Genomic DNA, 72,089 nt, shown 5'->3' with positions numbered 1-72,089 from the left:
TTATTATCCTTTCCACCAGAATGATTAATTTTAGTTTTATTTTTCTCCACTCGACATTTAGTGAAATGCCCTACAATTCTACAAGTGTTACAGAATTATGGACAATCTGGCTAGTACATCCTGAAAAAAAAAAATCTACCCAGTTTGGTACCGATCCGAATCTTACTTGGAATGGATTGAGTAAAATCAATCTCTACTAGGACATTTGCAGATCCCAACTTTATATTTTGAAGTAGCTTCATCAATTTTTATTGGAGTTCCAATTTCAATTTCCTTATAGATTGTGAACAAAATATTGTTTCTCCAGAATTCGAAACCTAATCCAGGAAAACGAACTCATATCAATGCTTTCAATTTCCTCAATTTCTGATGTTAATTCCCGTACACTCAATTTAATATATTGTCTATTTATTTCATTATCCAACTTAATGGTGAATAAACCTCTTCTTAACGAAATAAATTTACAATCACAACCAATTTCCATTGATTTCTCAATATTACCGCAGCATCACGAACTTGATTTTCTGTAGATCTAGTCTACCAATTAAAGAAAACTTCCATGGATTTAGAAAGATCACCAGGAAGGACGATGGATGGAATTTTCGAAGTTCATTTTTCATGAAAATTAAAATCTAAATCACCCAAATTATTACTTGCATTAAAAATTCATGGTTTCCGAACCAGAATCCATACTAACTACTTTGAATTTATCGAAGAACAATCACTAATAACACAAACCAAAGACTAAATTCAAAGAAACATCACCTGAATTAATAACCAGAAACTCGAAATTCAAAATTTAAGAAGAAATTCTTTTTCCGAGTCAATTGTCCGATTTACAGATTTACAATTTTTTTTTTTTTTTGCCATATAGCTGATTTAACTTCCATTCTTTAAACAACCTCATTACAACTCAATTCCATAGCCAAATCATTATTACTGGATCCGCACGACTGCACCTATACTAGTCATATGTCTTCATTAAGTTTTGTTCCAGTTAACATTTCAAAAGTTTTAAGATAAGCAACAACCTCCTTATCTCATTCACACTTTCAAAGAGATTTTGTTTGACCCCCCCCCCCCCCCAAAAAAAAAAAAAAAAAATGCCTCCGTGACTGTATTAGACAATTTGTCACGACCACAACAGCGCCATTGTAGCTTCAACAACAGAAAAACAGAAACAGCTAACACCGATATTATTTATTGTAACAGAAACAGAAACAGAAACGATTAATCAAATAAACATATATTTCCTCTTCTCCCTCCCATCTTAATTTAAGAAAAATTAATGCACTCATAGAATGAGAAAACACTAGCTAGGTTACCGAGAAAACTCATGAAAGAGATCTTTGTGATATGGTCGGCATCTTTACTCTTTCCTTGTAATTCAATTCCAAGTCAAGTACAAGTCAAACAAGATCGTACATACTCCCACCACCCTCCCCTCCTATAGATAATTATATAGAACCGTCCTATTTTCTGATATCAAATTCCAAGCGTGAACTGTAAACACTGGGTTTCCAGCTCCATCGATATAATTGCTTCTTTTATTGAGACTACAAAATCAAGGACCACATTACAAGGAAATGTCGTACTAATCAAGTCTGATCCTTGGAGGTGCAGCCGTAACAGGCACAGCTGGGTTCATCAAGTTCTTATCGGTTTCTTAAATTTCTTTCACCCAAAAGAAATGTTCTTATCCATTTTTTTTCTTGATTATACACAAAAAAACACTCCCGCCATTTTGGAAATGAAAGCTCCATTTCAACAGATAGATAAATAGATCTATAGCCGTTGGGATACTTCTGATGTTAGAAAGCTCCATTTCAACAGATAGATAAATGAGTGAGTACATTTTTAATGAAGGTTGCTAGGATAGCCATTTGACTGGATCATCATCTATTTGACTCACCAACAAAAGCCTATTTGATAAGCAATTCTAAATCAATCTTCGAGCAACAAACAACAAAACATCACATATTAATCACGAACATTTTTACGTTATCGTTGTCATTCTTGTATTCATAACTGTCGTAACTTTGAACATGCTTAAGTTCTAGGTGTTTACTACTTAACTGTTTGCACCAGACCATTGACTGTCTGATTTATACTTTCACATGAGATATGGATACACATAAAGTCAACTGCAAAAGATTGCATGTGAAACTTGGTAAACTACAAGAGCAGAGCCTACCCTTTTGATGAAATGTGCCGACTTTGGAACAATTTAAATGCAGTGGCGCCGACTTTCCCCAACACTGAGGAAGGCTTAAGCCAACCCAAAATACATCCTTGTGTTTATTAAATTCCACTTGGCAACCCTTTCTAGGAACTGGGAATAAATAATTTATAAACACAATAAAATAATATCTAAATTCCAAACAAGCAAGGCAACATTCGAATCTATAATTGCTATATAAGTATGCCTCTGCAGTATTCTTCGTCTCTCATCTCAAACACACACAGAAAGAAGAAGAAAAAAACACAGCATCATCACGAAACAGAAAGGAAATATGTTTTGCCCATTTGCTCAGTCTCATCCTTTTCTTGTCATTACCATCATTTTCTATACATGTATCTACATCCCATTTCTTCTAATAAGAAATGCTTTCAAAAGCTTACTGGGTTTTGTTTCTGGAACTTGTCATGATCATCATCAACCAATTCATAGCTACGATGTGTCGTGGTGTCATGAAGAAAAGTTTTGCAATGACATTGACGAACTTCTACAGGTATCGAGGTTTGATGAACTGGATTTAACAAACGAAAGGATCGAAGAATGCTGTTCTGTTTGCTTAGTTGAGTTTGGAAATGATGATGAAGTTAGTCAATTATCTGGTTGCGGTCATGTTTATCACCTACATTGTATCAAAACTTGGCTAGAATTGGACCGGTTTACTTGCCCACTTTGCCGGTCTATAGTTTTTAGTTCTTCCAATGCTAGTCATGGAAAATGTACAGGTTCAAATACATTGTAATACAAATTTTGGTTCATCTTTTGTAATTAGTTCTTAAGAATCCTAATGAGAAAATTTTCTGTTAATGGTAAAATGTTCGCACGAAACAGTCCCCAGCAAAAGCACAACAAATAACGTTTAGCTTATTTCTTAAACGCTCTGCCGAAAATACTAACGCTTACTTAGCGTGACAAATTTATGCATTCGATCTCTGAAATTTGTTAACTGAAAGTGAACAAGCTCTTCTATACAAAATGGTCATTCTAGACGCCATTTTTGTAATCCCTCATAAGTGGTTTCCCCCAAACAGATCCTAACTCCAAAACACAGATTTTGACTTTGACGGTAATAAATTTTCATGACTTCCGGGAAACCGTACGTACCTAGCTATGAAGTACACATTGCCTGAGTGTTTGATCTATCGAATCTTTCTTGGGCAAATAGTTATCCACCTATAACCAATATAAAACCAGCATGATCAAAACTGTCCGTGGTACTTGTTTTCGGTCATGAATGCAAGACATAGAATCAGATCAATAGAATCAAATTTGATTTGATATGTGATTCGATTTGCATTATTATAGTCAGCTTTGATACAGGAGGTGCAGGGGCAAAATATGGTTGGTAGCTGTCGTGGTTTTACTCGGCTAGTTTGCCTTAAAACATGTGATCAGCAAAAATATTGCGATCACCTTTTCAGATTTCTCTTGTTGTCTCTTCCACAGTAACATCAATGATTTTCAGCTCAGCTAATCCTTAGCTACAATTTTGTATCAGCCCGGTTAAGTATGGCTAACATCAATACTTAATAGGGGTACCAAATTGTTTGGGGTATACCAAAATGCAAATAGGACAAAATACATATTTGGTAAGGGGTTGATACATCCCAAGCAATTTGATAATCAGCCTTAGTTTTTTCTAGCTGCAGAATGACCCCTATCATGCCAAGTAATTTTTTTTTCTCATGTAAATAGTGTCATAGCCTTCATAGTGCCACTAAATTGATTTTTTTTTAGGCACTAAATTGATTTTTTTTTACATTATTTAATGAATATAAATTGTGTTTCCTGGTTCCTTCTCCAACATCAATCATGATGAGCTTTGTCATGGACCGTTTAAAAAAGGTTTAGGACTTCATGACTGGTTGGATATGCACGTGCAAATGTCTCTTCTTCTTTCTCTTAAAGAAACTTATCTACGATTAAAATAATTTAATTATTTTTCTTTTCTTTTCTATATTTCTTCTTCTTTTCTTTTGTTTAATTATTTAAAAAAAAAATAGTTGTTACAGAGTTCATTCCGACTTAATTACTCAAAAAAAAAAAAAACATTCCTAAAGAAGAAGAGGAAGACCATATTCTTAACAAAATAACTTCATTCTAATAGATGAACACCTAAATTCTTAGCCTAATTTCATGGTTCGTTGTTAATGAACTAATAGACTGAGGAATAAGAAATGTCAGACTAAACTTCTTTACAACGTGGATTTTGAAAAGACATTTGGTTATGCGAACTGGAATTTTCTGTACAAAATTATTGTTTTAATGGGTTTCGGTGAAAATAGGATGAGTTGGACAAGATGTTGTGTTGAATATATCATGCTCTCTACTCTGGTGAATGATTTTACTGCTGGTTATTTCAAGATTATAAAGGGTATACGGAAAGGAGACCCATTATCACCTTTTACTCATTATTACCTTTTCTAATTTTCATGTTGGTGGGTGAAGCTTTATTTTTTATGATAGAACAAGCTTAAAATCAAGGTTTCATTTAAAAAGTTTTCATGCAGTTGAGGGTGATAGAATTATTAATCATTTACAGTTTGCAGATGACACTTTGATTTTCATTGATGCAAATGTTGAATAAGTCAAGCAAATAAGGTTATATCTTCTTTCTTTTGAGATTTTAACTGGCTTGAAGATATACTTTTATAACGAGTCATATTTATAGTATTGGCTATGAGGGTGATTTCCGTCAGGTTTATCATACTGATATTCTTTCTACAACTTATTCGGGTTTACCTTTAGAAGATAATTGGAGAATTCACTAAGTCGGATAAAGTTATTGACAAATTTAGTTCTAAGCTAACATGTTAGAAAAATCCATTTTATGAACAAGGCATGAATCACTTTAGTCAATTTGGTATTAACTAGCTAATCTGCAAGCTTACTTCATGTCTTTTGATGAAATGCATGTATCAGTTGCTAAGAAATTGGAGAAGTCGTAGAAAGATTTTTTATGGAACGAGGAAGATTCATTTGGTGAAGTGGGAAGTGTTATGCAAGAGATTTTCTTTTTGTTTTTTTGGGGTGGGAATTGGGCATAAAGAACTTGAGTAACATGAATAAATCCTTTTTCATATTAATAGGGATCAAGGCCATTTAATGGAAAATCTCCAAATTGCACCGGAGATTTCTCACTGAACCTGATGTACTTTGGAGAGAACTGATGAAGGATAGGTATGGAGCCGATGAACTATTTGGTTTTCAAAATTCCCAAAACTTCATACGGAAAATTAATTTGGAAAAGTATAAAAAAATGCAATGTTATCGTTAAGAAGAATATTAGATTCAAAGCAAATAAATGTACTTTATCCTTTTCCTACATGAATCAATTGATTTTATTTGCTAGAGCTAAATGCAAAAGAATAGGTGATGTTTACACTGAAAAAGAAGGTATAGTCGTTAGTAATTGGCTCTTTCAAGAAAAATGAATATTGAAGCTAGAAGAGAACTAAAGGAGCTTAAAACATGATCTCAATATTATTCTTTTGCAGTGATGAAGATTATGTTGAATGAAGATTATCTTTAGTAATAATTTTCTTTTAGTTAAATCCATATGTGATGGTTTAACAAAAAATTTGTCACAAATAGTATATCTTGTTTTCAAGGTAACCTGGAGACGGAAATTCCCAGTAATTTTTTTTTTTCTTTTTTTTTATGGACCTTACCCAGAGACATGTTACAAAGGGAAGGAATTGATATGCTATATTTGGTGTCTTTTGTAAATGAAAATGAAATCGCATTCACATTCTGCTCCATTGTTAGTTTGCTTCTGGTGTATGCTCACATTTTCAAGATAAGTTACAATGGCATTTCAATATGCCAAATGAGAAGAATGATTTACTCTATATTTGTAGCCAGCGTAATCTTTCAAAAATAATTAAATTTGTTGCCTAACTTGAAGAAAAATATACAAAAAGGTTTAGAGGGAACAAGAATAATATTATTATGGTTTAGAAGAAGGTTAAAAGCGTACATTTGGAGCCTAGTTTTAAAGGATTTCGAGTCTATTAACTTTGACACTGTTATGGTTAATTGGTCTAAAATTTATTTCAACACCCATTCAGCATGAACGCACGATTGGGGAATACTTATATTAATTGGGGATAGAGGACAAAGACAAAAATGGGATATAAATAGTAAATCAGAGTCACCCCTAATCCATGTAATTTAACTAGTTTCTAATTTACCCCTCACTAATCATGTTTAGTGGTTAAATATAATTAGGTAAGTTAATAGATTAGTTTGATAATCATTAGAATAAATCATTATCATTGAATTTGTTGATGCAACAACATTAAATCAAGATATTTATGATCATGAAGGTTTAGGTGAAGAACCAACCCAGGAAAGTAAACAAGTTGAATATACAAGTGCTCCAACTAGTCATATATATATATATGTATTAATGTATTGAAATTTGATTTTTTTTCATTGAATCCGCCATTGTTACGCCTGAAAAATTCAGTGCCGGCATGGTAAAAGTATGAATACCATGCCGGCAGGGACCAAATCGGCATGGTATTCATACTTTCACCATGCCGATACACAATATCCTCCAATTTTGAAATTGTAAATACACTACCGGCACAAAGAGTTCATTATCGAGCATGTCGGTAGTGGTGCCGGCATGGTCGATTCCCAAGTGAACCGTGCCGGTTTGAGAACAAAAACATACAGAAAAAATTTGTCTGAAATAGCAAGTTTCGGCATGGTATTCATCCTGAAATACTACGCCGGCACTTAGTACCGGCATGGTATTCATCCTAAAATTTATGCCGGCACTCAGTATCGGCATGGTATTCATCCTAAAAACTATGCCGGCACAAAAAAAAGTAGGGTATTCATCATGAACACAAAAAACAATAGGATATTCAGTTTATGATTCTAACGCAAACGAAGTTTTAAAACAACAACAACACTTTAAATATGATTGGGTATCATGCACCCTCTCAATGAAGCAATTTCTTCTTCTTCTTGCTCAACAACAATTCAATTCAACTTATCTTTAAGAACTTGTTAGGATTTGATTTTGATTTTGTTTTTTAGTTTTAAATTTTAATTTAGATAGAAATGTATTTTAGTATTTCCGCCCAAAAACATCCCTTAGCAGACACTATTGGATGAGATTAGTAATTCATATCCCTCAATTAATATAAATATCCCCAATCACGCGTTGTTCAGCATTGAGGCAGCTAATTACTTCTTTGTTAACTTTTGTTTTGTTAGAATGATAATTATATTCTCTTTCTTTTATCAGTAAATCATTCTTTACTGATTGAAAAAAAAAATTATATATAAAAGAAGAGAATTATACTCCCTTCGTCCATAACCTAAATAAATATAATTGTAAAAAGAGAGAATAAATGATTAAAAGAGTCTTAAATCTAAATTGTAACTTTACAATTTCCCCAGAATCGCTAATAATCTGAGACATTAAATAGCTGTTAAATGATCTTAGAGCAGCAAAGGATGTTTATTTGCTTCATCAACCAGTTCAACTCATTTCTACTCATATTTCTTCCCCCATTCAGTGCTACAACGCACTTCCCACATCCCCAAAAGTATTTCATACAACATCTTTGGACAGAAGAATTTTCATTTGCATGCAAGGAAATATTTTCAAATAGCCGACCATCTTTTATTTTGATGTCAAACTAGTATGACTAAGGTGAGGTACCATTCATAGCATAACATCCTAGGAAAATCGAGGATTACATGTAGATTTGTATCTCTACATTGGTTAAAAATGAAATCTTCTTGTGTTGTTTGAATCAAACCATATCTTCTTAGTCATTTAATTGAGCCATATCTTTGTAGTTATTGCCTACTGGTGTCTCCAAATCCGTATCTTTGCAGTACTGGTGTCTGCAAATAAGTATAAGCGATAGACAAGTGAAGGATAAAGAGTTTCATAGGACAAATAAACAAAGAAACACCGAATTTTCCGGGAAAGGGTGCTTCAGATTGAGATATGATTGTGTATCTTTTTTCTTGTATATTATTGTGCTTGCTTCGACTAAGACAACCATAGTGTAACAGCAAATAGTTGTCTAGTATACGAATATATTAGATTTTGATTGTGCAATAATAATAATCTATAGGTCACGCATAAATGACTATGACAATGAGATCGTGCACTTTGGGTCAATGCCCACGTCACCTTTTAAGTATTAAATGATTTCCAACTTAGATATAAGAACTAATCCCGTAACGCTGCTAATAGGGTACCAAGTTGCTTGGGTATGTAACAAAGAGCATATAGGACAAAATATAAATTGGTAAGGGGTTGGTATACTCCCTAATAATTTGGTACCCCTATTAGTAATCTTGATCTATTTCAATCTTGGTCTATTTGTATCTGATGATTTGGGGTCTGATTGGGGCTCGGTATCGAGTCAAATGTAATATTCCTTCCGTTTTCAAAAAGAAATACTTTAATTTTTTCATTTTTACATAAAAATAAGTTAAAATGAAAAAGTGAAAATATCTCTCTTTTAAAAAAGGAGGTAGTATCCTTTGTTTTCTCATATGGATGTCTGGTCTGAGGTCAGGTTCTCTCGTATATTTGACGCGACACTATTTGAATTAGGTACTCTTTTTGTAACATTTAACTTTTTAGAAAAGAAGTTGCTTAAACTCCCAACTGGAGTTCGGAATGCAGTCTTGTTAGTATCATGCTCGCACATCTTGATTTGGTTGTAACCAATGTAACCGTCCATATACGAAAACATGCCATAACCATGAACTTTTAGAACATCATCATTATCGTGTGAATTCCTTGAAGTGCGCCTTTGGTATTTCTTTTGGAAAATTTCCAGGGTTTCAAGAAACTGCAAAAAGAACAAAGTTGATCCAGTCAAAACACAAGCCATTACCACCATGCCTACTCTGCGCGGATTGTGAAAGAGCTCCAAAGCTTTATGGGAAATGTGAACTACATCCGATGTTTCATTCATGGGTTCACCAACTTATTTCTTCATTTACTCCTTTACTGAAGAAAGGAGCAAATTTTGTCTAGACGGGTATCCAACAAGAAGCCTTTCAGAAAATCCAAAAAATATTATTATCACCTGCCGTCATGAAATCTCCAGTGCAAGGACGACGGTTGATACTCTACACTGCTTCCAATGATGTCATTGTCGGAGCTCTCCTTTCTCAAGAGGATGGTGAAGGTATCGAATGCCTGATCTACTATTTCAGTAGTACGTTGAGGGATGCTGAACTCCAATACCCTAAAGCTGAAAACGCGTGCTTAGTATTAGTTCATGCAATCCAGAAGTTTATACATTACTTGTTATCGAATAGAGTCACACTGGTTGCTAAAGTTGATCCTATAAAATTTCTACTACCAAAACCAGCTTTGATAGGAAGATCCGTGAAGTGGTTACTCCAAGTATCAGAGTTTGACATAACATGTGTCTCATCTAAGGCGATCAAGGGTCAAGAAGTTTCAGACTTACTCGCCGCCTTTCCAGGGGAAGATGTTATACTGCTACATGATGACATACTGGGTGAGTTTCCAGAAATCTCGACTATTAAAGAAAAAATGTGGTTTTGTACTTTAATGGGTTTGATACTCCTAGCAACGATACTGGAGGAGCGGACATAGCATTAGTATCGCCAGCCGGCGAAGTCTTCTCACATTCATTCAAACTGGACTTCCAATGCACCAACAACTCGGCGAAATACGACGCCTTCTTATTAGGGTTATCATTGGTTAAGAAGGCAGGAGAGATGCATTTGTAAATAAGGGGAGACTCAAAGTTGTTATTCAACCAAATGATTGCTCCATCCAGGGATGAAGCACAACGGTTATTAGGACATCTTGATGATGCCACAATCATTCATACCGGTCGTACCAATAACAGACATGCTGACTACCTAGTAACTCTTGCTTCAAAATTATAATTTGAAGAATCAGAGAAAGTTATTACTGTACAAAGAAGTTATGTGTCATCTACCTGGATTACTCAAGCAAGTGACTGGAGAACACCTTTATTCGGGAGTTGAACAGTTCCCTCCCAGAAGGAAAAATCATTCTCAAAAAATTGAAGAACTTTTTCCTGCTCCATGGAGCATTATATTTCCGAAACCCTGATGGGTCTTTGTAATGAAGAGGTGCGGGAAAAACTCAATCGCGTCCATGATGAAAAATGTGGACAAACGTTGGTAGTGGTACTTTACAGGCGGCTCCAAAGGCTTGGATATTATTGGCCCTCCATGAAAACTCAAGTAAGATTGTTGTAAGGATCCTGTTCCAACTGCCAGACACCTCCACATCAACTGGAAGCTCTGACGATCCACCATACTGGGGACTAGAGAGAGCTTTACATCAAATACCTTCGTGACAATGATCTACCATCAGATAAAAAATGAATCTTTCAATCTAACTCAAAAGGCTAAGCGGTTTGTCTTTCAGGATGAAATCTTATATCCTAAAGGCTTCGGAGGAAACCTACTAAGATGCTTGGACGAATATGAAATCTCGACACTCGCGAGAGAGATGCATGAAGAAGAGCACCAAGGGAAAATGAAGTTATTTCTTCATATTCACGAGAAATATTATTGGCCAACTATGGAAGACGATGCATCTGCCTATGTCCAAAAGTGTCATCAACGCCAAGTTCATGGTAATCTCCTTCATACTCCCCGTCTCCCAATACGTTCTGTGAGTATTCCATAGATTTTCTACAGCTGGGGACTAGACATAATCGGAAAATCAACCCATCTTCGTCGAAGCAGCATGAGTACATTGTCATGACACTGAATACTTCACCAAATGGGTTGAAGCCATACCTCTTCGAAGCACCACCAGAACCACGATTATATCGATCCTTCATAAAGGAATATATCATATGCATATTTGGTGTTCCTAAACACATCATTACAAATAGTGGAACTCCTTTTGACAACTGACATGTGAAAGAATTGCTTCAAGGATATGGTATTAAACAAATTTTCTCTACACCATATTATCCCTAAGGGAATGGACAATCATAGAGTACCAGCAAGATTTTGATCTGGATTCTCAGTCGGACGGTTCATGACAACCCATGGACGTGGCAAGAACAATTACCCATGGCTTTGTGGTCCTATGAAACTGTACCAATAAGATCGATTGGAACTTCACCATATTTCCTCGTCTATGGTGTTGATGCCATTCATCCAACCGAGATCAAGAATCCTTCATCCAGTATAATGGGACGAAGCCAAAGTGTCTAACTCAAGAATTGCTGAATTGTACATGCTCGAGTCACGGAGAGCCAAAGTGGAGAAATATGTGGAATCTTATAAACAAAGGATTTACAGAGCATACAACAAAACGGTAAGACCTCGAACATTTCAAGTAGGAGATTTGGTACTAAAAACATCAAAACACATTCAACAAGACATTTCTGTTCCAAAGTTTTCTCCGAAAAGCGAAGGAACATATGTGTTCATTAAGGCAATACCTAGTTGATATTACGAGATCTTAGATTTTGATGGAGGAGTGCAAGGGACGATAATCAACGACGACAATTACTTCAATTTCAAAATATAATTTTTATTCCTTCAAAGAGCAATTTCATACGAAAATGCTCAAGCGTCCATCCAAACCTCGAAACATATTTGATGAATCTAAGAGAAAAGTTTCCTCCATCAATACCATGATCAATCATTCTACTTTATTCAAAACAAAGCCTAAACCTACACAAGAAACAACCTTGAACTCTCATCTAGAGCAGGCCATCTAGCAACAAATAATTTCTATTGAATACCATTTTGAGCCTCTTCTGGGAGTTTTCGGTTTCCGCCCTCAAGTCTTGAATGGCCTTGTCAATCCTCGTCGACTTTAGGGATAACGCTTTCTCCTCCTCCATGGTGGCATTTGAAGAGGAAATCATGTTAGCGACGATGGACGCCCAATCAATCTTGATGTTCTCAAGGCGACGAGGGATCCATCCCACATTGAATCTCAAGATATCACAATTCGATATCATATCGTTCCACCTGTAGAGCTCTTTGTTCTTCACGTCTATCAGATTCTTCTTATGCATTTCAACGATAATTAGCAATATCTCGGAAATTGTGGTCACGAGGGTTAGTGAAAAATTTATCCACACTTCAGTAGTAGCAATGTGGTCGTATTTATTCCAAATTTTGGTGTAGAGAGAGGCATAACACTTAGGCACGACGAAACCACCAATGACTTGACTATCCCGACAAGAGTACTTCATAGGAATATCAAAGGGAAGTCCAGCAGTCCGATATTCATGAACAGAAATGCCAAGATCCACATCTGTGAAGTTGAACGAGAGATTGGTAGTCCCACGGTCGGCGTTTTCATCATCGTCAACCACCATCGCAGATTTTCCATTATGTTTCTTCCCAGCATTAATATGAACATCAACCTGCAATGACAAGATGTTCAAGTTTAACAAAGATTCGGAGAAGCATTCAAGTAACTCTATGTTCAAAAAAAAAACAAAAAAACTCACTATTGTTCCAGCTACAGCCGTGTGAGCATAGTTGAAGCTAGGGGTGCACATACCCTACCCATATCCGCCAACCCTACCCTACCCGCCCGTGTTTTAACCGTATCCTATCCTACCCACTATTTGGCGGATAGGGTAACGGGTAAAGATTTTCTTAACCGCCGTTAGATGGGTAGGGTGACGGATAAATCTCGAAATTATCCTACCCTACCCGCCTACCCGTCTGATACTGAAAAGACAAAGTAACCCTTGTATTGTTTTCTCCTCCTGCCTATTTTTTTGTTATTTTAAAACATAATAGGGGTAAATTACAAAGTAAATGGATTTTCCTCAACAAACAAAATGTCTTACTGCGTTTCTTTTGTGAAATAAACTTTTCGTTATCAAAAAATTTGGTTGCAGTATTCTCCTTCAACCATTTTTCCTCTACCTTACTCGATCTCATGTTCATCTTTCAGGGTCTCGTTTAAAACCCTTTAATCGGTTGGTTCAAGGTAAGATCCAACTGCAAAGTTGATTCTGTTTCATTTTATTTTTTTTCGTTAAATTGATTGAAAAAATATTAGGGTTTTTACTGTTTCATGCATGTGGCAGGATACGACCTCGAGTTGAAGTACAATTCCAAATTCATCAAAGGTTGGTTTCTTTCTGATTCGAAGTTAATTGCGAAGTTATTTGAAGTAATTTCTAGGTTTTTCTAAATTGATGTTGGGATTTACTAAAAGTTGATTTTAATTTAGTTAGTGATCTTCTAATGTTATCAAAAACGGCTATCACGTAATCCCCAATTATGAGTAAGCTTATGATTCTGGGATTGAGGGGTTACTTTTTAACTAATTAGACTACTACTGATCATATAAGATGTCTACTGATCATATTGTATCTTACTCTTTCTAGTAATTACTTATGGATCCTTTGAAATAGTGGTTGATGAGTAAAACTGTTAAAGGTCATTCATGGTATGATGTGAAGGTAATATGTCATAAGGTTCTTATGATATTAGTTTTCACATGCTGGTTGCTTCGTTTTCTTTTGGAATGTAAATCATCTTTCTTCTTTCTGTTAATAGATTCATTGTATGCTATGATTCAGTAACTAGGATCTTGTAGTGTTCGTTTCTATTCCACATATTATGTCAGTTCGGTGTTGTGTATAAAATGTGGTGATTTCGTCTTTTTTTAGAAGAATAAAACCCTTTCAAGTTTCTGTGCTTGTTGTGGCAACTGGTCTAGTAGTACTTGGAGTGGGTTTGTCTTCTTTCACTCAATTGGTGATTCTTATCATACTAGTTTTACCATGGTTAACCTTGTAGAGTTTCTAGGTTATAATGGGACTCACTGTGCTTTCATTGTCTTTTGCTCATTGTACCTTTGGGTTGCAAGAGAATAAGGTCCTGAAATTATTGGGGTTTATTATCCGTCCACTTTTAAGTTGCTGCTATCATTACTACAACTCTTGATTGGATTAGTACACACTGATATTCTCTATTACTACTTTCGTTGATTAGTACAAACCTAGATTTTCTATTTTATATCAGTAACTGATTTTGAAATTTTTATGAAAAACCCTATACTACTGAAATAGAACGTGGGAATTAGGATTTCTCTGTATTCTTTTGCTTGGGTTTGTTTGCTTTGTTATATAAAACCCTCTTTGCTTCATCTATTTGATTATACTTTGTTTTCCATAATGTAAGTGTTTTGAATTAGATTGCTATATGGCTGCCCTGATTTATTGTGTATTAACTCTTTGCTTCATCTATTTGATTATGCATACAGATATTTCTTAAGAGAAACGATGCTGGTGACCATTTTCCCTCACTTGCAATCTGCTTAGGCTTTGAACTATTAAGTACCGTTATCAGGTTTGGTTCCCTCCCTTATAGACACATTTCTTGATCTGTATCTTTGATAATTTTAGATGAATTTTCCTGTCTTTGCTTCTAGTTGTCCGTTGTTTAACATGTATGATATATGGTCAACTGTTGTTCAAGTAAATCAACTGACTTAAGTGTAGCTTATGGAACCTTTTGTCTTATAAAACAATTCTTAACATAGCTCAATAAATGAATTTAGAGAACAAAAAGTAGGTTTGTTCTATTACAGATTGTTTCAGGGAGCAGAGCTTATACCTTTTCTCTAGCTGCAGTATTCTTTACTGGTTGCAGAAGTGACTAGTGAGGAAGCATGGTTGAGATTACATAATTGATGTCAACGAGACCTCCTATTCCCTCTCAAGATTCATATCAATCTGTGCAACAAAGGGTCAGTGTTGTTATATCTCCGCCACCTCCACCTCCACCATCTTCTCAACCTGAGGTCAAGGAAAGTATGAAGCGGAACAGAACATCTTCGGTGTGGGAGCATTTCCAAAAGAGTGTTGATGAAGCTGGTATTAAATGGGGGAAATGTAACTACTGTGAAGGTGGTAAATATAGGGTTGGTGGTAAGAAGTATGGCACATCAAATTTGAACTGGCATTTGACCAAGTGTCGGAAGTATATGGAGTCACTAGAAGCTGCGCAGTTGGACTCTCTCGGTCAGCCTAGCAATATGGGAGATCAGCAGCAAACAGTTGGGGTTACGTTCTGTCAAGATGGATGTAGGAGAGCCTTGATAAAGTTCATCATCACAGATGAACAGTCTTTCCGAATGGTTGAAGGAGAAGGATTTATAGCATTTTGTAGATATCTTGAGCCGAGGTTCAAACTTCCATCGCAGATGACCGTCTATCGTGATATCTGTGGACTGTTTTTGAGTGAAAAAGCCAATTTGGTGAACTATTTCAAGTCGAACAAGGTTAGAGTTTGTCTCACAACCGATACATGGACATCCATTCAGAACTACAACTACATGGTGGTTACTGCCCACTTCATCGATGACCACTGGAAGTTACACAAAAGAATAATATGTTTCTGTCAAATTACTAGTCATGGAGGTGAGCATATTTGAAGAGCATTGGAGAAATGTTTGATAGAGTGAGGTCTTGAGAGAGTGTTCACCATCACGCTCGATAATGCATCTGCAAATAAAAAAGCAATTGAATATGTCCAAGAGAAAGTTGTAAGTTGGGGATCGTCAATTGTAGGAGGTAAACATTTACATGTAAGGTGTCCTGCCCACGTATTAGCTTTAGTTATTAAGGATGGGTTGAAGAAATATCATACTTCAGTGAGCAGAATCAGGTCGTTGGTTAAATACGTCATGGCCTCTCCTGCTAGAATGAAGAAATTCTTAGATGCCTTATTTCTTGAAAGAATGGAATACAAAAAGGGATTAGTGTTAGACGTGAAAACAAGACGGAACTCCATTTACTTGATGTTGGATGCAGCAGAAAAATACAAAAAAGTCTTTATAAGGCTAGGACGATCTGATAAATCATTTCGTGAGAGGTTTATCTTCGATATTCCCGATGAATCAGTAATGGGTGTTAATGTTGATGATATTGACAGAACTGATTTTCTTGATGAATCCAGTTCTTCTGATTCTGATGCTGATGAAGTTCCCTTATATGGTCGAAGAAAAGCCAAGAAGAAAAAGCCTCGCGTGCATGCTCCTGAAAAGTATGACTGGGCTAATGCTCGAGTCCTAGTTCAGTTTCTACAGGTATTTTAAAGATTTTATCAGTAGTTTATATTTCGTTCTTTGGTTAGTTTATCAGTAGTTTATATTTTGAAGCTTCTTGCATCTTGCAAAGCATGATAAGAGAGTCTTGAAGATCTAAAGCACCTCTCAAAAGATCTCTTGCAATATCATCTGAATGCTGCCCATTCATAATGCTCCCATTTGACCATGAATCAATCATATGGTTTAGATTTTGAGCTCCTCTCAAAACCAAATTACGTCTTTTTTTGGATTTTTTGATTCGCACAATTCGACCCGACACCCCAATTTTATTCATTCTAAGAATTCCTTAAAATTTCTTTGCTGGAATTCAATTATTTCGTTTCATATCTGTGATGTCTATTTGCCATTAATTCTACGGATTTGTTGCAATGAGGAGTAAGTATTTGCCAGATGTCAGGTCTCAATGATCCATAAGAATATCTGAGCAAAAATTTATTTACAATTTTACCCTGCTGATATAGACTGTAAGAACAAACATTGGACGCTGTTATGTTTGTTAGGTTTATGTTTTAGTTCTTGGATATCAAATGACACAAACCTTTACAAAAAATGGATGCATGGAGTTTGGCATGATAAAATTAGTTTGGCTTCAGAAACATTTAAAAAACAGAAACAAGGTTATAGTTCACAATATTGGTTGGACTATTTTCTCTATTTTGGTTAGTTACAAATGGAAGGGGTTTATAATAACTAGATGTCATTACAGGCAGAGTGATCTCAAATTCGTTTTTGTTTCGTGCTCATGTATTCTACAGCTAAGTAACACGCATAGGTTTCTTCTTCATGAGTTTTGTTGGGAGATGCTTTTGTTCTATAGTGTAAAGAAGGCTGTTATATGTACTCATTGTTGTTGATGTTCTTGGTAATTCTTTCACTCAGATGAACTGCTTTTCTTGGTCTTGCAATAATATGTGGTTGTCTAGATGTTTTGGTCTTTGCTTACGAGTTAATATGATCTGTACATGAAGTTTCAATAACAATTAAAACTGTTTCTACAGGTATTTTTTGAAGCCATTGTTGAGTTTTCTGGTTCTACGTATGTCACTTCACATACATTTTTGGGGGAAATTTGTGATGTACGTGGAGAGTTAAAAGAATGGCAAAATGCTCATCATGATCCTCACTTAAGCCATATGGGTGAGAAGATGTTACTTAAATACAACAAGTATTGGGGTGAGCATAAGAACATGAATCCTTTATTGTTTATTGTTGTGCTTCTTGACCCAAGAGAAAAAGAACGTGGACTGCAAGTAATACTAGAAGACCTGATTGTGCATGATATTCCTTGGACGAAACAAAGATTGGTAAACAATTGGTTAGATGAAGTGAAAAAGGATTTTAATGAATTATTCACAGCTTATAAGGCAGAATATATAGGTGTAGGAAGTGTGTTAGCCTCGTCGGAGTCTGTAGGTGATACTGGTGGTAGTCCTAGTCAAGAGAGTTGTAGTTCTACGTCACATAGAAAGAGAAGACATAAGGCCCATAGAGAAGAACGTAAAACACAGTTATCTATAACGGAGGATGTTGACAAATCAGAGGTGGACAGATACTTATCGGAACAGATTTACTCACCAACAAAAGACAACAAAAAATGGTTCGAAGTTTGATATACTCACTTGGTGGAAAATCAATGCTGCAAGATTTGATATTCTATCACTTATAGCAAGAGATATACTTGCTATTCCCGTCTCTTTAGTTGCAAGTGAATCTGCTTTCAGTACTGGAAAGCGAATACATGGTCATTTCCGAAGTTCTTTAAAACCCCGAACTGTGGAAGCATTGATTCTCCTACAAAACTGGTTAAGGACACCGATTGATATGGATCCATCTACATTTGGAGCTGAAGAGAAGGAGGATGACGTCTTAGAATCAGGTATACAACTTTCCTACATTTGGGTTTCCTTACTCTTTTGTTTGCTTTTCTTAATCTGTCTTCACTATGTTTACGAAACGACTTAGTTGGCATTTTTTTTATCTGTCTGTATCCATTTGTGCTTCTTTATGGGAAGTACTGGTGGAAGTTTGAATGTTGTTTAGAACTTTCTATTTCTAGTCAAGGAACTTGCATGTTAAACGGAAACACGCTACCGTGCTCAGTTGATAATTTGTCACAACTTTAGTTTCTTACTTTTGTACGTTGAGCCACTCGAGCTGATGCTGTTCTTGGCATGTGTTGAAGTCTAATTTTGCCAGCTCCAGATTAGTATTGTTACTCACATCTGGCAACCTGATTAGTGATTATATATGACGAATGAGTACTTAGTTCACTAAGCGAACAAACAAACAAAAATGTTAGTAGTAAATATATTTATATAAAAACCTGTATAGTGTTTTGGCAATCCAGACGTCATTCTCCCCTCCATATTGGTCTATGTAAAATCGAGCTTCAATACGGGGTAAACTAGCCTACCATGGAACCTCTAGGGTGTATCCAACCTAAATTTTAGATTTTATGATATCAGAAATTGTCGAGAGAAGCAATGTGATATTTCACTAAAATTTGGAAAACTTATGCATGTGTATACTTTTATAAATATCTTTAAAACAACACTTGATACTGTGATATTACTTGATATTGTGACTGAACCAAAAGTCTGAACTTGTTGTGATATTGTATTCCATAGTAGGATGTTGTGATATCTCTTACTTGATGTTGGTATTATGACTGAACTTTGAATCAAATCGTTCACTATTATGACTGAATCTAACAAGAGATAACTTGTATGCAGATTTATTTGGTGATCTTAGTACTTATTCCATCATCGTAGATGATGATTGAAGAATAAGGTCAATATGAAGAGCTTTTGGTGATGATACTGTTATATGAAGAATACAACTCTTTTCTTGAGAATACTTTTGTTTGTACATTTTTTATGGTTATGCTTTTGTTTCTAAATTCATCGTTGGTTTTCTTTACATGTTTATACTTGTGGTTGAGGCTCTGTTGAGATGGCAGGAGCAGGCTTGAAATTTTGTATTGCAGGTGATATAGACGGTTATACCCACCACCCTACCCTACCCGACCCGCTAGAGAATGGGTTGGGTAGGATCTTACCCGTTTAATGGCGGGTAGGGTGGCGGGTAAAATTTTTCTTACCCGCCAGTAAACGGGTAGGGTGGCGGGTATAGGCCATATCCTACCCACCCTACCCGTTGTGCATCCCTAGTTGAAGCGATCATGGGCCTTAATAGTTCGCTTGGGTCTTAGGTTGTAATGAGAAAAATAAGAAAGTTGATCACCCTGATTCGTCTGCAACAAATACTCTAATCAATCATCAATTACAAAAAAAAAAAAAAAAAAAAAAAAAAAAAATTCATGCCAAGTTGGGTGTTTCAGTTCCCCGCCTTAATGGAGATCCGCTCTGAAAAGATGTGCTACCATCACATAAATTGTTTTGAGATATTATTATGATCAAATTTTCTTCCAAGAAATCATATTCAAGACTGGAGTATATTTATAAGTACGAAACCCTAAACCTTGAAGATCAATGCACAAGACACGGTGGACACTTATCTTCTGCAAGTGGTCAAATCGGTTACGATTTCTACTGGAATCCTAAATTTCAAATGAAATTGATATTGGTGACGCAAAGAAATGCCACTGTACTGGGGACTGACAGCCTATGACCATGACTAGTCACGGTCAAAATTCATGCTGGTCACCCTAATTCAGATTTATCGTCCATCATATATAGCACGCCTCTTCAGTTCATTGTGATGTTTTCATGAATGAATGGCTCACCAACATGAGACTTGAACACCCATAAAAATTTCCAGAGCATGGATAGACTGACAACACCAAAATATCTCCTGAAACATTCAAGAAGCAAGCAAATGGATGTCTATGCAACAAGCTCGTATGTCGAAATTTTACATTGTCCTGCACAAAGCAGCAAGCTGGGAACAATTAGTGAAGAATCTAAGTATGGGTTATATCTCAATTTCTCCATATTGGTATCTTCTATAATATATCAAAAATTTGCATCAATTGGATGAACGAACTAAAAGACGTGGGAAAAATAACAAACTACATGGCAGTTGAAAATTTTCTGAAGACTTCCTAAAAGTTTATTGTTCCATCGATTTGGACCACCAAATGAACTCAAACTAGAAAAACTTGTACGTTGCAGCTAGGAAATTTCCTGATCATCAAAAATTAGGGTAGATAATCGAAAACGTACATCGGATGAATATTTTATGGCGTTTTTGGTAAAACCTAACTTCTTAATTTTCTTAAGACGAATTATGAGAAATTGATCTTTCATGCATATGGACGTTCATCCACCTCATTCAATCAGAAGCATAAGAAAGGCAAGGAAGACATGCAATATAAAAGGATTATCATTCAAAAAATCCTAGTTCAATGCTCATGGAACAAAGTTACTAAAATAATTAAGGCGACGTCTACAACTACGGAAATTAAAAGATGTTCAACTACTAGAAAAACTACAGTGATTGGTAAGCCTAATCACTAGATTCATCATCGTTTTCACGATCATCATATTAAACATAATCCTCTCCAAGCTTTTTTCCATAATCGTATTCAGAGTTTTCTTTAGGGACATCTTCAAGATGATCTTCAGAATAATCGTAAGTTGCGTCTAAATAGTCGTCTTCTTCACATTCAGCTTCCAAATCAACCTTGGCCAATCGTTCACCTCCATACCAGGTGGATATGGTTCAACTTTACGTCCAAAGGGTTCCCAGACATGTTCAACTTCATCTGCATCTGAATCAGAAGCTACACCATCAACATAAAGTCGAACTTCATCTTCATCCGCTAGTCTTACTTGCTGAACTCGATGCCATTTCTGTTAATAAGCAGCGAGTTTTTCATTCTCAACCCTTTTCTTCTGTGATATTTCATCACGTATGCGTCTTTCTTCTATATCTACTAAGACCAAGAAAGCATAGGTTTTATCACGGACTACTCTCACATGATTGAGAGGCATACCGCGTATCAATTCTCTTGCCTCGCTGAAAGGTCGATCCACCTTGGAATTAACATCTGCAAAAGTTCTCATCTTTGGCTTGGTACTTCTGAATTTTTTCTCAAGAGAGTCAAATATGTGGTTATAGCCAGGAGCCACCATTGTCTGTGGAGAAAATCATGGAGTCATGGATACATCCATAATAAACACACAAAAAATCCTAGGAAAACGGTAAAAATCCAAACTCTTACATGTTTATAATTTCACTAGAAACTAGTGATGATAGAACAAGAGTGTATACTTCAAATACTTGCTCGAATATTTTACCTGCAAAGACGAGCAAAGTTTGTTTTCCAAATCAAAACTTGATTTTCTCAAAAAAAAAAAAGAAAAAAACGTGAACAACTCATGTAAACAAACAAAAAAAATTGTGGAAAGTCGTCCATTTTTCAAAATTGGATAAACGTCCATTCTAAAAATAATAATTTTTGTGAAAAAATATTATGTTATCGTGGACAATCATTCACTTTCAAAAAAATAAATAAATCAAGTTTTGATTTTTTTATAAAAGGCGTGAAAGCTCACGTGTATATTAAAAAATAAATTACTGGACAAACGTCCATCTCTAAAAAAAAAAACTCACTTGGTCGGTGTCAGAACCAGCCGGAATGTCGTCGGCGATGATCGGTCGGGGATGCTCCCGCAGAATTTTTTTTCTTTTCTTCTTTCGCTGCTCAGGCGTGAAAGATAGTGAAAGATGAGAGGTGCTTGGCCGTCGGAAAAAAAAGTTTTACCCTTTTTATACTAGTTTTATTTCCTAAACCTAATTAGATAAGGATTTCCTTCCTCGGATTGCGGGCCCACAAATGCTAAATTTACGAAGTTGGTCATTTCACCACCCAAATCAGTGGTGCTTTATCAATTCACACTCACTGGACGACACTCTATCGTACTTCCAGGATCATCAATCAAACCATTGGTCGTACATAACATCATTGGAGCCAATCGATGATTCTGGTAACACCTCTGACGACTAAGTTCAATTACTTATTTTGTTTATGATTAGAAAAATAGCGATCCAGTATTTATTATGGAACATGACTGCCCTTCACTAAACAGGGGACTTAATGTTTATGGTGGTTTTTTGGCAAACGTTAAAATCATAGAATCATATATATATTTGACCTAGCTTCAGACAAACGTATGAAATTAATATTTTATAGACTAGACATGGAAGCTCATGTCATGATGATCTATGACTAAGTGTGTAGTCTCTTCAGAGCATGAAAAGCATCTTAGTTGAGCTTTCAATATTCTGCATATTTCATCATTTATATTGAGAAATTCCAGCATACACTTCTATATAGAATCGAGAATGATGGGACGGTTCCTAGATGGATTTACCGCTAGTGTAGAGCAATAACGTCTTATGGATGTCGCAAATGTTCCAGGACTATACATAATAAATGTTCAGAACGAGTATGATGCTTCCACTATCTCATACTTTGACTCTCGAATAAACATAATGCTCTCAGACATATCGCCTGCTAGTATAGAGCCATCAATTAATTAATTCTAGTGAAGAACTCATCAAGAATTCCTAGAAAATATTCTACTTTCATGATAATATTTTATTACTTCAATTTAAGGTTTTTCTCAGATGAATTCCATGGTTAGTATTACATATGGGCCACCACCGAATAAGTCCCGATAAAATGGTACGGGTGTACCTAGTAATAATGCACGAATGAGCACCCAAAAATAAGGGAAAATGAGCATATATGGGATCTATGCAAAATAGGAAAGGGAAAAAAATAAAAAATAAACAAAGTGAGACGCACAAGACCGAGCTCACCGGTCGGCCAACCATGCCTCCCAACTTCTTTTATTTTTTTATTATTATTATTCCACAACTCTTGACTCCGACATTCATGCAAACTCTTGGTTTTTCATATTTTTGCTAAATATTTTTCAATTCTCCGAAAGTTTACAAATCAAATGATCCCACGACCGTCAGGCCTTTTCATAAATAAATTTTAATTTTTTTTATATTGTCAATTATTAGATGTGTAAGCAAAATTCTACTTGCTTGCAAAAATTAGGAAGCCAGTCAAGATCAAACTCTTCTGAAAATACAAAAATATAGTAAAAACGTCCAAAAAGACTTAAATTCTCAGGAATGGACGGACGTCGACATGGTGGCCCGTGCACCACCACGGCTGGTCGATCCAATTGGCCACCATGGTCGACCGGTCCCACCATTCCTTAATTTGCACCTTGGATAATCCTTCGTATTTTGGTGAATCCTCCATATTTTGGTGAATCCTCTTCCACAAGTTGGAAAATCCTCCATACACCGCCTAGCCGGTCTCTCCACCACCAACGAACGATAATCATACCCATTGGTTGGTCGATATATCTACCCATATTGGATCATTTTCCACCTCCTAGACCCAAGGCTTCCTAAAATTAGGGTTTTATACTTATGATAATTCCGATGAATGTCAATAATCTTCATATAAATCCAGTTATCAATATTTTAATTAATGTTTAATATTCGGTCCTGCTACCTATATTTTTGTTTCTCGTCCGTCCAAGAAACAACATGACATTAGATGGCCATCCACTTGGTCGACCATCCAATATTTCATTAGAAAGCCATCGATCATCTAATATTCACCAATACTATAATTCTTATTTTGTCATTTGACAACTCATGATATAGTGGATCAGAAATGAGTATTTTACAATAACTCAGCAATATCTGATTTCTTGTCAAATATTCGACATATCATAATAGGTCCATGATTGAGCAATCTCATTGGACCGACGTTCTTCAATTTAAATCATCAAAGCATCATTACTACCTCAACTGGTACAATAACATGTCACAATTCATCAGACTCGACGTCTATGCATTATTGTTATCCCAGTAGACATCTTATGCTCAATTCATCATAACATATCACATTCGTCAATTATGCTCGACTCATCAAGGCTAAGACTCTGGTCTATCCAAGTCAATAATTGACTGAATATATACACGTCTTCCATATAGATTCCACATACATGAGACACCAATCATGTCACAAGGGGGGAGATTCATTAGGGTTTTGGTCTGACAGCCTACATCACGTGCAATGTAATAATACATCCACGATGATAAATGTGAGTAAGTTGTTCTAGCAGTTTAAGGAGTTGTCAAAGTAGTGGATGGACGATCAACCTAGTATCCATGCAATGTGGAACTGGTTCAACCACGATTCCCCACTTACTTATTCTTTTACTCCTCTGCAACCGTCACACTTACTGGAGATCAATGTGTTAACTACTTCCACAATATAAATAGGTTCATCAACCTATGATTTAACAACTTAACTCAATCTAACTGATCTCAGTCGTAAACTACTGGACAAAACTTAATCAATATGATCAGAATTCACTGACGGTTCACCAAACTTACATAAGTCTCCAACACATACACAATCCTTCAATCATCATTGTTCTCACACAATTCTCAGCTTTCCTCCTACAGATCGACAATCGTCCCTCTTTGTGACCAAATTGACTCTGGAACGTCCATTGTCTTGGTTTAGGATGGAGTCATCCAGATTTATATCTCGAAATCAAAGCACTCTCGTACATTGCATCTGTTACAGGTTTAGGCAATTTGCTCAATTGAGGATCCGCATGTTGCACAACCCTCTACTTTTTCTCAAAAACAAGCAAATTGTTTTCACCCATCAACGATGGTTAATGAATCGGTTGATATAAAGATTAACGTATACCAATTTTTGTTGATGTTCATCAAACCCGAAGAATATCAAACCCATAATCGGTTTATGTAGGTGTACCATATACACCAATTTTGGGCGATGTATTTCGTGTTTGATGAACATCAACAACAATCGCTATATGTTAATGCATATAACAACAAAATGCATTTGATTTTCAAAAAAATTCTATAAGGAAACTTCAGAGTTTCATATTTAAACATCAACAACAATCGCTATATGTTTATGCATATAACAACAGAATGCAGTTGATTTTCAGAAAATTTCTATAAGGAAACTTCCGAGTTTCATATTTAAACCACTGATGAGTCTCTCTTTAAAGGAACAGATTAAGGTTTTAACTCAATCACTCGAATTGTTTGTCGTCGAAAATATTGTCAAAAAAATAATGAAAATTGAATTGTTATTCGGGATTACGTTTTAGTTTTTGAATATCTTGGATTGAGTTTTAGATTTTGGTTAAATGATTTAGCTTTTTCTATTTATTTTAACACACTCTAGACACCCCATATCCCCTTCTCTAAGTTGGGGGAAGAAATATATAGGCCTCAAATAAAACCTATAGACCCCAAACTAGCCAGGTTACATTAACAGCGGCTTGTTGTGCTAGAGCTTGAAATTTATACTTCCAGATATTCCAAAAGGTTGTGATTTCAGGGATCGACGAAGCATCAGAAGTAAAACTAATGAAGGAAAAAAATTGATCTCTCGCTGCTAGATCAAAATTTAGCATCGTCGGATCTAACAGCTTTAGTATCGTCAGATCTTATAGATACGACCTCAGCTAACTCTGGTTAACCTACCGATTTTCAAGCGTCAAATAAATTTAAGTAGTAATTTTAGATAACTCTAAGAACTTCTCCAATGGAATGTATGTGAATATAAATGTCTAAATCCACATAAGATAGACATTCATTTTTCCTAAGATTCTTCTCCAAACCAACTTCTTAAATTAGTGTGAAGATGGCATGGATTAATTTTTTTTAGACATCCTCAAGGTGAATGTCATTAGACATTTACTAGGATGTCAAGCTATCCTAATAACTTTTGCTTAACTAAAATTAATTCTAATATACTAAATAACAATTTTTAGCTCTAGTAAAATCTTAAAGTTACTAAAAATACAATTTACACTTAATTAAAAATGATTACAAAATACACCATTATCTTGTTTATGTTCCCACCTAGGATACACACACAACAACCATTGGACAAGCTCTAAATATCAAGTGTTTCCTTATTGAATTGCGTCCAAGAGAAATCTGAAAATTCTGTAAATATACGAAAAGCCTAAAATCAATCAAATTTTTACAAGTGTGCCTAATATTTCATCTGTAATTAGGAAAACATATCGATCATATGTATCCATCAGGAACTTTATGCCATTATTCGTGAACGACTAGAAAAAGGCTAAACACAAAATTTAGTCGAGAGGGAGCAAAAACGCTTTCCCACTGTAAATCGACGATTTTTGGGTTTCTTAAGAAAACCCTAGAAGCCAATCTCGAAAATCCACCATGATTCCTTCCAATCTCATTAGCTAAAACCTTATTCCGCCGGCCCCATGCATGATGTAGTCATCACGTTTTCACTGAATGTCGATCTGATGTAGTCATGGCTAATTTCGGTTTGCTGCTGCTGCTTGCGTTTTTGATTTAATAAATGGGTATCCTCTTGACCTTCTCTTGGTTTCCCCTCAAGTCCAAATATTTTGATTTGTTGGAGTTCTTTAATGGTGCCCCTTATCTTTAGAGTGTTTGTATTTATAACTCTGTGTCAACTGCACGTGTATAGTGTAGTATAAATGCTATGTTCAGACATATCCTGTAATAACAATTACACTGATATTCATACACTTAATGAAATATCTTTTTCACCTGTCATTATGGTACCAAGAGAAGGTTAAGCTTTTGATCCTTCAATGGTGATTTTTTCTTCATCTTCAACAAAATTCTGTGTTCTTTTTCTCTTGCAACACTGATTCACAGATACTCTCTTGGGTGAAGATTATTTTTCTTTGGTATTCTTTGATTCTTCACTTCCTGCAAAAAAAAATTTTAGATCTATTTTTCCTTTTCTTTCAAATTCGATTCCTCTATCAAGATTTCATCAAATTCTTGATCAAATTTGTTCATCATACTAGCTTCTATCTTCATTCCCTTTCGTTGTTTGTTCAAATCTTGTCTTCGATTTTTCAATTTTATCTCAAATCTTGATTTCTTTCAATGGATCAAAGACCTACAGTTCGAATTTCCACACTTCCGCTCAATACTATTGCTCAATGCTCATATAATCCCTTTGAAACTCAAGGATGATAATTTCATCACCTGGAAAGCTTTAATGTTACCACTTTTCAAGAAATTCCAGGTTGAAAAGTTTATTGATGGTTCTTTTCCATGTCCTGATCAAGGAACCACAAGAGCTCAACTCACTGAATATCAAGATTGGATTGCTGAAGATACAATCAACAATCTCTGATTCAACTATTGGTTATGTTGCTGGTGCTGCTACTTCTAGAGGATTGTGGCTCAGCATTCAAGAAAGATTTGCTCATACTTCTGCAACTCATGTGATTCATATTCGTACCAAGCTTCAATCTCTCAAAATGAGTAGTTCTGTATCAAAATATCTAATGGAGATTAAAAGCCTTCAAGATCAACTTGCAGCTGCAGGATCTCAAATTTCAGACACTGAAATGGTGGTAACTATCTTATCTGGCTTGCCTCTAGAGTATCATTCTTTTGCTACTTCAATTAGAATTCGTAATCCGCTAGTATCAAGCAAGGAAGTATTCAATCTACTCATGAATGAAGAAATTGTTGTAACCAATACCAAAACTGATTCTGAAGCCAAAGCTTTTGCGGCTCAACATTATCAGCAGTTCAAGCCTAACTCTAGTTACAATCCTAGACCTTCATACTCAAACTCAGTTTTTGATAGAGGTGGATCAAGAGGTCGAGGTGGTCGACATCCAAATCCTAATTTCTTCTCAAGACCTTCCTATGGAAGAGGAAATACTTCTGAAATTGAACCTTGTCAAATCTGCAAAGGCAAGAATCATGATGCTACTGAATGTCACCAAAGGCTCAATTTCTCCTATCAAGGCAAACCTCCACCAGCAAATCTTCAGGCAATGTTAGCAGCTGCAGATATTTTTGATGATTCTCCCTGGTATGCAGATAATGGAGCTAACAATCACATCACCTCTAATGATGCTAATCTGACTACTTCTTCTCCTTATGAAGGTGCTGAGATGATTTCAACAGCTATTGGCCAAGGTATGCACATCTCTCACATTGGCCACTCATTAAAACATGTGAATGATCATTCCTTTACTCTCAATAACATTTTAGTTGTGCCAAAAGCCTCTCAAAACCTTTTGTCAGTTCACAAATTTACAACAGACAACCACTGCTCTTTAACTTTTGATTCTTTTGGTTTTTATGTGAAGGACTTGACCTCTCAGAGGATCCTTTTGCAATGGCCACATAAAAATGGTCTTTACCCTATTCAATTTAATTCACCCACTGCTCCTGCTGCATACTCCAGTTCTCTCATCACCAGAGATATTCTACACAAAGACTTGGACATCCATCTTTTCAAACCTTGCAAAGACTGTGTCATCAATTACAACTACCAAAAGTCTCTAGCACACCTTTATTTTGTAATGACTGTAAACTTGGAAGAATGCACAAGCTTCCTTTTAGTCTTTCTAATACTGTTGTTGCTCAACCTTTCGAGCTTCTTCATATGGACTTATGGGGTCCCTGTCATGTTAGTTCTCTTTCAGGCTCATACTACTATGCTAATGTTGTAGATGAGTACTCCAAGTATTGTTGGATCTTCACACTAGTTAATAAATCTGATTTCAGACAAGTTTTCACTAATTTTGTCACGCAAATTGAAAACTTCTTTTCTTTGTCTGTTAAATGCATTAGAACTGATAATGGTGGTGAATTTACTGGTAATCTTCTTAAAGCTTATCTTACTCAAAAAGGCATACTTCATGATTTTTCCTGTCCCAATACACCTGAACAAAATGGGGTTGCTGAGGTAAAACACAAACATATTTTGGACATTGGTAGAACTCTTTTGATTCAATCTGGTCTCCCTGCCATGTTTTGGGTAGAGGATTTTCAAACTGCAAATTATCTAATCAATAGATTACCAGCAAAATCTCTAAACTTTGTATCTCCTTTTGAATTTCTCTTTCATAAGTCTCCTAATTATGAATTTTTGAAAGTCTTTGGTTGCTCCTGCTTTCCATGGTTGAAACCATATACATCAAATAAGTTACAACCTAGAAGTAAGCATTGTGTCTTTCTAGGATATAGTCTTTATCACAAAGGTTATAGATGTTATGACTTCACCACTGGCAAAGTATATATCTCTAGACATGTGTTATTCAATGAATCCAGTTTTCCTTTCAAGACTTTTTCATCTCATATTATTTCTGCAACTGTTCCATCCATCATTCCTACTTGTGATGCTTCTACTGCTCATTCAATCTCTGAGTCAGTTCCTCCTCCAACTCTCACCACCTCCACTCCCAATAATACAACTAAAGTCATTCCTCAAAATGATCATTCCATGATTACTAGGTATAAGAGAGGTGTGTTTAAACCAAAAACTATGCTTGCCACTAAACATTTATTGCCTGCAGCTTACTTAAGTAATACAACATCTCCAGTTCCAACATGCTTCTCTCAAGCAATAAAGAATCCAAAATGGAAGGTAGCACTTTTTCAGGAACATGAAGCTTTACTTAATGCTGGTACTTGGTCTTATGTGCCTTCTTCACCTGAGAAAAATGTAGTTGGCTGCAAATGGGTCTTCAGGATCAAATATAATGCAGATGGTTCACTGGACAAATATAAAGCAAGACTAGTGGCAAAGGGGTTTCATCAACAACCATGACTTGACTTCACAGAAACATTTAATCTTGTTTCCAAACCAACAACTTTGAGGATTTTTCTTTCTCTTGCAGTTCAATTCAACTGGGAAATTACTCAACTTGATGTAAGTAATTCCTTTCTCCATGGGGATCTGCAAGAAAAGGTATTTATGGCTCAACCACCTGGATTTATTAATCCCCAATACCCAAATCATGTCTTCCTACTTCATAAATCCATCTATGGACTCAAGCAAGCACCCAGAGCATGGTATGCTAAACTTGCTCAAGCTCTTATTTCTCTTGGCTTTGTTACCTCATATGCTGATACTCCATTGTTCATTCAAAAAGTTGGATCATTTATTACAATTATCCTAGTTTATGTGGATGATATCTTACTCACTGGCAATGATTCAAATCATATGCATAATATTGTCACAAACCTGCAAGCTAGTTTTCCCATCAAGGATCTACGCAACATACATTATTGCTTGGGTTTAGAAGTCAAAAGAGATAACTATGCTCTGCATCTTTCTCAATCCAAGTATGCACTTGATCTACTGAAGAAAACCAATATGACTGGTGCCAAAGCATGTTCTTCTCCTGCCTCAGCAACAGTCAAACTTAGCAAGTCAGATGGTTCCTTCCTTCCTGATCCTTCAGAATACAGGTCAATTATTGGAGCTCTTCAGTATTTGACATGGACCAGACCTGATATATGTTATGCTGTTAATCAGGTCTGCCAATTCATGCAGAATCCTACCACTACTCATTTTGAAGCTGTCAAAAGAATTCTCAGATATATAAAAGGCACAATTGAGTATGGTATCAAATTCACAAAAGGTTCTTCTTTTTTACTGGGTTTTTCAGATGCTGACTGGGCAGGCAATATTGATGACAGAAAGTCCACTGGTGGTTACTGCATTTTTCTGGTTCCAATCCTATCTCCTGGTCCTCTAGAAAGCAAAGTACAGTTGCCAGATCCAGCACTGAAGCAGAATATAGAACTCTAGCTCATAGTGCTGCCGAACTAGTTTGGGTCTTCTTTATCCTCAATGATCTTCATTTCCCACTACCTACAGTTCCCAGATTAGGTTGTGACAACATAAGCTCAATCTCTTTAGCTTCCAATCCTATTCAACACAGTAAAATGAAGCATGTTGCTCTGGACTTTCACTTTGTCAGAGAACTGGTACAATCTAAAGCCTTGGATGTATTTTATGTTCCTACTCTTGAACAGGTGGCTGATATCTTCACCAAAGCCTTACATGGTCCCAGATTTGGCTATCTCAGAGACAAACTGCAAGTTCATACTTCTTCACTTCAGTTTAAGGGGGGGTAATGGTGCCCCTTATCTTTAGAGTGTCTGTATTTATAACTCTGTGTCAACTACACGTGTATAGTGTAGTATAAATGCTATGTTCAGACATATCCTGTAATAACAATTACAATGATATTCATACACTTAATGAAATATCTTTTTCACCTGTCATTATTCTTCTCTTCCCACCGATGATGGATTATTCAATTAAATCTCAAATCTTTCTCGATGGGTCTTCGCAAGTTCTTCGTCAAGATGTATCTCTACCTAGCCATCTATTGATGCCGATTTAGCTTTCCAATTCCAAGGTACTTTGGTTTTCCCCTATATCAGTCCTCATCATACCACTTTTTTCGATTCAGGTCATAGAAATTTCACATTAAGAATCTTCAGTAATTGGCTACTGATGTAACCTTTTTTACCCATAACCTTCTCAAATACATGTTTCCTGCGTTTGTTATGCAATACCCTTCCCAAACCCATTTTTTCTTTGACTTTCTTCATTACTTTGCTCTTGTTTCCTGTGAAAGACATCTTCAATTTGAACTCGAAAATTTCAATACATTACATAACCATTTAGCTCATATATCTCAGTCACCTACCTTTAGTTTCTTTTCAATCTGCTTTCAAAATTTGTTTTTCTTTCAATTTTCTATTTTTGATATATCTTGTTCTGTATCACTATGTCCAATTGTTGACAAAGTGATGGAGCTTTTAGAAGATTTTAAAATATTTTTTAGAGTCAATCATAACCCTGTTAAGGCAATGGAAGTTCAAGCTTGTGGCTCCAATCAGGGGACAATAATACAACCTTCTTCCATACCAAAACAACAACAAAAAGCAACAGCAGGATCAACAAAACAACTGGGTCAGCGATAAAGATCAAGTGATCTAGATCATCCTTGATCATTTTGAAAAAGCGGGGGTCTAAGAACACCACCCAATATTTCGCTTAGCAATTTATATGGACAAACTCGAATATAATTTTAACAGAATCAACAAGACTCAATCAATTAAAAGTATATCAACGAGTTTATATCTCTCTCTTGATTTGATTTCCTCAAACAGAAACTGCAAGTACTAATCAAATACAAGGAATAACTTGGATGATACCAAAGACCAATATCCAAGGATCAATCAATGATAATCAACAAACAAAGGTTGGATTACTCTAATTGATGATCTAACGCACAACCTGTATTATTTCAATTATAAAGATAAAACAATATAATGCGGAAACTGAAATAACACAGACACCATAAATTTTGTTAACGAGGAAACCGCAAATGCAGAGAAATCCCGGGACCTAGTCCAGATTGAACACACATTGTATTAAGCCGCTACAGACACTAGCCTACTCCAAGGTAACTTCAGACTGGACTGTAGTTGAACCCCAATCAGTCTCCCACTGATCCAAGGTACAGTTGTACTCCTTACGCCTATGATCCCAGCATGATACTGCGCACTTGATTCCCTTAGCTGATCTCACCCACAACTAAGAGTTTCTACGACCCAAAATCGCAGGCTTTAACAATAAACAAATCTGTCTCACACAGACAAGTCTATCAAAGGATCAATCCGTCTCCCACAGAAAACCCTAAAGTTTTTGTTCCGTCTTTTGATAATAATCAAGGTGAACAGGAATCAATTGATAATACGGTCTTATATTACCGAAGAACAGCCTAGATAAATCAATCACCTCACAACAATCTTAATTGTATGGTAGAAATGAGACGAAGATGTTTGTGACTACTTTTTTTTATCTTTCCTATCCGAGATATTAATCTCAAGACAATCAATCTGATTGTACTCGTACGATAGAAGATGCAAGATCAGATCACACAACTACGATAAAAGTAGTATCGGTCTGGCTTCACAATCCCAATGAAGTCTTTAAGTCGTTAACCTGGTTTTAGAAGAAGAAAACCAAAGGTTAAAGGAGAAACGACTCTAGCACGCAAACTACTATCACATGTGAGGTGTGGGGATTAGTTTTGCAGAGTTGCTAGATGTCCCCTTATATAGTCTTTCAAATCAGGGTTTCTCCTCGGTCACAAAGCAAACAATATCCACCCTTAGATTAAAACCTGATTTAGATTCAAGCTAATATTTTTCAATCGTTAGATCAAAAACTTAGCTTGTTATACACAAATGAAATGTACGCTTCTAGGTTTGTTAACCCTACCCAAACGTGTACATTGTTGGTTCAACAATAGTTAACCAAAAGGTTAGCGATATGAGCATTTCATACCAACTATATTCTTTTTCACCATAACTAGTTCAAGTGACTCAAATGAACTAGTTAGAGAGTTGTTAAATTGCAAGGAAATCTTATGTACTACACAAGACACAATTGAAGCAAAGATGATTTGATTCACTTGAAACGGTTCATGAACTTTATAACCACGGTTTGCAATTTGCATTCCTTAGTCTTTATAAGTTTAAGTTCAGAAATCATCTTCAGATATATAACCTTCTTAAGTTCGCAGACTAGGTTCGCGTACTTAAGCAACCGGGCAGAGTTTACAAACACCAGCAGAAAATCTCGACAAAGACTTTCCGCCGATTCGCGGACTGGGTTCGCGGAGCAGATAGTTTGTCAACTCCATCAGAATTTCTCGGGATGAGAAGGTCGGCAGTTTGCGAACTGAGTTCACGGACTTGCCAACAAGCCATTCTTCCGGTTTCTCTTGATCAACAAAGTTCACAAACTTTGGTTCAAGGAATATGACTTATGCACATATGTGTTTCCACAAAAATACTTATGTCCATCATTGGTTATGTAATATAAACTCTCATTCCAACCATTGAAACATTCTTAGAGGACGTTATATAGTTGTGGAATGTCTCAATGGTTAGAATGAGAGTTTAGATTACATAACCAATGATGGACATAAGTATTGTTGTGGAAACACATATGTGCATAAGTCCTATCCCTTGAACCAAAGTTTGCGAACTTTGTTGATCAAGAGAAACCGGAAGAATGGTTTGTTGCCAAGTCCGCGAACTCAGTCCGCGAATTGCCGAACTTCTCATCCCGAGAAATTCTTCTGGAGTTGACAAACTAGCTGCTCCGCGAACCGACGGAAAGTCTTTGCCGAGATTTTTTGCTGGAGTTTGTAAACTCTGCCCGGTTGCTTAAGTACGCGAACCTAGTGTGCGAACTTAAGAAGATTATATATCTGAAGATGATTTCTGAACTTAAACTTATAAAGACTAAGGAATGCAAATTACAAACCGTGGCTATAAAGTTCATGAACCGATTCAAGTGAATCAAATCATCTTTGCTTCAATTGTGTCTTGTGTAGTACATAATATTTCCTTACAATTGAAAAACTCTCTAACTAGTTCATTTGAGTCACTTGAACTAGTTATGGTGAAACCAAGGAGAAACCCTGATTTGAAAGACTATATAAGGGGACATCTAGCAACTCTGCTAAACTAATCCCCACACCTCACGTGTGATACTAATTTGCGTGATAGAGTTGTTTCTTCTTTAACCTTTGGTTTTCTTCTTCTAAAACCAGGTTAACAACTTAAAGACTTCATTAGGATTGTGAAGCCAGATCGGTACTACTTTTATCGTAGTTGTGTGATCTGATCTTGTATATTCTATCGTCCGAGTACAATCAGATTGATTGTATTGAGATTAATATCTCCGATAGGAAAGATATAAAAAGTAGTCACAAACATCTTCGCCTCATTGTTTGTGATTCCGCAACATCTTGTTTCGCTACCATACGATTAAGATTGTTGTGAGGTGATTGATTTATCTAGGTTGTTCTTCGGGAATATAAGACCGGATTATCAATTGGTTCCTATTCACCTTGATTATTATCATGATACGGAACAAAAACTTTAGGGTTTTTCTGTGGGAGACAGATTGATCCTTTGATAGACTTGTCTGTATGAGACAGATTTGTTTATTGTCAAAGCCTGCGATTTTGGGTCGTAACAACTCTTAGTTGTGGCTGAGATCAGCTAAGGGAATCAAGTGCGCAGTATCCTGCTGGGATAAGAGGCGTAGGGTGTACAACTGTACCTTGGATCAGTGGGAGACTGATTGGGGTTCAACTACAGTCCAATCCGAAGTTAGCTTGGAGTAGGCTAGTGTTTGTAGCGGTTTAATACAGTGTGTGTTCAATCTGGACTAGGTCCCGGGGGTTTTCTGCATTTGCGGTTTCCTCGTTAACAAAATTTCTGGTGTCTGTGTTATTTCTATTTCCGCATTATATCTCTATAATTTAAATAATACAGGTTGTGCGTTTAAGTCATCAATTAGAATAATCCAACATTTGATTGTTGATTGTCATTGATTGATCCTTGGATATTGGTCTTTGGTACCATCCAAGTTATTCCTTGTGTTTGAATAAAGACTCGCTCATTTCTATTAGCTTGAGTAAATCAAAACAAGAGAGAGATATTAACTCCTTGAGATACTTTGATCTAGATTGAGTTTGACTGTCTAGTTGATTCTCTAGAAAGTATTTCGGAGTTAGTCCATACAGATTGTTAAGCGAAATATTGGGTGTTGTTGTTAGACCCCCGCTTTTTCATACACCTTTAAGATCAGGAAAAACAAATCGACTCTCATCTACCCCTATAGTAACGGACAAGTTGAAGCCACAAATAAGACTTCCGCTCTTATCCTCAAGAAATCATTGGATGAACACAAGGGCCGATGGTGTGAACAGCTACACAATGCGTTATGGTCATACCAAACCACCCGAAGGTCCGCTACTGGTGAATCTCCGTTTCTCCTTATTTATGGAGCCGAAGCAGACATTCCAACAGAGATCATCATGACAACCACGAAGACTGAAGCATGAGAAAAGAACCTTATAGCGGACATGATGTTGGAAAGGCTCGATGATCTAGAAGAAAGGAGGGAGACAACGTTACAAAAAATGGAAAACTACCAACGAAGATTAGCAAGAGAATACAATAAAAATGTAAAGCTTAGAAATTTTGTAGATAGACAGTATGTGCTAAGAATTATACCGCAGTATCAACGAGAGAAAAAGTGGGACAAATTAGCACCAACATTGGGAGGGCCATTTGTGATACATGACATCGCAGGGAACGGATCCTACTATCTGCGTAATCTAAAAGGAGAAGTCCTCAGGCACCCCTGGAACGCAAAATACCTCAAGCCATACTATCCATCAAACAATGCAGTTCTGCACCTGCATGAAGAGTACCAGAAGAAGAAGAAGATGGCGTATCCGCTTGACATGTTTCTATCTCTGGTCGAGGAGTAGCAGACCTCGCCACATCAATCAAACAAATCTTTTACAATCACTCTATTGGGGAAAGTAATTATATACAATCTACTTGGACTCCCCTATCAACGTCTATAAGTGTAGGACCATGGGGAAGGATTCCAGTAGAAAGAGATACCCAACCGATCAATAAGGCAGCAGTTCGGCAGAATGGGTGCATTTAAATAATTCAATAACGCATCACATGTCTGAGAACTCTGCATCAACCCCCACCGTTCAGTAACCCTCTGGCCCAGGGTTAGCCAACGGGGTGGTACATACCTTCGTTATTTCCGCCAAACATTTTACATTCTTTACGTATTCGTTTCTTAATACTTAGGGTTGTTCATTCTCTAAAAAACTAAATGAACTGACAATGCAGATGAATCAAAATTGTACATACTGAAAAAAAACGCTGATCCATTCCATGAAAATTTACTACAAGCCTAGAGATTTAAGAAAGAAATACAAAACATATATAAAAAATGTCCCAAATCCAAGTAATCAACAAATATCAACTTTCTATGCCAACCCAGAGACCTACTTCCCCTTAGAAGACTCGACATGATCGGCTGGACCCTTTTTTTTTTAGACGAAGGTACACTTCCTCCCGAAGAAGGATCAGAGGTGTAGGTAAAAGGCTCAGTCATAGGACGACGGATGTATTTCTTGACGATGTTGTCCTCTTTCAGAAGGCTTTGCTCTATCTTAGTTAAAGTTTTGTTAACCTCCTCGGCAAGCTGACAACGAGCCTTATGTGCAATAACAGTAGCCTTGAGCTCGGACTGTGATAACGAAGACTTAAACCGCCCCACTTCCTTGGTTGCTTCCTTTGCTGCCGTGTTCCGAGACCCAGCCAATGCTTCAAAGTACTTAGTTTGTCCTTGCTGCTGCACTAAGTCAGATTGAGCCTCTTTAAGCTTCTCATTTGCAAGGCTAAGCCGTCCCTCGAGCTCTGAAACAAAAGAAGCAACATGGTTAGGAGAAAAGAATTACGAAGTTATCCACGACCAAACGAACGTATACCTTCGACATTAGCCGAATCTATCACAAACTCATTAACTACGGAATCTCGAGCTTCGTCAAGGAAATCGTATTCGTCAGGAATTTTCTTATAGTCCATTTGAATGTTTTTGAGAGTAAATTGACACTCATCCAACTCTACCTGCTTCATAGAGTCTAAATGATGAAGACGATTGACTTCATTACTCATTTCCTCTATCCCTTTGGTAAGGCTATACGTGTTAATCGCCAGGTCCTTTTCTGAATCCACTAATCGGGACACATCAACGCGAGAAGCAGACAAGGCTTTACTAAGAGCACGTGCCTCTGCCCTAGCATCGTCTCTCTCCAGGATATCAGGATCATGAGATGATCGAGCTTGACGAATCTTCGCTTCTAGATCCGCCACCTTCGTCTTCAGACGGGAAACCTCATTTCTGTCTTTATGCAGAGGTTGACGAGTCCACTCCATGGCACCTTCGTACTGAGTACGAGATTTAGACATAGAATTTCACAATGATATCATACAATCCCTCTGATTGCACACCTCCGCCAACATATTTTTATGTTGAGCGGCGCGACCATTCCACTTATCAGCCTCCTTTATGATCTTTGCAACTAACTATTTAATTCGGAAAGCTTGACGATTTCTCTCACCACGAAGCCATATCAATTCTCTGGCATTTCCCGCTGAAGACAGGTCCGTCCAACTCAGAACGATCACTAAAAAGGAGAAGATGAAGAAAAACCAAAGAGACAAACCTTTAGACGATGCACCAACAGACGATGCTTCTGTCCGAGCTTTCTCTAATTCAACCTTAAGAGAAGACACTTCTTGACGAAGTTCTATTTATGAAGCACCGATTTGATGCTTCCCTTTAAACTGCTCCTTCAACTCCAATATCTCCTTATCCTTAGCTGCAAGAATTTCCTCAGTAGAATTCAGCTCGTCTTCCCTATGACGTAGCTTCGCCTCTAGCTTAAGAGACTTCTCCCTAAAGAACTGGTACAGGGTGTGGTTGTAGTGTTCACTCCTCACCAGCTGCATTGATAAAGACAATAAAGATAACCAATAAAAGGATGTTGTACCACTCATCTTAGAAAGAAACTACAACGACTTACCTCAAGAATGCGCTGCTGAGGGAAACCATATTGATACGCATCATCTATGGCCATCATATCAGAGATAGAAGAAGGTGGATTAACCAGAAGACTGGACTAAGTAGCCCCCAGATCTCCGCGACATCATCACGGGATGATAGCTGCATTCTCTGACGCGTGAAAGCATCGGAATCTCTCTCACCAGGAACCACGGGAGCGGGATGAGGTACACACATCAGACCCTTATTCATCAACCAATCGAAGGTGGCATCATCCCCTTCACGCATCACATCTCTTAAAAATCCTTCAAAAGATACACCAGCGGCAGCCTCTTCACCATGGGCGGCTTCTTCACCAGCGACGACCCCCTCACCACCAGTGGTCCCCTGGCCATCGGATGTCTTCTTACCTTCAGCCTCTTTAATAACTCTATCTTCGGGATCCTAACCGTCGGAACTTTCTTCTTCCTCAGCCGCCTTTTCACCATGGTCCTCATCAACAACATCCCAATCATCGTTCGGAAAAAGCATAGAGAAATCTGAAGATATTCCCGTAGCGGCGCCAATATCAAATTGACCCCCAGTAGAGTAGATATTCCCGAAGGATAATTCTCGGTTGGGATCTGACAACTTTAGCGGCTCGGGGTCCGCTGATTGAAGATCGACATCCTCGTTCCTCTGAACAAGTGAAGGCTCGGTAGCAGAATCGTTCATTTGAGCTTCGGGAACGGTTTTCTCTCCAACATTCTTGTCACTGGATTCTTCATCATCTTCGTGATCATGAGGGGAAGTATCAATACGCTCCTCCTCATCCGTAACCTCTTCGTCAGAGTTCTCTTCATCATTTACCGGGCTGTTGACCTCGGGAATTTCCATCTCCTCTTCACCAGCGGTAGAAGACTGAACAAGACCAATTCTCTTCTTCCTTGAATCCTGATACAAGCACATGATCAACTTCTGATTTCATGGGAAAACATACATGAACCACACATTATTATAAGGAATCATACCTTGACAGTGGCAGCACCCTTCGAAGGAAGAACTGCATCAGAATTCTCTTCTTCATCTGCATCGGAAAAATCAACAACGTACTCGAAGTTCATACAAGCAAAATTCAGTTGTCAAGGACATAAGTCACCATAGCGAGACGAAGCACCATCACGAGGCTGGATACCAGCAATAGGACGCCATCCATGGGGGTCGGGCACCCAACCGTGAGCCCATGGACCAATGACTTCAATAGGAGTGGCATGCCACTCATAATCATGGTCACGTTTGAGACGCTCGTTCTTGGGAAAAAGTCTTGAATTTTCAGACCCTTCGGTACCAGGGACAAACCGAAGCTTCGAACCACAACCGTCCGGTACGACTAATCTCTTAAAATTACTTCGTTTCTCTTCTGACTCTATTTCCGTCACCTTCTCCTATTTTTTTTCCTCATCGAACTTGTCCAACTAATCTCTGTTCTCGCAAAAGCAACCCAGTTATTCAACTAGAGTATTATTTGATTTCACTTCTTCCCCAAATCAAGTTTCGATGGATTTCATTTTCTCCCCCAAACTTATTCTGGGACAACACAAAATCAATTGATGATTTTCATATCCACCCAAATCCAGTTTCAATTTCACTTCGCTAATTCGTCACTATTATAGTCCGGTTAGTGTTCGATGTTGAATTTTTTTAAATTGGTTCATTTTTTTTTACTCTTTTAGCGAGGTCATGTTTTCTTATGTCGACAGAGTTGTTTCATGATAATGTCACAAAACATGTTTGATGAAATTCCTCTGAAAGTATTATTTATTTTCATGCCTATGTTCATGTACTTCGGTAATAGTTTTGTTAATTTATGATAACTTTATTAGAAAGGATTCACACTTTATTATGTTCTCATTTATTAGAAAGGCTTGGCAAAAATTTATTTTCTCATAAATTGTAATCAATGACAATGGGAGATGCATGATTTGCTGATAGTGCAGTTTAGTAAAACAAGAGATTTTTTAATTTTGTATACAAAATTCGGGTGCGAAATTCGGGTGATTGATATTGATACTTTACTTCCCATTTGTAATGAATAACTTTAGTTTCAAGTGTTTTGAATTTCTTCATTCTAAGAAGAAACTCATATGGTTCAAAAATGAGATGGGTTATTCAAGAACAGTATAGTGTTTTGAATTGAGAGGTTCTCTGTGTTGTTATACATGATAGAGATTCTGAATTAAGACAATGTTTTGAATTGAGAGATTCTGTATTGCCATTATTATTCTTAATATTTGCACTTGCACTTATTTGGTCGTTCGTCCATGTTGTATAGGGTGGATTCAGAACAACAAATATGGTTACATCCTAAATTCGGTATGCGGCGCGATGAATGAAGAACAACGAGCTACTGAAAGAGAAGGTGTCGTGTTCGCAATATCAACTATCGAGAAAGCATGAAAGATAAAGAAAGATTGCTACAAAATGATCGAGGAAGCAAAATGTTGAATTCGAAGCAACAAATGTGGATACATTCCTAAGTCTGTTTCACCACCTGAAGCAAGATGATGACCGAAGAACTGAAAGGGAAAGATTTCTGTTCGGAAAACTACACTTAGTTATGAGTAGGGTACTAGGGTTCTTTCGGATATTCTCTAGAATGTGTACCAGAATTGTTATTTTTCATGATGTCCTAAGCTCATCTATACTTTTGTGTGATATATCATTGATATATTGACGTCTACATAAATAAAAAACTAAAATAAATTACTTCGGTTAATTTGAGGGTCTTGAATTCGAGAATATAAAATGCGTATGAAAAAGTATATTGTTTGCCGACGTGCAATGCACGTGCTCTAACCTTGTCCTTTTAATAGGCATAAAAACACCGATTTAAATCTAAGCCAACGGAATCTACATATTTTGTGTGACTTTATGGTTCATACGTATGGTGGTTGCAAACTAGGTAAGGAGAATTCACTGATCCATTATTGATGTTTCCGTTTGAAGAATTGGAGTGAATTTAATGCTACTGGTAATTAATAACTGTTGGCAGTAAACATTTGATAGCTAAATGTTCTGAGTTAAATATTGGCATGATAACTCTGGTTAAATCGGAGCTTTGCCGAGGTCATATCTATAAGATTTGACGTCACTGAAGCTGCTAGACCAAAAAAAAAAGAAAAAATACAGTTTAGTCCAAAAGACAGTCCAAAAATATAGTTTAGTCCAGTCCGAGTCAACTAGGTACAAATTAGTCCAAAATATGGGAAAGTACATTAATAACCCTTATCATTTATAACTTAGTCCAAATATTTGCAAATAGTCCACAGTGATTTATGATGATGTCAGCAATTTTAATTAACATAAAAAAATTTAAAAAATAATTTATCTTTTGAGCCGTTTGTCCAAAATTTACAAACTTTATAGATTTGGGAAGTTCTTTCCGATAGATACAAAAAGAGTACCCATATGTCTATATAATTTTCATTTTCTAAAAAATCTTAGTTTACGCTGGTGTGCAAACATGTACACATCTACAAAAATTCAGAAAATCCAAAGACAAGTCAAGTTGCACTAAATCCACATACACCTTGAATCGTCCACCTAAATACCACTAATGTTTTTCCCTGGACCTGCAAAAAGAGTACCCATATGAATATAATTTTCATTTTTTAAAAACTAATTGTCTTTATCCTAGAAATGAATAGAATTCGTCACAAAAATAATCTAAGATAAGTAAGCTCAACATTTTAGGGTATAAAACCCAATTTACCAACTGATTTCAAATTCAGAAAACTCTAATATGAAGTATACCTTTTTGATTATGAATTTGGAATAAAAATGTATCCTAAACATCAAAATTACTGACACTATCATCTTGTTTCAGTGCCACTTCTCTTCAGCAGGTGAGTGAATTATTACCTACCCATATAACTGAAGTTTTATGGGAATATAAGTTAAGTGAATTACCTCCATGGAAATCGTTGGTGCGCATTCCAGCTCGGTGAAGCTCGTTGACATACTCGGTGTTTCTCGGCACTCTTCTTTACCATCAAAAAATTCTTTCTTTTCACCTTCTATCTGGAATGATTCATCGCGTTTTCACGCGACCACCTGCAGCCAAAATATTGGCAATAATGTTAGCGAAATGCTTACACCTTGCGCAAGTACAAAATAAGGTGTATCGATCGACCACCATATCCAGTACCTCCTTGATCATCAAAATTAGAAAAATGAATAAAAAATCAAAGGGTTTCAATGAAAGTAAAAATACTACACGACACATATATAAATTCCTTCCAAATGCAGGTATCGCTAACACCTTTTTCATAACGTGTTCAGACACAACTAAGAAACCATGTGTACACAAAAAATGAGTTAAAATGTCCTAACAGTTGAAAGCGATCTTGGATCCATATTTCTAAACTTGCATCTACATGATACTAATGAATACCCCGCTATTAACGGGTTTGAATAAGAAAAACTATTGATAATCAGCATGTGTACAACTATGTACACATCGGAAATAAAAAGGTGTACAACTATGTACACACTAAGAATCAACTGGTGTACACTAACAACTTTGGCTCACGTATTTCCTTACATAAAATGCACTTTCAATGAACACACTACAACAAGCTCCCATGTCAATAAAAACACTGTCAAAAAGAATATCATGTGCCACATTTTTGTCTCACTTTGACAAAGACCAACATCAACTCTGATTTTACTTTAGCATATACTAAGTCACCACTTCGAAACAAGCGTGCATCCAGAGAGATGTATCCATATGCCTAAGCAACTTACGAGTCATGGAACCCAATATATGAAAGTAGAATAAAAAAGAAAGAAAATAAAAGAAGGATAGATGCGAGATAATGTTTACCTAGAATAGTATTATATATTCAACAACCAAAGATTTCTACAATTAGAAATATAAAGTTTGGGTATAATTTCCTTCTATAGTTCATACACAACAACAAAATCTTGTAAGACATGGAGTACAATTACGTACGCATTAACAATCAACGGGTATACAACTATGTACACATGAAAAATCAACAGGTATACGACCATGTACACATGGAAAAACATGTGTATAATTATGTACACATTAAGAATCAACATATGTACAACTATGTACACATCAAAAACATTAGCATCGATTATGTAATTCTTTTTAAAATTTAAAGTGCCCGTAGGAACAATCCAAAGGAAATTTTAAAATTAGTAAAAGAATTCACAGCTGCTAAAGGCGGAAGAGGCATGGGTAAAAAAAGAGAAAATACATTTGTGGTGACAATGTATAGATCGGTTCCTTATTAAATAAAAAAAATATACAATTATTTCAACCCTAAGGACGCATTAAAGTTTAAACAACAAGAAAGTTCAATTGTAAAAAGATCCAAGAGGAGATCAGATAAATCTGAAGGAATAAGAATCGGTTGGAAAAAATGAACCCATAAAAGCAACAACATAGAAAAGAGCTCAGGTTCTTGTACTTCCCAGAAAAGTCATCTTTGCTCTTTAAATTCATAGGGATTAGAAGATGACACAAGTCTCAGTTACCAAAAAAGTATAAAAAATAAATCCAATAACTTTTGGTGTTTAATTCCTATATAAAAATTTATACCAAAATGGATTATGGTTAGAAGGAGCTGTAAGAAGTTGTTGAAGGAAAACTAGAAATGAAAAACTAAATCATCAATGTTCAGTAACTTGTATTATGAATCTTATCCAACTTCAATCCAGTCATTTTTATTTTTAGTTCCTTTCTATTATCCAAAGCAAAGCTTCCTCTCCAACTAATGCAAATAATTTGGATTTCACATCATATATTTAGATCAGGTCAAACTACATATTTTATAGAGACATTACATTTAATGTGGCAATTATATTGTATGGCAGTGACAATAACAAATTAAAGGTGTTTAAAACTCAAAAAGTGGAAAGACAAAGAAGACTTACAAGCCAAAGAAATCTAGACGACGATATCGACAGCTGAAGCAATGTGATTTTAGATAAAAACAATCAACTCTGTCAGCCTTCAAAGGTTCATATGTCAGATCCTGATAGTGATGCTTCAGGGATACCGTATTTCTTTGCTACAATCCATCAACTGCAATACATAATTTGTGTATAAGCTACATAATACATGGACTCGATGAAAAAATTATAATGTTCATAAAGCGAATTAAGAAATGATTCATAAAGTGAAAACAAACAATGGCGAACAGATATGTACACATCTACAAATATGATTCATAGAGTGAGAAAATGTAAAAGAAGATAGCTGGGTTAAAAGGTGAATAATCATTGAAACTAACAGCAAGAATGAACAATAATCATGATAATCAACAAGTTTACAATTATGTACACATTAAGAATCAATGTGTACAATTTTGTACACATTAGATTTTCCAAAGCTAGTCATCCATAGGCAGTTGACACTAACTTGTCTACCATTAAGCGTTAGCGACTACAAAAATTCTAAATCTTCACATGAATGACATTTGAGAAAAAAAGTTGATTTGTTAGTTGGATATTCAAATAAGTTTTGACTATTTTTAATAATTGAAATATTTAAATATCGAGTAAACGGCATTCCCTGCTTTAATTATAAATATCATTGCGGATCATAACCAACTCAACATTTTCCGCTACGCAGTAAAGTGTCATAATTTCCATATCTAGAAATGAAACCTCCACAAAAAGATCTTTCGTCAAACTAAAAGGGACGCCGGTAATATTAGTTTTTCTTGCTAAAATGTTCGTAGTTCTATCTAGTTTACATGAGCATTAGACAAGTTTGCTTTTCCTCTGGTTGAACATACAGAAGACTTTTCACATCTGCAAAGTTTTAAGAATACCTAATAGTTTGTGAACACGGTTTTCTTGCTAAATTTTACTTAGTTTATCTAATATAAAAGAAGTATAGCCACGCCATCTTGTTACTTGAATTTTCTAGAAATGGGGTTTACCTATCTTTTTTCGTACCTAGGCATAAATCCAAACAAGATAAATATGATCATGCAACTTATTTCCTTAACAATTTCTCTTTGTCACTTCATATCCATATATAGCAAGCACAGAAGGAAGAAGCAATACAGTGGGAGATTAATAATACCTGCAGTGAATCCGCTAATTCCATCTTTAACAAACTTTCCTATCAATTGAGAATATCTCTCCAACGCATCGTTATTTTTACTTTAGAAGCTTCATGGGGTGGTCCTGCAGGAGATATACTAGCAAGAGGATCTTACACCATAATCCATGTCCATCGCACAACAGGATCAACTGGCATCATCCTATGACCTTCACAATTATGAGTATCTTCTTAATCAGCTAACAAGGTACTTCGTCAACATAAGCAAGGAGCTTATATGTTAACTTAAGTTATATTATTGCCAAAATGAAACAGTTCCTCCTATCCCAAAAATGAGCATCCATCTTTTACAAATAAAAAAAAGTCCAAACAATCTCAATAAACTCTAATTACGAATGAAAGTACATTTGATTAGTTTTTAAACACTACATTAAAAATAAATAAAGTAATAAACCCAACATCATCAACCCTATCAACTAAGTATACTCTTCACTGCATATACCCAACAAGTTGAGATCCTTGAAAGAAAACCTAAAATTGATCTAACTACATAAACTCAATAAAACATCTTACGATCAAAAAAAATCCCTCAAATCAAGAAAACAAATAGTGATAATAATAATTTCTTCCAAAAATACATAACAAGATCGTAAATAAATGAATAACATACATGTAGATTGTTGTAGCGCATCACTCAACCTCGAAAAATATTATATATAAAAACAATTGATCTCAGTAGAACCCTAAATTGATGAATTAACCCTAATTCAAATTTTTACATTACGAAAATTGTAAAACCAATTTGATGAATCAAGTGAAACGAAATCAATCAATCGACAAAAATAAGAAGAAAAACTAGATGAAACTAGTAACATCGTCTTCAACAGGAGCGGCTGGAAAAAAATTCTCGACGGACGCTGGAAATGAAGAAATGAAAACCGAGTTACGAAGAAATAATATCTGATGGGTATTTTTGTCATCGATTTTTTTATATTTTGGACTGAATCGTATAGGAAAGGATTAACTCGTTTCAGATTCCGTTAATTTGGACCTCCTGATACTAGGCTTGAGAGTGTAGGACTAGAGCAATGTAGTTAATATCGGATATCGGTTCATCTCGGCCGGGACCGATACACTGGTACGATTTTATATCGGGGATATTATCGTTGAAATATCGGTATAATATCGGTTCTAGATTTAGAGACTATAATTTTATATTAAACATTTTCTCCACACATTTTTGTTGTATTTCAAATAGTGATTGTAGTTGTAGTGGTAAAAAGGGGTCTTTTCAGACTTGTGAAGGTAACAAAATTTCTAGATTTAAGTAAAATTTAGGAAAAATAGCAAACTGAAGTAAAATTTTATGGAGAAATAGGGGTTAAGATTCCACCAATCAACAATACATATGTGATCTAAATTTTTTTACTATGCAATTTAAATAATTGGGTTGATTCTAAATATTGCCAAGAGCAGATTTTCCAAAATATCAAATGTTATTCACAAGTATAATGCATCAAGAGTCTAAAACTAAGCATGCATTATCAAGGGAAAACACAGTTGATTAATAAAAACCATTTAAATCATTTTTATCAATGCAATTAATCATATAAAAATATTGCATAAATTAATAAAATAGAGATTACCACATAATTATTGTGAGAATGGCTTCCTCTGTCACCCCTGGGATTGGGTTTAGCTCCTCATCTCAAAAACACACTCACAAGATGTATTCATGGCTAAATAAGTGTTTTTATTGATGAAAATAATTGATAATTGAAGTTTGTAACGCTGTTGTACTGTTGCAGCGTCACTGTTACAAAGGGGTAGTGCTGAAAATAATCGATAGAACACAAGTGTTGTATAACAACGACACAGAGAGCTCGCTGTTTGCACTGTTGAAGAACTATGACCCGCAGTGGACAGTCGATGTCACTGTTGATAAACGACGGCCTTGGAGAGTCTGTTCTTCACGTTCTTCCTCCTCGCAGCAGCAGCATCAGCAACAATCAATGGTATCTTCCTTGTTTTGGCTCTGAACTCTCTCCTATTTCTCTCTAAACTTTTCTAACCCTTTTTATGACTTGAAACCACTCTTATATATCCCACAGACCCCAAATATCTCGTATAAATTTCGACTTTTTCTTTTCTTTTTCTTCTCTGCGCTGTTGAGAGAATAATCCCTTCTGTTGAGCTTTTTCACGTGCTGTTAGCTATAAAATAGCTACCAAACTCTTCCCTAGACTTGAATAAGACCGTGTACATGTTAATCCATCGTCAAAGTCCTCCAGAAATCTCTCAAAAATCTTTGAAAGTGCACAACAGGACACGTCTCTTTGTTTGAACTTTGATTGCTTCTCCCGGATATTCTAGCCCAATTAAGCCCATGAAATCATCCATACTAGAATTTTATATCCATATCACGTCCAGCCCAATCAATTTCCGGTGTTTAATCTCCCTAAAACAGCTCCAACAATCGGATCAAAATTCAACAGCGATATGCATGGCCTTTCCCGCCAAAAAACAGTATTTGAAATTTGAAGAAGACCTCCCCCTATCCAGTTCTGGTGTCCCTTTAGCAGCTCCTGGAAATGGGTCACCCCTTAGTAATTAGGTTACCCCTTATCCAAAGTGAGAGTCCGTATAGTAATTTTCTCCCACGAGCGCAAAAACCACTTTCTTAGCCAATTTCGCCGCAAAAGCTTATTTCTCCGGAAATACCTACAGGGACATAAAAAGCCATAATAAGTACAAAAATGGGTACTAACACAATATACAATGGGGCTATATTAGACACATAAATGCGTCTATCAAATACCCCCAAACTTATTATTTGCTAGTCCCGAGCAAATCAAATAGAAAATAAAATCCTAACTCACTGTCGCAGGCATCGTCGATTGCATTTAGCGTATGCAATAAGCCTTTAAACCCCTAGGTGGCCCTAGTGGCCGAGTTATAGTCTCGGGAGGGCTTACCAGAGATATACCCACAAAACCTTAATACTCCAGACCTTAGCTATCTACGCAGAACCTTGGAAGGCACTAAAGAATCTCCTTGGTTGGCATACTTATTGACTACAGGAAGAAGTACCCTGATGCGAAATTCCAATTGCTGTACACGAGTTTGCACTCAAGCATACTAAAATTCATATAAAGTGACAGAGCTCTACTCAGATAGTTGCACTATGGACATCATATTCGGAGTCAAAACTAATCACATGGATAGATCAAGAAGATGGATATAGAAAACATAGATGGTTTTGATGTTTACTAAGTGAACGACGTTTCCCATATCTGTCTGAAGGCCTCCGCCAAAATGAACCTATCCTAATGGATTGAGATACTAGTCTGACTAATATCAACACACTGGCATATACAAGGGTACCAGTGGTCGATAACCTAACTCTAGGTCAACACAACTGGCATATACAAGGGTACCAGTGGTCGACTTTATTGAATTTATTCCTTTTGGTCAAATGGTCTGGTCTCAATTTTTTTTTTTTTTCATGGTATCTCAATCACTCTAATTCACCCTAGCATTGGTAACAACTTGAATCGTGGGCCCCACCTATCACTTAGAGAAACATAGTTTAAAAACAAAATAAAATAAAAATAGAAGTGAAAAGGACTCAACGAGATATGGTGAAACTATCATGTTATTTCTAACACCTGAGCTCTGTGCTTTTATGAATAGACTCTTTAGATGTTTCCATCTAATCAGATTGGTTCCTCAAACTCCTACAATCAAAATGCTTCCATCCACTTAGATTAGTTAGTGCAATCCTCAATAGGCATAAATTTCTAGGCTCTGGAGTTTATTTATTGCAACTAAAAGCTAACAAAAAGTTTCTTCCCCACCCCCAAACTTAAATCTAACATTGTCCTCAATGTTTCTCATGAAAGAACAGTACCAAGAATAAAAGTAACATGAGGAAATAGTAAAGAGAGAGTTCGGAAAGATAGTACCTGAGTGAAGTGAAACCAAAAACTGAATATAAGAATTATACAACATACAAATCACCTCGATGGTCAATCAAGGGTAAACAGGGTCCTCCAGAGGGACCTCCTCAACATCACCTGTAGGAAAAGGCTCTAAAAAGGGCTTCAATCGCTGACCGTTAACCTTTGAAGAACTACTACCATCCAGTGTCTCGATTTCAACAGCTCCATGAGGAAAAACAGTACGGACCACAAAAGGACCGGTCCACCGAGAGCGCAGTTTCCCGGGGAATAGATGCAAACGAGTGTCATACAGAAGAACTTTTTGACCTGGAGAAAATGACTTCCGTAATATGTTTCTATCATGCACAAGTTTCATTTTGTTCTTATACTCCTTCGCACTATCGTAAGAATCTATACGAATCTCGTCCAACTCATTGAGCTGGAGTTTCCTATGGGCTCCTGCCTTGTCAAGTGAAAAATTTAGCTGCTTAACAGCCCAATAAGCTCTGTGTTCTAACTCAACAGGTAAGTGACATGCCTTGCCATAAACAAGCCGATAAGGCGACATTCCAATGGGGGTCTTAAACGCAGTACGGTAAGCCCATAAGGCATCAGTAAGCCTAGACGACCAGTCTTTCCGATTAGGATTAACTGTTTTCTCTAATATACGTTTTATCTCCCTATTGGAAACCTCTACCTGACCACTAGTCTGTGGATGATACGGGGTAGCTATCTTATGTGTAATACCATATTTCTTCATCAGAAGTCTAAAAGTCCCATTACAAAAGTGCGACCCTCCATCACTAATTATAGCTCGCGGTGTACCAAAACGTGTAAGTATATTATTTTTCAAGAACTCAATCACAACCCTATGGTCATTGGTTTTACACGCAACCGCCTCAATCCACTTAGAGACATAGTCTACGGCGACAAGGATGTATAGGTTACCAAAAGAATTAGGAAACGGACCCATAAAGTCAATACCCCACACATCAAAGACCTCAACAATTAAAATAGGGTTCAAGGGCATCATGTTCCTACGGGAAATGGTTCCTAATTTCTGGCATCGTTCACAAGTAACGCAGTAACTGTGGGATCTTTAAACAACGAAGGCCAATAGAATCCACACTGCAATATCTTAGCAGCAGTTTTCTTAGCACTAAAGTGACCCCCACAAGCATGATCATGACAAAAGGAAATAATACTGGACTGGTCACTCTCAGGTATACATCTCCTAATAATCTGGTCTGGGCAATACTTAAACAAATAAGGATCATCCCAAAAGAAGTGCTTAACCTCAGCTAAAAATCTAGAACGATCTTGTTTACCCCAATGTTGGGGCATTCGACCAGTAACAAGATAGTTCACTATATTCGCATACCAAGGTAATTGGGTAACAAAGAACAATTGTTCATCAGGAAAGCTATCCCTTATAGGAAGGGAATCATCTGGGGAACTAACAACTAGCCTAGACAAGTGATCTGCTACAACATTTTCGGCACCCTTTTTGTCTCTAATGTCTGGAGAAAACTCTTGCAACAACAGAATCCACCTAATCAATCTAGGTTTAGTATCCTTCTTAGACAAAAGATATTTTAAAGCAGCATGATCAGTATATATGATGATCTTAGAACCTAAGAGATAGGGTCTAAACTTGTCTAAGGCAAACACAATGGCTAATAGTTCCTTCTCGGTAGTGGTATAGTTCAACTGGGCATCATTCAGAGTTTTGCTAGCATAGTAAATCACATGAAGTAACTTATTTTCTCGCTGACCTAGCACAACACCAATAGCATAATCTGAAGCATCACACATGATCTCAAAGGGTAGGTTCCAGTTGGGTGCCTGGACTATGGGGGGGTAGTGAGTAATGACTTAAGCTTCTCAAAAGCCTCTAAACAAGCATCATCAAAAACAAACTTAACATCTTTTGCAAGCAAATTGCAAAGAGGTCTAGACATCAAGCTAAAATCCTTAATGAAACGACGATAAAAACCAGCATGTCCTAAGAATGACCTAATATCTCTTACGGTTTTTGGGACCGGTAAAGTTTTAATAAGGTCAACTTTTGCTCTATCCACCTCTATACCCTTTGAAGATACAATATGCCCTAGAACAATTCCTGAACGAACCATAAAGTGACATTTCTCCCAATTAAGCACTAAATTCTTTTCCTTACACCTAGTCAAAACTAATGACAAATGATGCAAGCACTCATCGAAAGACGAACCAAACACTGAAAAATCATCCATAAAGACCTCTAAGAACCGTTCTACCATGTCAGAAAATATGCTCATCATGCAACGCTGAAAAGTCGCTGGGGCATTACATAGCCCGAAAGGCATGCGTCTATACGCAAAGGTACCAAAGGGACAGGTAAAAGTGGTTTTCTCCTGGTCTTCTGGGGCAATAACGATCTGATTATATCCAGAGTAGCCATCTAAAAAGCAGTAGTGACTATGTCCAGCTAATCTCTCTAGCATCTGGTCGATGAAGGGAAGGGGAAAGTGGTCCTTCCTAGTGACCTTGTTCAATTTCCTATAGTCAATACAAACACGCCAACCCGTGGTCATTCGGGTCGGGATTAACTCATTGTTATTATTCTGGACTACAGTAATACCAGATTTCTTGGGAACAACCTGAACGGGGCTGACCCACTTACTGTCTGAAATAGGGTAGATAATTCCTGCATCTAATAGCTTAAGAACCTCAGTTCGAACTACTTCTTTCATATTGGGGTTTAGTCGACGTTGCATCTCCCTAGAAGGTTTGGTGTCTTCCTCTAAATAGATCTGATGCATACAAACAGTAGGACTTATACCCTTAATGTCTGCTATGGTCCACCCTAAAGCTTCCTTGTTGTTTTGAATGACGGTTACTAGCCTACTTTCTGATCTCTATCCAAGTCGGAAGAAACAATCACAGGTAAAGTCTCAGACGGGCCTAAAAACACATACTTCAGGGTATCTGGCAATGGTTTTAGGTCCAACTTAGGAGGCTTTCTAAAGAAGGAACTAGGGTAGACTTAGAAACTGGTAGTGGTTCGAACTTAGGTTTCCATCCATTACTAGTATCTAACAAAGGGTTGAATCTAACAAAGCATTCACCTCATTAATTACATTATCATCATCAAAATCAATCCCAAAGTGAGCTAGGCATTTTTCTAATGGATCTTCTAACAAAGTGTTTGGTAATGACTCCTCGACTAATGTTCCTATCATGTTCACCTCTTCTATATTCGAGTCATCTAGTTCAGAGGGTAGCTTACTAATATTAAAAATATTCAGCTCAATAGTCATATTACCAAAAGACAAATTCATAATACCATTTCGACAGTTAATGATCGCATTGGATGTAGCTAAAAACGGGCGACCTAAAATCACTGGTATTTGGTTCTCTGGGTCAGGGACAGGTTGGGTATCTAGGATAACAAAATCCACTGGATAAATAAACTTGTCAACCTCTATGAGAACATCCTCGATCACACCACGAGGAATTAACGGACCTATCAGCTAACTGAAGTGTTATCTGGGTAGGTTTCATCTCACCAAGTCCTAGCTTAAGGTACACATGATATGGAAGTAATTCACACTGGCTCCTAAGTCAAGCAAAGCTTTCTCAACACGGTACTTACCTATTGTACAAGCAATGGTAGGGGACCCTGGGTCTTTATACTTAGGAGTAGTGGTATTCTGAATAATAGAACTCACATGACTAGCTATGAAGGCTTTCTTCTGGACACTGAGCTTACGCTTTCGCGTACACAAGTCCTTAAGGAACTTGGCATAAGAGGGAATCTGCCTAATTGCATCTAATAATGGAAGGTTGATATTAACCTGCTTAAAAACCTCCAATATATCATTAAAGTTGGACTCCCTCTTAGTCGGAACTAGCAGCTGGGGAAACGGGGCTCTGGGAACAAAGCCGGGCTTAACAGGACCCTCATTGGTCTCTTTGGAGACTCTATCAGTCTCCTCATTTTCTGGCTCAGCAGGGTGAACTACAGCATGTTCACTATCAGGCATGGCGACCTTGTTGTCAACTTTCTTTCCACTCCTAAGGGTTGTGACAGCATTCACATGATTGTACGATTTCTCTCCTTTTGGGTTGGGATCAGTACGACTAGGGAACCTTCCATCTTCTCTCTCACTTATGAACTTAGCTATTTGTCCTACTTGAAGTTCTAATTTGGCAAGACTCTGGGAATTATTCTTCAATTCTTGCCTAGTTTCTTGTTGAAAGCTCATGTGGTTCTTTGTTAGCATTTCATGGTTATTTGCTAACATAGTGAGAGTATCCTCTAAGGTAGAGATCTTTTTCTCGGAAGTGTTCTGAAACTGGGTTTGACCTGAAGAGTTCTTAAAACCAAAACCTGGGGGAGGCGTGAGAATTGCTAGACTGGCCTTGACTCTGGCCCTTAGACCAAGAGAAATTAGGATGGTTTCTCCAACCAGGGTTGTAGGTTTCTGAGTATGGGTCAAACTTCTGACGGTTCTCAAACCTAGCATTGTTATAGACAGCATGGGCTTGCTCTTCACTAACCTGACCTTCCCAAAATGAATTATCGGGCTCTATTCCACAACTAGAGACTTGAGAGGCTCTATTAGGTTCAACAAGGGACCTATTTTTAGACTGGCCCATTTCCAAAGCTTCTAACCTTCTAGATAAAGCAGCAAACTTAGCATCTGAACCAAAACTGTATCTACCATATTGGTGCTACTTCTATTGACCAAGAGTCTTTTAGGGGGTTCAACACAAGATTCCCACTGTTGGGATTTTTCAGCGATAGCTCCTAAGAAGGTAAAAGCATCATCAGCATTTTTACTAGTGAACTCACCAGCGCACATAGACTCAACCATGGCTTTGGTCGAATAGTCTAAACCATCATAAATAATCTGTACAAGTTTCATATTATCAAATCCATGGTGAGGACACTGAGATAGGAGATCATTGAATCGCTCTAAAAACCTATAAAGAGACTCTCCCTCTTGTTGCACACTAGCACTAATTTTCTGCCTAACAGCTGCAGTTTTATGCTTAGGGTAGAATTTCATATAGAAGGCAGCGATAAGTTCCTGCCATGTTTCTATGGATTCAGACGGTAGGTTGTTAAGCCAGGTCTTGGCTTTATCTCTCAAGGAAAAGGGAAACATCTTAAGTTTCAAGACTTCATCGGTAAGGTCCTTTATCCTAATTGTCCCACAGATTTCCTCAAAGTCCCTAATATGAAAATAAGGGTTCTCATCATCTTTTCCTAAGAATATAGGGATCATTGAAGAATACTAGGTTTTATCTCAAAATTAGCCGTAGTGGCTGGCAATTTAATGCATGAAGCTCGGTTGGTCCTAGTTGGGAACATGTAATCTTTCAAAGTTGCCATCGCTGGCACAACAGAAGTACTAGGGGTACTTTCCTCACAAAGAGACAGATTCTCAAAACTGAAGTTTCCAAAAACAGGGCTCTCAAAGAAGAGTCTTCGAGCTCCCTGCTTAAATCAGAAGAACTACTAGGTTTTTCGCTAATCAATCGACCTAGAGTATCTCTTTTCCAAGCCCTAAACAAAATCGGGCATACACTAAAAAATTCAAAAAGAAATAAAAATCCTAACAGGAAGGTTCTAGCAAACACAGCAGGCTGACTCGACTTTACCACAGCAAACCTAAAGATTTCTAGCAAACAACAAGCATGATGGCTCCACTTAGATTGTTTCTAGACCAGCTTCTAATCCTTCGAAAGGGAATTCGTTACAATTTGAGCAAACCCCTCTGGAATCAATCCGAGTTAAAGCAAGTTGAATCGAGGCGAGGGAAGCTCAGTGGAGCTTTGATACCCAAAACCTCACCGATCCAATGCGGCGCAGTCACGCATTCAACTCGCAGAAACCGTCAAGAACTTCGAGGTGTGCTTAAAAGAGTAACCAATATTTTTCGAATGATTGTCCTGTTAAGCTCGATACCCTATAGGTCTCTTTCTAGTCCAAATTTTAGGCTTAGGTTCGCTTTAGGTTTCGTTTTCCTAAGGCGGGCAAGAAGGGAGCGGTGATGAAATCCGAACCCTTATCTTATATGGTCCAGTCCTTGCCCTTTACTAGGAATTTAAAAACAGTCCATATTCAAGTCCTCAGCATATATTCACCTTAAGGAGTCCAGTAACCCGCTTGCAGGAGATTCGCGGGTGTTTAGAATTTTACCTCCCGTACCAGACGGGCGAAGAACCGCTGAAGTCGACTCGGGCCACGACTCCTATGCCGTGTGCGAACCCGAGGGGCCGACGATATTGTAATCGTCGTCCTTCCCTGCAAACAGTTTATATTTAAGGGTACCCTTCCGTAGGGTTTAAAAATAAAAAAAAATGTCCCAAAATTAATGTCCAAAGTCCATAAAAAAAAACAAAAGAAAAGAAAGTCTAATAAAAAAAAAATTACAAAAAAAATGTCTCTCTTTTTTTTTCTCTCTTTTTATCAAAATAAATAAATAAAATTCTTCTTCTTTCGCTCCTTTAGCTTTGCTTTTCGCTCCCAAACTTTAAGTAAATCACCACAAGCTTTGGCAAAATTGTCTTTAGCTCCAATCTTCAAAAATCTGCAAGGAAACAAAAAAAAAAAAAAAACGTAAAGAAGAACAAAAATAATAAAAATCTAAAAAAAAATGCTAACTAAACACAGGTCCGCGTCGGCGGCGCCAAAAATTTGATGGTTTATCAAAAGTGATTGTAGTAGTGGTAAAAACAGGGTCTTTTCAGACTTGTGAAGGTAACAAAATTTCTAGATTTAAATAAAATTTAGGAAAAATAGCAAACTGAAGTAAAATTTTATGGAGAAATAGGGGTTAAGATTCCACCAATCAACAATACTTATGTGATCTAAATTTTTTTACTATGCAATTTAAATAATTGGGTTGATTCTAAATATTGCCAAGAGCAGATTTTCCAAAATATCAAATGTTATTCACAAGTATAATGCATCAAGAGTCTAAAACTAAGCATGCATTATCAAGGGAAAACACAGTTGATTAATAAAAACCATTTAAATCATTTTTATCAATGCAATTAATCATATAAAAATATTGCATAAATTAATAAAATAGAGATTACCACATAATTATTGTGAGAATGGCTTCCTCTGTCACCCCTGGGATTGGGTTTAGCTCCTCATCTCAAAAACACACTCACAAGATGTATTCATGGCTAAATAAGTGTTTTTATTGATGAAAATAATTGATAATTGAAGTTTGTAACGCTGTTGTACTGTTGCAGCGTCACTGTTACAAAGGGGTAGTGCTGAAAATAATCGATAGAACACAAGTGTTGTATAACAACGACACAGAGAGCTCGCTGTTTGCACTGTTGAGGAACTACGACCCGCAGTGGACAGTCGATGTCACTGTTGATAAACGACGGCCTTGGAGAGTCTGTTCTTCACGTTCTTCCTCCTCGCAGCAGCAGCAGCAACAATCAATGGTATCTTCCTTGTTTCGGCTCTGAACTCTCTCCTATTTCTCTCTAAACTTTTCTAACCCTTTTTATGACTTGAAACCACTCTTATATATCCCACAGACCCCAAATATCTCGTATAAATTTCGACTTTTTCTTTTCTTTTTCTTCTATGCGCTGTTGAGAGAATAATCCCTTCTGTTGAGCTTTTTCACGTGCTGTTAGCTATAAAATAGCTACCAAACTCTTCCCTAGACTTGAATAAGACCGTGTACATGTTAATCCATCGTCAAAGTCCTCCAGAAATCTCTCAAAAATCTTTGAAAGTGCACAACAGGACACGTCTCTTTGTTTGAACTTTGATTGCTTCTCCCGGATATTCTAGCCCAATTAAACCCATGAAATCATCCATACTAGAATTTTATATCCATATCACGTCCAGCCCAATCAATTTCCGGTGTTTAATCTCCCTAAAACAGCTCCAACAATCGGATCAAAATTCAACAGCGATATGCATGGCCTTTCCCGCCAAAAACCAGTATTTGAAATTTGAAGAAGACCTCCCCCTATCCAGTTCTGGTGTCCCTTTAGCAGCTGCCTGGAAATGGGTCACCCCTTAGTAATTAGGTTACCCCTTATCCAAAGTGAGAGTCCGTATAGTAATTTTCTCCCACGAGCGCAAAAACCACTTTCTTAGCCAATTTCGCCGCAAAAGCTTATTTCTCCGGAAATACCTACAGGGACATAAAAAGCCATAATAAGTACAAAAATGGGTACTAACACAATATACAATGGGGCTATATTAGACACATAAATGCGTCTATCAATTTTCGGATAAGATAAAATAGATAACATCAATTTTATCAAAAATACAAAAGAGTAACTTTAGTAACTTGCTTCGAGAGCTACATGCACCTCTACTACCACCTGGAAGACTTTCTTCGCCAAAATTACCCTTAAACTTTATAGAAAACGACCAATACCGTCTCATCTCGGGAAATGTAGGAAAATTTCGTATCGACCGATACGGCCGATATTATCGGGCGAATATCGTATCCCCGATATCCTTCTTATCGTATCGTTCTGGGCCGATATCCGAAATATCCCCGATATATCGGCCGATACGGCCGATATTGACTACATTGGACTAGAGTGTCCAAAGCTCAGTAACTTTGGGATTAAATGTTAATTTCTAAAAAAAAAAAAATCCATTAAGGAAGAACGATTTTTTGGGGACCATGGTTTTTTTGTGGGGACCATTGTTTTATTTTGGGTAAGACATTAGAAGTAAATCTAGGTCACCCCTTATCTAGATATTTATATTAATACCTAAATTACCCTCCTAATTAATTTTGGATAATGATTAGTTAGTGTTAATAATAGTTAGTGTAATGATTAAGTTAAAGATAATTAGTGACATTAAAAAATCAGATGGTTTTTTTTTTAAAAGAAGTAGAATTATTGAGAGAGTAAAGTTAAAGAAGATGAAGAAGGAAAACATGAAAAACGATGGATTTTACCAACCACAATCGGAGGAAGAGTATTTGGGTACCCATGTATGCTTCAAACTTAGATAATGTTGGTTGAATTGCTCCAAATTTTCAAAAAAATGTAAATTTTTAGAGTAGATTTGGGCTTGTTCGGTTACCTTATGTGAAGAACAGGTTACCGAACTCATCTGAAAGTGTAGTTCGGCTACTTTTTTCAAACACGCAGGTTACCGAACTCGCTCTTTAATGGAGGTTTTAAGTCGTTCGGTTAACAGACATGTTACCGAACTTTGTTTATAGGATTTACAGAGTCATGTTCGGTTGGTTCGCAAACTTTAACGCAACAACATATCTAACCGAACTCCACATGTATGCAGTTAATGAAGAGTTCGGTTTGTCAAAAAAATTTGCGAACAAACCGAACATAGTGGGACAAGTGCGGTTAAATCATAACTCAACATAGTGGGAAAAATAACACAGTTCGGTTACATTGTTTTTTTTTTCTTTTTGTATTATGGGTAGAGTTCGGTTACTAACTAGTTTTAGAATTTTTTGCGAACCAACCGAACAGAGTGGGAAAAGTTCGGTTGAATGAGAACTCAACATAGTGGGAAAATAACACAGTTCGGTTACATTGGATTTTTTTTTTCTTTTTGTTATATGGGTGGAGTTCGGTTACTAGATAGTTTTAGAAATTTTTGCGAACCAACCGAACTCACAGTTCGGTAACCTAATTTTAAATCCTATTGAACAGCACTGTTCTTCCTTTCAGGAAGTTCAGTTAAGAAATTAGGATTTCTGTGAAACGAGTCCTAACCGAACAAAGCACTGTAACTTCCATATGAACCCTATTTTGATGATATCTATTCAATTAAAAGTAATGGGGAAGAAGAGAAGTACATGAGAAAAGAATAATTTTCAATCGAACGAGGAACGTCAAGGAAAGAGAGAAGAAGAAGAAGAGAATAATTTATTTTTTTTCAAAACTAAAAAATCTCGATTCTCCTCATATTTTTGATTTTGATTTTGATAATAGATTCATTTAGATTAGATGTGTATGATTAGATTTATATAGTTATTAGGTTAGTTTTAATATAAATTAAAGTAAAGGGTAAATGTGTATTTGGCTAACTTTAGAACACCCCTTATAAGTATAGGGAGGTTGACCTAATAAGACCATGGTCCAAAAAAAAAACCATGATCCCTAAAAGATCATTCTTAAAGAATGTATCTAAAGAAGTCCGCGAAGCAAACCAGTCACGAAGAATCTGATACCGACGAAGATAATGATAATGTTAGGCAGACAGAAATAACTTGGTTATGAAAGCGGTGTGAGAAGTTCAAATAGTAACTGGAGGTTCGTACTTAAAAGGATTAATAAACAGACAACAAAGGGGTGGTGGCGCAGTTGGCAAGCGCGTAGGTCTCATAGCTAAGAGAAATCCTGAGGTCGAGAGTTCGAGCCTCTCTCACCCCAACACTTTTATTTTTTTGCATAGTGTGTGGATCTTTTGTCTCAATTTCATCTTTGAATTTATGGCGTTTACAAGGAAAACCTCTACCGAGTGAACAAAATACCTCAGTAAGCCATATAAGTAAACAGTTCGAGTTTCTTGTCATGGATGGGAGGGATCCAAGGAAAAGCCAGCAAGTCTTGACTAGTTTTCTTGAGCAACAATAGTGAGGAAACAGATAAGGAAGAGTGTGAAAATAGCAGGCAAAAAAAAACTTGGAGAACTCATCCATTTTGCTTGCTAACTTCAGTGTTCAGATGGCAATGTATTGCCTTGGAGTTGAATCTATAAGCTTAGCTCAATTTAGTATATGACTCATCTGCCGCATCAATAGGCATGACAACTCGATGATGCAGTTGGAAATGCCCCATGTTAGTAAATAGTATTTCCAACTCGATCATGCATATAAATCTAGTAATAGCTTGACACATCCTCTCGTCTTCTTTATTTGCAGGTGACCGACTTTAGGCCGTCAGTGTTACAATTTAACGGAAAACACCAGCAGAATGTTCATGCCCACATACAGTGATACTGTTATTGTCGAGTCTATTCTGAGACTCATAATTTTTAAGAATATGAAAACCTACAGAACATCATTGAACAAAAATGACTGCATATATTGTATATGCATCCACTAAACAACGGTTGCATAGTGTATGTATCCACTAAAAAATGGCACATTCTCTTTCTTTTTTTCTTTTCTTTTTTTTGATAAAAGCTCCCGACCTCCTGGAAAGCGAATATATCCAAAAGTTAAATGGCACAGCCGCACAAGCAAACCATGATTCAGCTCCATGTAAGCGAAACAATCAAGGCAACCTAATTCACTAAAAATGCGCCATACTAACTATAGTTTCACCTGTTCATCTATAAAAGTTTTTGCATCCAATCTATGCAAGTTTGAAAAATAAGCACCTTATGTTTTACTTCTAACTATAGCTCCCACCAGTTTGACAACAACCAACACTCAGATGATACAAAAGATTGCTTAAAATGAGAAAGTAAATGTAAAAAAACCGTCAGGAAAATTTAAAATAATACAGATGGTTACAAAAGATCCGTCATATATTCTATAAACAAAGACCAACTTGAGAAGACTATTTTGTGGCCTGGGCAATAATATTACTGATTGAACCAGCCTGCTCCTTTGCAGTCTCCACCAGTGAATCCTGCAGAAAACATCAAATTCGGATCAACAAAAAACAGCAATCTTCTGGAAATCCATTCATAACAGCTGAAAAACACTAGTACCTGTGCTGCAATAAGTCGTGCAACTGTTTTCTTGCTGGTTTCTTGCAGTTCCCCGGCAATCAAAAGCTCATCCAAGATATAGTATGCCTGTTGTGGTTTATAAAAAAAGAAGCGATATGAAAATTGTTGGTTGTCAAAAAGGAGAAAAAAAAGGAGGGTATCAATTAGTTATATTCCCTGCAGAAAAACAAGAAAAAAGGGATGTCCATGATCTAAAGAATGCGACTCTTGGCTTACCAATTATACTAATTAATTGGTAGTCATATATGTTCTTTTTTTTGATAAATCTTCTCAGGTAACATGCCAAGATGATAAAGATATTAAATTGTACCAACAAACATGCAAATGTGATATATGTACCCATCCATGACATGAGCACTAATAAGACATAAAACAGATTAAGAGCGTACCTTATGGAAATTGAAGATCAGATCCAACTCACATACCTAATAAAGAATCAGAAAGAAGATGACATTATAAACTCTTTTAAGTATGAAAATATGATGCTGACAAGCTACTTTAAATTAAGAAAATCATGTTTACTCACACTGCCAAAGTAGCGATCCAGTATCTCAACAAAATGATGTATTATTTCAAGGACCTCTAGTTCGTTGTCATCCTCATCAATGCACATACAGAAGTAAAGGCTGGCATATCTGTGTACAATTTTGTAATAAATAAATGTTGGTGTTTTACAAGTTAAAGATGAGGTCTCTTTTACAACTGTGTAAAAGGTATACTAATAGGAAAGAAAAAGCAGTTATAAATTGGAACACAAGAAATTCATACCTTTTATACACAACTTTGTACCCTCTCCACTCCACAAAATTACAGAGCTTAGGGCCTCGTGTAAGAATCACTCCACTAAGCTCTCTAATCACCTGCAAAGCATGCACCAATGAAGTAAAAATCTTAAAATGAAATGAAACAGCAAATTCTAGACATACGTCATAAGACATAATTTCATGCTTAACAGTATCAATATAAATGGACACTATGTACATATACATAATGTATATCCATAAGGTAGCTTCAATTTCCATAGACATTTTCTTCTGATACTCAGCCATTCTATACCATCAAGAAAAACATCTATTTTTAATTATTGAAACACAGCATTACCAGAAACTGAGCTTTCTGGAAAAACTGCACTCAAGATGAATTAGTAGATGCGGGGCAAAAACTACCTTAGTTCTTTCCTTCTGGGAATATGGTGAATACCATTTTGTCAACCTCACTTTTCCTTGTCGACTGATAAGGAGCACAAAGTGTATCTGAAAAGCATAGAGATATGAGCAATTAATGTGAAAAGCTACAAATGGCTTAAAATAGTCTCTTACACAGCTAATGCAAACATATGGAATATTTCCCCGCTACATATAAAATGCCACTAATACAGGACGAAATATAAAATCATAAATTGATGATCATTCACCAACAGTGTGCCTGAAAACCGCAGTGGCTCATTAGTAATCAAAATATGTAAGCAAGGCTACTAAATATGTACGAACTAAATGCTCTAAACACAACTGATTTCATGTTAAAAAATTGCTTTAGAATAGGTGTTCAGGAATCCGAATATCAGTGTCCTGAGCTAACTCATATTTTCACCCCCTAGGTATTAGCTTTTCAGTTTAACACCCGAAGAGTTCTATAGAATGAAAAATAATACTCCCTATTGCAACAGTCTCAGTGATTTCTTTCAAAACAATAACTTTTGCTCCTAAATATACAAGTTGCTAATCATCCACAACATCCAATGCCACTATTTACTCACACATCTGCCTCTGTTGGGCGTGTAAGCCAAAAAGTAACTATTGAAACAGAAGAAGTTTGTAAGCCTTCTCAATTCGATACAACAGTCGAAAGAAGATGGTTCTTTTATCATGTAAAACCAACAACAAGTTTCTTCAAAAGAAAAAAAAAAGTGTCTTAAGGGATTAATATCACTAGGCATTCCAACATCATAGTTACAAATTCTATAAATTAAGACTAAAGTGGTGCAAGATTCTTATCTAAAGAAATTATAGGATCTAAAGCAACCATTTCAATTACGAAGCATCCAAGATCGAGCAGTCAAAAAATAAGATCAAATCATAATTACATCACTGAATTTGAGTCATTTGATAAATAGAGATTGACGAAATAATAGACCGATCAATCAAAAGGGAATTACAGAGAAACAGATTTCGGTATTAGGGCTGAATTTATCGCATGAGTGAGAGAATTCAATTCCAACTAGATTTTGTTTTTTCAAGAGATCTATAAATTAAGATTCAAATATGTAATTTGTGAAACAATTGACTTACCATGGTTTCCGATCTAAGGTAATGTGTAGGTGTTACAGAAAGAGATCGCCAAATCCACGCTGCAAGTGTTTTTGTAAAGAAAGAAAGTAAAGAGGAACAGAAGAACACTTTTTTGTTTAAACAATGTCTCCTCCTTTGGTTAACTACGAATACCGGGTCGTGTGAAAGGGTACCCGTTTTTTTTAGCTGAACCGGGTCTCTCTCACGTGCAAGTTTTAGAGCAAGCAATACGTGGCTCAGTTCTCTCTCTGTGCATGTATAAAAGCAAGGTTTGTAATAGATTGGTTGTGTAGTGGATTTAGCGGTGTTGGGTCTGGCAGTGGGGCTAGTCTAACTGGTTGGGTTCGGATAGGGATCTGAGTCCGGTTTTCGCATATCAAAAAAAAGAAAAAAGGATGTATAAAAGCAAGGTCCAATTTCTTTGCGGATGATTGTCTCGTATATGAGACAGCCAACCCCAAAAATGCCAGACTTCTGGTAAATATTATTGGCCAAGTTAGGTGTTTCTCAGGTCAAGCCTAAAAATAAACCAAATTGAAAAAATGAAAGTAACACTTTTCTAGAAACGAAAGTAGTATAATAATCTAGTATAGCTTTTAACAGTGGTGTTCCTAATGGTATTAGCTAGGAATGAGGTCCTCGTTGAGAAACTTGCTCTTAATGACAAGTATTTCCGAGTACCACTTCTTCTTCTTCGAAAAAACAAAGTGTAGTCTTTTCCTAATAGGCTTGATAGATATGGTGGCAGGCTTGCTGCTTGGAAATCTGTATTTCTTAAGCTTCCAGACAAAACTATCCTGACTCAATTTGTCCTGGGTAGTTTAGGATCCCACTATATGTTTATTTTTCTTATTCCTAAAACTCAGACAGACAAAATGGATGCTATCAAAATGAGATTTTGGTATAATAAAAAGTAAGGTAAAAAAGGTGTTTCCCTTAATAAAATGGAAAGATGTAGCTCGACCTAGAGTCCTATGTGATTTATATGTTAAACAATCTGAAATAATGAACTAAACTTTATTAGCTAAATTGGCTAAGAGAATGTTGCATTATAAAGATGCTTTGTCGGTCAAAATTCTTAATAAAAAGTACTATCATAATTTTGATCCCCTGGTTGGTAGCCTAACTGCTAATAGGTCATGGATTTGGAATGACATTTATAGGGGCCTTGAGATAGTTAACAAATACGCGTGCTAGGAAGTTGGTGATGGAAAATCTATCCATATTTGGAGGAATAGATGGATCCCACCTATAAACTATATTGTAAACTCTCAGTTTGTTTCATGTAATATGGTTCATGTGTCTCAACTAATTGATTCTGATACAAAATAGTGGAATATTCATATTTTTAATGCTTTATTTGATATCCATACTATTGAAAAAATCTAGAATTCCTTTTTATGGTCTAGATTATTTTAGGTGGAAACCTAATTTTAATAGTATTTCACTGTTAAGTCTGCTTACAAGGCTATTTTTAATGATAAAAATCAGGACAGAGGTTTTGTTAGTACTGTCCCCATCTCCTGGATTTCCATTTAGAAAACTAAACTTCCTAGTAATATCTTACATTTTCTTTGGAATGCCTCCAAAAATGCCTATATGTGGGTGAAATATTAATGCTAATTGTGCTCTATGTAATAATTATCTTGAAAGTATGCAACATCTCTTTATTGATTACTCATCTACTCAATGTGTTCGGAGTGTTATGATTTATAGTGCTAACATGAACATGGCAAATACTCATCTACTCATCTACTAAAGTGATGAGTCCTAAAAAGTGCATATTTCTATATATTTTTCTTGGCATTTAACTCATCTTTTGTGCATTAATTCTACATTTTATCCCATATTCTGTATTTTCTTTGTTTTCAAGAATAAATATTTTTATTATCTAATTTGCATTTTTAGGTAATAAATAAAGTTTGGATGAATAGCGGAGCGGAAAAGAGCAGAAAAGTGGTGAAAAGCCGGGAGGAATTACACAAGGAAACCGCGAAGAATGTTGTGCACAAGACCAGAAGGATGAAAATGGGCTCACAAAGGAAGAAATTGTTCTTAAAGAAGAAGTGGGCTCAAGATTGTTTAAGCCCAAACACATTTCCTAAACCCAAACCCATTTTCTAAGCCTAAAATCAATACCCAAACCCGTTTCCCCTCTTAACCGTCAGATTGGATCCATTCCATCATCCAACGGTCGCTTCATCACAGTGCATCAAACTCTGAAGCTCCTGTCTAACACTACAGCACCTAACTCCATCTGGAGCCATCAGTTTTGTTGTGTCTCACAATCCTACGGTCGCTGCAAGCATTGTCATCTCAGCCGATAGATTCGATCCAGATGTGTCGATCCAATGCTTTAACTCACTGGACATCGAATTCTGATACATCCGCTCAACACCCTAGTACCTAACCCTATTCCTACCCAACCAAACACCCCCCTCACTCTTTTCCATCGACTCCATCTTCTCTTTCTCCCCTCACCTCCTCTGCAACCTCCATGTCCGCCACCATCTCCTCCACCTGCTATCCCAACTGCTCCGCCATCACCACCATAATTACCACAGCGTCAAACAATGATAACCCATCATTGTTCCCCTCTCCCTAGTCCATCTATTCTACCTATTTCACACATATCCTTCTCCGAAACCCTAGGTGTGAAGTGGGTAAATTAGGTCGATCTAGAGTCAAATTGGCGGTATGGGAAGCAAGAGAGGACCAATTACAAGCATGGATCGAAGTTTGATTGGATTCAGAGATTAGGTAAAATTTTAATTTCAATTTTTAAAACCCTAATTTTTCTGACATTGGAAATTTTTGGGGGAAATCAACTGAATGTTAAATTGAGGTATGGGATAGTCTATTAGGGTTGTTATCAACATTAGGTAGGATTATTGTGATTTAATTTTGATTTTCACCTAACCCTAATGGGGACTGTTTTGGTCCTGTTTTGGGGGAATTGATTGTAACTATAAATAGATGTGTTGGTGATGTAATTGGGGTATGCCTGGACTAGCCAGTGCTTCACCCAAGAGGACTGGAATAGCAGTGCCTCAAGTGTTAGTTTTTATTTTAAATGATGTTGTGCATTTCAATTGTTTTTATCATATCCATGCTTTGATCTTGTTGTGCTTGAATTGTCTAGGATTGAATATCCTTATAGGTTGTTAAAACACTAAGCAAGCTTCTCTTCGGGTAGTTGCAGTGTGAGAGCCCCAACTATCACAAGGTTTAGAATTCATCTTAGTGCCTTTAGCCTCCTTTCTAGACCAACCCTTAGATGAACAGCCGTCTTTGAACCGCAACTGTCATCTAGTTATTCAGAAAGCCTGGAAGCTGACTGATAACTAACAAGGGACAAGAACATAGCTGGAGGACCTGCCTTTGTTTCTTTATCACTACCCTTGGCTCACAGCCTTGGTTTGTTTATCTTTGTTTCAATGTTTCTTATTCACTGCCACTGAATTTCACTTTCTTTGTTCTCTGTCACTGTTACCTCATTGCTTTAGTTACTGCCTTGTTAATTTAGATAACTTGCTTCATTACTTCAATTCACACCCAAGTCTCTGTGGTTCGACCCTGCCTTGCACACTCACTACAACAGACCCTGTGCACTTGCAGGTATCATTTCTGTGACTCTTTTAGAGAGTCACCATAAAGAAGCACCAAAGTAAGTATTGAAGAATGGTTTGGATTTGTAATGTGGCAAATATGGAAATGTAGATGCAAGAAATTGTTTGAGAATCTTCAACCTAACACTCAATGTGTAGTCAATCTGATAAAAGTTGATTATGCAGTTTGGCACGGGAAAAGAACTGCTACTGTTGTACTTGTTGCTAATAACAATGCACATAGAAATTTGTAATATGTAAAAAACATGATTAGATTTTTACAAAAGTCAACTTTGACGCATCCTATGAGGAAGCTGCACGACAAGTGGAATTAGATGCAGCAGGAATAGAGCATTAGATCATAAACAAGCTGAAGCTAAAGCCCTTCTGGAAGTTATTCTATGGGCCAAAGATAAGGGAATTGAGATTGTCGAAATGCCATTATGTTGTGAATGATAACTTTGAAGCAATAAAATGGACAATCAGAAACTTAATCATGGATGTTCTTATAATTTTATCTTCTTTTGGTAATTTCAAATGCATTTTTGTGTAAAGATATGTAAACCATGTGGCTCATGCCTTAGAGAGCCATCAAGTGATCTAATGGTTCGCAAGATTCCTCTCGTATAGGAGGTTGGGGATCGATCCGATGTAATAGCATAAATCCTAGGTTAAGTACCTAGGTGTAGTTCAAGAGGCCATCGTTCAATTTTGTAAAAAAAAAGGTGGATCATGCCTTAGATAAACATGGTATTTTAAGTCTTCGAACTTTGGTAACTCCTCTAATTTACCAGCTTAGGTATTTGAATGTATCCATAGGATAAGCATTTATGTCCCCATCCTTTCTAATAAATCTCTTTTCTTATTTAAAAAATGAAAGTTCGTAGGTAAGGTAAAATAGTTTCTTGGCCCTTTTTTATATTTAGTTTAGCTTTTTTTTCTTTTCTCTTTTTTGGTTTATCGGAATTAAAATATTTACGATGAGTATTTTGTATACGACAATTACTATTGGTCAAAAGTAGCTAAGACTTGTGGTGGTTAAATATTTTTCCTTAACCAAGGTTAAGCCACATTTAGGATTTGTATCCTAACTTTGGGTATCCACGATGCTTGCCCTTAGTTCCACCAATAGTAAAATTTCATTAATCTAATCTTTGATTAAACAGTAACTTCACATGATGATAAATTAAACTACATGCTAAATTAATAAGTTGTTTATTTTTTTGGTAGTTTTTTTATATGCGAAAGATGAACATATGCCCATGTCTGAAGCTAGTCAGTCGGACTGGTCCACTGTCAGACCCAACCCTCCAAACCGACTTCAACTACTATAAAACTATTATACAAATTTTTATGCTGCGAATTGAACCTCTAACCTCCTCCTTACTGGAATTGATGGGAACCACTAAATATTTTGTCTATGTTGTTTCTTTTCTTGATATGCGAAAGACGTATACATGGCCCTATCTAAACCAGCCAGTCGGATTGGCCCACTGCCATACCCAACCCGCCAAACCGGCCCCAACTACTATACAACTATTACACAAACCTTTATGCTGCAAATTGAACCCCTGGCTTCGTCCTTACTGGAGTCGATGGGAAATCACTAAGCTATAAATCTTTGTCATATTTATCATGTTAAATTTATTTTCTTAAGTATATATCTCATTTTATTTATTTATACCTGTAAGACTGCAAAGTTAATACATATTGGTGTCTTGAATTGAAAGTCCCCTTGTCCATTCTATTATTTATTTATTTTTGAAAGAAAATTATACCCATAGGCTAAAGACATATTTTAGCTTATACAGTTGTCCTGCAGAAGCTACCTCCTAATTACATTAGGAGGAGTGATACCACATTATATTATACATTTTTACGAGTTAGCTAAAACATCCACAGGATGATAACAGGTTCTATTGATATAATTACAGAGCAATAATCAAACAAATAAAGCATATCTCTTATGTACTTGATGATTTGAAAACCTTCTCTTCTACAACACAATTTAAGTTTAGAAATAGCTTCCGACACTCCTTTATTATTTGTTTGTACAATTAGTTTTTTACATGTATTTGTGGATCCAATTTTAAACTTTCCAATACTGCAAGTGCTTCTGCTTGATCAATATCACGCGCCCCTATTGAGATGGATTTTGCAGCTAAGAAAACTCATTTATCAATACGTATAACTAGACCCATACCAACAGAGTTATTATTAGTAATCATAGAAGCATCAACAGTGATAGAAACTCATCTATGTGGATGAGGAGTCCAATGCATATGCAGATGTATTGGCCTAGTTCTGTATACTGATGCATGATGATCTATATGAATATTTATAGACAACTGGTGAAAATAATGATATATGCTTCGAGTAGTGCTGATTGGATTAGGTTTAACGACCTGGAACACTAAGGAGAAACGATCTTTACTTATAAACCACATAGTAACCACCACCAGATTGGATAAATGATCTGCCTGAAACGAGACTGGATTCTGTTGTTGGGTCCACGATGAAAACCACTCTTGTAGGTTGTTAATTAAAATAAGATGATGCCATATATACTCTGAAGTGACAAACCAAACTGCTCTTATGAATCAACATTTTAATAGCAGATAAATTGCGGTTTCAACCTCGTTCCCACACATTGGGCACATCTGAGACTTTTGAGGATAGTATTTGTATATCACAGGTACAACAAGTAAAATATTATGTGATAGTTTCCACATAAAGAACTGAAGTTTGTATGGGATTTTCATATGCCATATTTTTAACCAGTAATGTGCAGATAAAGATGTTATATAATTCATACCTTGATGTTGGATTAGCTGATTATATAACCCACAGTAAACTTTCCTGTTCTTGTGAGATCCCACTGCAATTTGTCTATGGCTTGAGGAAATAATGGGATTTCTGTATTTCATTAAGGGTTGTTGGGCTAAAATAAAGTTGAAGCTGTGATAAGTCTCACTGTTGACTGTTGTTGATAAAATGAGATGGAGTCAAATGTTGAGGTTGATCCAGTTGAGGTTGAAGAGAGATTGAAGACGTAGTTAGCTGGTGGTGTTTCCATGGTTGTATTTGGTAACCATTACCACATCCCAAATATAATGTTGTTTAACTATCTCAAGTCCCTGTAAAATACTTCTCCATATCCAGGTTTCAATAGCTGGTAACACATGCGTAAGTAAATCCTTGTTGGCGAAGTAGCGAGCTCTAAATACTTGAACCCATGGGATATCAGACCATGTGAGTAATATCCATGCCAACTTTGCAACAAGGCCAGATTAAATAGATGGGGATTTTTGAAACCTAAACCACCTAGTCACTTAGGAAAGCATAAAGAGAGGCAGGATTTAAAGCAATTACCTCTAGATGTTGGCTTATTCCACCAGTATCCCTTCTGAAGTTGATTTATTTTCGGTATGGTGTTGTTTGGCATTCAGAAGTAGTTCATGTGGAACTTGTCCATATTGCTGATTACAGCCTGGATTTGGGTAGACATTCCTGCCTGATTGATGATTTTTCCATGCCATCCTTGTAACCTCCCCTTCATCCTAACAATTGTTGGAGTGAAGCATTGCGTTTTATTTCTAGATGTGAATAACCTGATGCCTAAATACTTTTCAGTGAGAGGCATTGGCTTCATGTTAAGCATTTGGAGAATATCGTCACAAGATGTGGGAGATAGGTTTATACTGAAGCAGACACTTGAGTTAGAATAATTAATCAACTGACTTGATAAATGACTGAACTCTTCAATGATATCCTTCAAGTTTTGTGTGTATGTACCTTTCTCTTCAGTGAACATCATGCAATCATTCGCGAAAAATAAATTCGTAATAGCCGGTTGTGCATTGCTGGTTTAACTCCTTTGATGAGACCCTCTGGCTGAGCATGTTGAATTATCCTGCTAAAACTTTTCATACATATGATAAATAAATATGGCGATAAGAATCACCTTGCCGCAATCCTCTAGAATGATAGAATGCTGGTGTGGGAGTTCTATTAACCAACAGAGATATAGAAACTGTGTTGGTGCATTAATATATCATTTGACACCAATGTGAAGAAAATCCCGTTTGTTGAAGAATTTGAAGTAAAAAGGACCATTCCATACGGTCAAATTCTTTCTACATGTCCAACTTTACACCTAGAATACCGGAGAAGAGTTGTGTCCTTTTCATATATGCAATAAATTCATGTGCGATGATAGTATTGTCTGCAATGTTTCTTCCTGGTACAAATACAGCTTTGCATGAAGAGACTAGTTTTAAAAGTATTGGTTTTACTCTGTTGGTGAGGAGCTTGGAAATAATTTTATATGAGATGTTACAAAGACTAATGGGTCGTTAATTTGAAGTTGTATATGACGTTTCTGTTTTGGGTATGAGAACTTGGAATGTATGATTTAGCTGTTTAAGTAAGTACCCAGAAGTAAAGAAGTATTGTACCATTTGAGTGACTGCAATGCCGATAATAGGCCAAGATTTTTGATAAAATCCGGATTGAAAACCATCGAGACCTAGAGTTTCCCATGGTTTGGTTTGGAACACCGTGGCTTTGACTTCTTCTTCATAGGATACTTGTATTAACCTGATATTGTTCTCTTTTGTCACACTACTGATGGTGAGTTTTTGACAAGGCCTGCAAAATCGCTTCTGACCCTGTATCAGAGGCACGTCCATAAGTATATACATGTGCTAAGACTTACCTGGTTTAACTGTCAGCATTCTATATATATATATATGAGTGGAATATTTTATTACAAATACTCTATCATATTGATTTGACATCTCTTGAAGGATTGCC

At 36.5% G+C, this 72,089-nt stretch overlaps 2 protein-coding genes, 1 long non-coding RNA gene and 1 other non-coding gene across 4 annotated transcripts; 2 read left to right on the top strand and 2 right to left on the bottom strand.

Annotated features, from left to right (window-relative positions):
- Positions 1–13,153: 13,153 nt before the first annotated feature.
- Positions 13,154–14,570, top strand: LOC113280834. Its single transcript, XR_003325757.1, has 3 exons — positions 13,154–13,211; positions 13,312–13,353; positions 14,496–14,570. It is a non-coding gene; the product is annotated as an uncharacterized LOC113280834 (long non-coding RNA).
- Positions 14,571–39,090: 24,520 nt separating this feature from the next.
- On the bottom strand, positions 39,091–39,749 carry LOC113280003 (serrate RNA effector molecule homolog). The gene is made up of 2 exons (XM_026528635.1): positions 39,657–39,749; positions 39,091–39,579 (listed from the first exon to the last, which is right to left on the bottom strand). The coding sequence occupies exons 1-2, from the start codon at positions 39,747–39,749 to the stop codon at positions 39,091–39,093; spliced, it is 582 nt and encodes a 193-aa protein (XP_026384420.1).
- A 20,236-nt stretch (positions 39,750–59,985) lies between these two features.
- TRNAM-CAU lies at positions 59,986–60,069 on the top strand. Its single transcript is given in 2 exon segments — positions 59,986–60,023; positions 60,034–60,069. It is a non-coding gene; the product is annotated as a tRNA-Met (tRNA).
- Positions 60,070–60,974: 905 nt separating this feature from the next.
- Positions 60,975–63,791, bottom strand: LOC113278087 (AP-1 complex subunit sigma-1). Its single transcript, XM_026527019.1, has 7 exons — positions 63,667–63,791; positions 62,545–62,631; positions 62,147–62,238; positions 61,905–62,013; positions 61,768–61,803; positions 61,358–61,444; positions 60,975–61,275 (listed from the first exon to the last, which is right to left on the bottom strand). Exons 1-7 carry the CDS (start codon positions 63,667–63,669, stop codon positions 61,204–61,206), a joined length of 486 nt encoding a protein of 161 aa, XP_026382804.1. The 5' UTR covers positions 63,670–63,791; the 3' UTR covers positions 60,975–61,203.
- Positions 63,792–72,089: the final 8,298 nt, after the last annotated feature.

The sequence above is a fragment of the Papaver somniferum genome, chromosome 5 (assembly GCF_003573695.1).
Source record: "Papaver somniferum cultivar HN1 chromosome 5, ASM357369v1, whole genome shotgun sequence".
Classification (NCBI taxonomy): domain Eukaryota; kingdom Viridiplantae; phylum Streptophyta; class Magnoliopsida; order Ranunculales; family Papaveraceae; genus Papaver; species Papaver somniferum.
This window is presented reverse-complemented; position numbering and strand designations above follow the sequence as displayed.

Excerpts from the sequence above, each read along its gene's own strand:
- LOC113280003 (XM_026528635.1), bottom strand. The coding sequence starts at position 39,749 with ATGAACTTCGAGTACGTTGTTGATTTTTCCGATGCAGATGAAGAAGAG. Across the intron at positions 39,580-39,656 it reads AGGGTGCTGCCACTGTCAAG|GATTCAAGGAAGAAGAGAAT; the intron begins GTATGATTCCTT and ends TGCTTGTATCAG.
- LOC113278087 (XM_026527019.1), bottom strand. Across the intron at positions 62,014-62,146 it reads TACAAAGTTGTGTATAAAAG|ATATGCCAGCCTTTACTTCT; the intron begins GTATGAATTTCT and ends AATTGTACACAG. Across the intron at positions 61,804-61,904 it reads TGGATCGCTACTTTGGCAGT|GTATGTGAGTTGGATCTGAT; the intron begins GTGAGTAAACAT and ends ATTCTTTATTAG.